The sequence below is a fragment of the Amphibalanus amphitrite genome, unplaced genomic scaffold (assembly GCF_019059575.1).
Source record: "Amphibalanus amphitrite isolate SeventyFive unplaced genomic scaffold, NRLGWU_Aamphi_draft 000162F_arrow, whole genome shotgun sequence".
NCBI classification, from domain to species: Eukaryota; Metazoa; Arthropoda; class Thecostraca; order Balanomorpha; family Balanidae; genus Amphibalanus; species Amphibalanus amphitrite.
Window position 1 is genome coordinate 392,318 of NW_024881657.1, and position 70,919 is coordinate 463,236.

The window sequence follows — 70,919 nt, forward strand, 5'->3', positions numbered from 1 at the left end:
ATTTTTGCAGTTTTTGCCCCCTGCAGGCAAAACCGTTGACGGTAGGTCAAATCTGAGAGAATTACTCAGAAAGGGCGTTAATAGGGCTATCGAATGCGCTTTTCCGCGGCGCTGTAGCTCTATTGGTTCCCGAGTTATGCGTTGGCTTCTTGGAAATTTTCGACATTCGACCTGGAAATCGGCGAAATTTTGCCTTCAATGACCTCTGGTGACCTGACCTTTGACCTGACCAAAAAATTGACCGAAGTGATTTCGTCATTGTTTTTGACGCTCTTTCGAACGCCGCCTTCTGCGTATCGCTACGTGGCCCAGGAGCCGAGTTACAAGGGGGGGTGTTCAAACACCCCCCCCCCCCAGCAGGGCGTGGAAATCCAGGACCCCCAGCCGGGCGCGGGTTAAAAATATTAGGATTTCAAATTAAAACCACAGGAATTCAAGTTAAACCCAAAAATGTCATAACAAGTATATGTGCTTGGTATTTTGGCGGGAATGCTCATTCGGTTATTTTAATTATACGCTGAATCTTAATTCATTCCTCCATTCATTTTCTTCATAAAGCAGGATACCCCATAAAGGCTGGCCATGATGATAATTCGCGTGCGTAACAATACGAGATGCGAGATAGACGACCCCTTGCCACTATCTTGAACCCTGAGAACCCTTGCCCTTGCCACTAACAACTATCTGTATGCAAGAATTTTGACGAGATGCAAAAAAAAAAACATCCTGTGTTAACGTGAATGATGCATGTGACCTGTCAGGTTCATTGTTGTGCTCTGTACCCGAGCAGTGTCATGTATCACAAGTTACAACGTTGTGTTTTGAAGGTTGGCATGATATTGAGATAGCATTGATGTCTCGATGGTCACGCTCGTGAGAGGACACGGCCCAATACAGCTTTGGAGGCTGAAAATGTGTACCTATCTGGAGGAAAATTACATCAGGAAATAGGGAGATGGCTCTGCTTTTGATAATTAGCAAACAAACGGATTCAAAATATCCACATTTAACTATATCAAAATCGATTTAATTTGAATTCCTTTGATTTTTATTTGAATTCTCCTTGTTTTAAAGTGAAGTCCTTTGATTTTGATTTGAAATCCTGTCGTTTTTATTTGAAATCCTTTCGTTTTTATTTGAAAGTCCAATATTTCAACTTGAAATCCCGTCATTTTAATTTGAGGGTAAAAAGGTGTAGGGAGGCCCCCGAGACTGATGGTCTGAGGGGCCCTTTTATTTATATTGGCCACAGGAGCCCCCTGACATTATTGGTCTCAGAGGCTCTCCTGTTTATACTCACCAGAGGAGGCCCCTGGGATTGATAGTCTAACAGGCCCTTCTATTTATACTAGCCAGAGGAGGCACCTGAGACTGGTGGTTGGATAGGTCCTACTATTCGTAATAGGTAGAGGAGGCCCCTGAAATTGAGGGTATCAGAGCCCTTCCTATTCATACTAGCCAAGAGAAGACCCTGAAATTAATTATCTGAGAGGCTGATCTATTCATACTAGCCAGAGAAAGCCCCTGGGATTAACCCTCGCCCGCACATGCCATTTTCCCATCCTAGAACGCACATGGGGGGGGGGGGTTGCCATGCCACCCCTCGCGCCATTTCGTTCCTTTTGGAGATACGGCTTTGCGGTAAAGACTTAAAAGATTCTTTGGGAAAAGACGAATCCAGACATCTGTACATCGTCGAACAACATGTTCACTGATAGGGGGAGGTAAGACTGGCAAAAAAGGCCGAAATCAAGGTGTCAAAAGCTCACAAGACCCATGGCCAACGCAAGATATTGGGTATTTGTCATTTGGGTCATGACATGACCTGATGAACAAGGTCATATCTCCGAAACCCAAAACCACAGAGACTTGACATTTTCAGTGGACATCGAGAAAGGATAGAGGAGCAGCTATACGAAAAATCAGGCATCTAGCTCTAAAATTTTGAGTGCAGAGCAGAAAAAAACTACCAGGGGGTGGCAACCACCCCCCCCCCCATGTGCGGGCGAGGGTTAATGATCTGAGAGGCCCTTCTATATATACTTGCCAAAGGAGGCCCCTGAGACTGATGGTGGCCAGAAGAGGCCTTCGAGACTGATGGTCTGAGAGGACCTTCTATTCAAACTATGCAGAGGAGGTCCCTGATAATAAAAGTCCTAAGAGCCCTCCCTGCAGCGGCAACTGGCCGTAAAAAAAAAATCAGGCCAATCAGTGAGGACACACCGGCGCCAGAGAACACTAACGGCTCCACAAGGCCACTGAAGGCACCACACAAGCTCTCACTGAGCTCTAATGTCCCATACCGGCCTCTTAGGGATACCGGCCTGTGAGGGTCTGAGAGGCCCGTCTATCCACAGTCCACACTAGTCAGAGAAGGTATCTGACACTTCGGACTATTATTCTCAGGGGCCTCCCATGCCTAGTTTGAATAGAAGGGCCTCTCAGACCATCAGTCTCAAAGGCCATTTCTGGCCACCATCAGTCTCAGGGGCCTCCTTTGGCAACTATAGATAGAAGGGCCTCTTAGATCATCAATCCCAGGGGCTTTCTCTGGCTGGTATGAATAGAAGAGCCTCGCAGATAATTAATTTCAGGGTCGTCTCTTGGCTAGTATGAATAGGAGGGGCTCTCAGACCCTTAAGTTCATGGGCCTCCTCTGCCTTTTATGAATAGTAGGTCCTCTCAAACCACCAGTCTCGGCAATTGCCTCCTCTGGCCAGTGTGAATAGAAGGGTCTCTCAGACCATCAGTCTCATTGGCCTTCTTCCTGCCAGTATAAATATCAGGGCCTATTAGACCATCAATCCCAGGGGCGCCTTAGGTTAATATAAATAGAAGAGTCTCTCAGACCATTTATCTCAGGGGGCTCCTGTGCAGCTGTGGCTAGTATAAATAAAAGGGTCTCTCAGACCATCAGTCTCGGTCCCTTGGACTCTGTGCGTGGTGATTCGTGGAACTTATTTTTACCGAGTTTGTTTATTCTGGAAGGTGACGACGTCCTGGACGAGAGGGCCTCGGGTAAAAGTGGGTGGGGTGGGGGGGGGCAAAAGACATGGTTAGCCCCCAGGACTTCCTCTAAGATGCTAGGGGGGGGGGGCGTAGCCCCCGCAGTGATGCCGCTGGCCCCCCAGTGGAGCTGAAAAGAAAAATAGGTCCTCTCGGCATCACTTATCATTCTGCTAAGGACTTCAAGGTGGTGCGCCGCCCCGCATGAAAACTGCGCGGCTTGAATCAGGCATCAGTACACGTTCAGAAACTGATCCCACCTGTGCAGCCTGGTTGAGTGGCTCTAACCAATCGCTAGCCAGGATGTTGCGCCGGTGATATATATTATATACTTATCACTGTTAGCGGTTTTCTGTGGCGTCATGAACAGCTTGAATATTACTTAGCAGCTGAACATGCTTCAGGTCTGGATTTTGGCCGGATGTTTGACGCCGGCGACGCCGTCCGAGCTGCTGGCAGCCCACACATGGTCAATTTGACGGCTCAACGGATATCGCAGCTCGAACAGCTTCCCATTCGACCAGGCCATCTCATTCATCTCTTCCTTCGACCAGTGGACACGCCCTGGCCTGAGTCCAAAGGTAGTGGACTGGTTGTTTTCCCGTCAATTTCATTGTCTTTTTCAGTTTGAAGGGCAGCAAAACCAAGCTAAAGGGCGGGCATTGGTGAATCATGATGTGGGACCTCTTATTATCTGCCTTGGTAAGAATTCGAGTCTGTTTGCGTTTCCCTGTCGCTATCTTGACAACTCTTCTCACCACTTGGCAAAGGGCGCCTTTTGCGATCGAGGCCGGACTGAGTCTGCCACCAAGCCCCAGTCTTTTACGCCTCAGGCAGATGTGCTACTGGCTGCTGCTGATGTCCAGCTGCTGACAGACCAGCTCCTGGCTCATGCCACCATGCCACCAACACTTAGCCTTACTACGAAACGAGAGACTGTACTCCCTTCTCTCCACTTCCTTGAACGAAAACTATCAAATGGAACCGTTGGCGACTCGACTCTTACTCAGAGCAAGAGTCATTTCGCAAGGTCAGGTCACTGCTGAGTTGAGAGCAGATGCCAGAGATATGTGTCATGGAGCTGAGCTGGCGGCCGCCGCGCCGGTGCACGCGTACTTGCGCTCGTGACATCCGTGCTGGGGGCACTCGTATGTGAACCGTGGTGGCGTTGCCTCTGTGACCCGGGGGGCTACCTGGTTGGCTCGAATACGCGGCGATGGCGGGCAGGGCGCCCGAGTTCGATGCGGACGTTGAGTGCTTCGGTGCTTATACGCGGCGGTTAAATCAGTACTTTGTGGCGCAAGCTATCGGGAGTGATCAAGAAGCAAAGAAGCGGGCCGTGCTGCTTTGTGCGATCGGCGCAAAAACGTTCGGTCTGCTGGAAGATCTTATTGCTCCAGCCACTGTAAGTGAGAAAACATACGATCAGCTGGTCAGCGTTTGGCAAAGTCACTTCGAGCCGGATAAATCTGAAATAGTGGCCAGATTCCGGTTTCATTCGTGCTTCAGCAATGACGGTGAGACAGTTGCTAGTTTTCTAGCGCGACTTCGTAAGCTGGCTAAAGACTGTGCGTTCGCACCTAATGTCCTTAATGAAATGCTGCGTGACCGTTTGGTCTGTGGTATACGGAACGAGTTGCCGCAACCGCGGCTTCTCAGTGAGCCGGGGCTGACGTTCCAGTCGGCGGAGCAGCTGGCCCAGGCACACGAGTCGGCGGCAGCGAGTGCGGCTGAGCTCAGCGGCGGTGCTGAGGAGCGAGCAGATGGAGCTTCCGTTCATCGGCTGACTGGTGCCCGGGGTCCGCTGCGGCTGCGTAGCAGTTCTAGGGGTGCGGATGCTGCCCGCGCTCCTGCCGGCTACAGGGACGGCGGTGGCGGCGCAGCGGACTCCAGAGCTGGTGGTCGGCTGCGCTCTCAGCGTGACAGGACGACGCCCAGGCCAGGTGACAGCACGGCGGCGAGCTGTTTCAGGTGCCTGAGGTATCATCAGCCGGACACGTGCCCGTTCATCAATAAGGTGTACTGCAGCTGTGGCCTCAGGGGTCACGTCCGAGCTGCCTGCAGAAGGAACCAGCAGCACCTCCGCCATGTCTCGGCTGATGGCGACGCGTTACAAGGGTCGGACGCGCAGGAGGGTAGCAGAGAGGACGGCACTACGCAACCGAGGAGTTCCAGTCCCGGGACCGGTGAGGAGGTGAACAGCATGTTCACCGTCCGGACCGGCCTCGGTGTCCGGCGACCGCCGCTGATGGTGCCGGTAACGCTCGACGGTCAGAAGGTCGAGATGGAGCTGGACACCGGGGCGACTCTTTCGGTCTGCTCTGACGCCGGGTTTCGGCAGCTCTGGCCCTGTGGAGGGCCGAAGCTGGAACCGTGTTCGGTGAAGCTGAAGACCTACAGCGGTGAGCAGCTGCCAGTAATGGGGCAGGCTGCCGTGAACGTTCAGTACGGCGGACAGGCTCAGCGACTACCTCTCATCGTAGTCGAAAGTGGCGGGCCCTGGCTGTTCGGCAGGAACTGGCTGGGACACATCAGGCTCGAATGGCCCTCCATCTGTCGAGTGACTGCGGAGACCCGTGTGCAGCCCATCCTGGACGAGTTCGCTGACGTCTTCAAGGAGGAGCTGGGCTGCTATCGAGGCGGGGAAGTCGGCATCGACGTAGACCCGGACGTCCAGCCTCGTTTCTTCAAGCCTCGCACCGTACCGCTGGCCTTCAGGGAAGCTGTGGACGCCGAGCTGGAGGACCAGATCCGTGGCGGACTCTGGGAACAGGTACGGCACAGCAAATGGGCGGCTCCCTTGGTGGTTGTCCCCAAGGCTGGGGGTCAGTCAATACGGGTGTGTGGGGACTACCGCTTGACCGTCAACAGGGCTGCTAAGGCAGAGCAGTATCCCTTGCCGCGTGTGGAGGAACTGTACTCAAAACTGTCGGGATCTACCATATTTTCAAAGATCGACTTGAAAAACGCGTATAATCAGCTTCCGCTAGATGAAAAGGCTCGCGAGTATCTCACGGTTAACACCCCGAGGGGTCTTCTTCGACCCCTTCGGTTGACCTTCGCCTATTCGAGTGCAGTGTCGCTGTTCCAGCGGACGCTGGAAACTGTCCTGGCTGGTATCTCTGGCGTTGGTGTCTTCTTGGACGACATTGTAGTCGCGGGTGTCGATGCCGCTGCGCATGACGAGGCCCTCCGGCAGGTTCTTAGACGGCTGGAGGAAGCGGGTTTTAGGGTCAACAAGGCCAAGTGTAGCTTCGGCGTCAGCAGCGTGACCTATCTGGGGCTTAAGATAAGCAGCCGTGGTGTGGAGACCACCGACGAGAAAACGGCCACGATTGTTCGTGCCCCGGAACCGCGGGATGCTAAGGAACTGCGTAAGTGGCTAGGCTTAATCAACTACTATGGGAAATTCCTTGAGAACCTGGCGAGTGTCTTGGCTCCGCTCTATCGTCTTCTAAAGGCAGATCAGCCCTGGCAGTGGGCTGAGGCAGAGAAGTCTGCTTTTCGGAAAGCCAAAGAGATGCTAGTTAGCCCTCCTGTACTAGCCCATTTTGATCCCGCCCTTCCGGTGGTTCTCGCCTGTGACGCGGGACCGGTCGGCATTGGCCGTGTGTTGAGTCAGCGGACGTCACAGGGCGAGCGACCTGTGGCCTACTATTCGCGCACGTTGAATGACACCGAAACTAGATACTCACAGACTGATAAAGAGGCATTAGCTGTAGTGACCGGCGTTAAGAAATTTCACTATTACCTAGCGGGGCGAACTTTCACTATACCGTCAGATCATAAGCCTCTCATAGGCCTCATAGGAAAGCAGAAACCTTTGCCCGTGATGGCGTCACCTAGGATGGTCCGCTGGGCTCTGATGCTTGGGGCCTACGATTACCACCTTGAGTACCGGCCAGGATCTAAGCAAGGCCACTGTGACGCGCTTAGCAGGCTGCCTTCGTGCGAGAAGGCTTGTTCGAGCGTTCCAATTCCCGCTGAGACTGTCCATTTGCTTGAGTTCATCGACTCATCCCCAGTGAATGTGTCCCAGATACAGCGGTGGACCGGTCTGGATCCCGTGTTGTCAGCGGTACATCGATATGTCAGAGATGGCTGGCCGGATGTCAATAGTGTTTCCCTCAGCCCTGATTTTCAGCCGTACAGGTCCCGTATAGGTGAACTGAGTGTGCAGGATGGCTGTGTTTTGTGGGGGTCACGAGTGGTGGTCCCGCCGCAGGGACGGGGTGCCATGTTAAAGTTGTTACATGAAGGTCATGCTGGCGAGTGTAGAACCAAAATGTTGGCTAAAATGTAAGTTTGGTGGCCAAAAATCGATGACGACATTCATGATATCGTGAAGTGTTGTGTGAAGTGTCAGGAACTGAAGGGCAGGGCCCCTGGCGCTCCACTGCATCCTTGGCAGTGGCCGACTCGACCTGGCAGCGAGTCCATGTAGACTATTGCTCGGCTAACGGATAGATGTTTCTGGTGATAGTCGACGCCCACTCCAAATGGATGGACGTCTACCCAACTCGTTCCTCCGACTCACTAATCACGATTGAAAAATTACGAGCGTCGTTTGCGTGCTGCGGAGTGCCAACAGTGCTAGTGACAGACTACGCCCAGTGTTTTGTATCACAGCAATTCAAAACGTTTTGCAGTGTAAATGGGATCAGGCACTTAAAGGAAAAGGGCCACCTTTAACATGGGGAAGGGGATTGAAACTGAGATAGCCATCTTGTAGCCCGTGTCCGAAAACCTACTAGTTTACCTCCTTACGGCCGATTTCGGCCTCCATTCGTAGTTATCGGCAATTTTAAAAGAAAATACGCCAGGAATGCGTCCTTATCCCAGGAATGCGTTCTTATCCGACAATACAGCCACCCGCGGCGAGGCTTTGGTTTTTTACCAATCAGCTCCAACCAGCTCAGCTTTAACCAATCAGCTTATCTGACACAATCCGACGAGTCTGTCTTCTGAACGCTGATTGGCTTGAGTGTGACGTCATCGCTATGCCATCATACAGTAGGTGCCGTAGAGAGTATCAACATAGTACCAATATGTTAAATAGTTTTAAATACTTTTTCGCGAATTGTGCACGTCTGGCACCAGTTTTAAAAAGAAAATGAAAAATAATAATGTCAAAATGAAAAACAACGATATCTTCATATTTCACGAAGGTGGCCCTTTTCCTTTAAACGACACCCAGCGGCCAGCCTATCACCCAAATCAAACGGCTTAGCCGAAAGAAGCGTGCAAAGCTTCAAAAACGGGCTGTACAAACAGATCTCGGGGTCCATTGAGACCAAGGTCTCTCGATTTCTGTTTGGGTACCGCACAACACCGCATACTACGACCTCATGTACGCCCGCCGAATTATTTCTGGGTCGTGTGCCACGCACTCATTTAGATGGTGTGCTACCAGATAGGCAGGAGCGTATACGGAGACAGCAGGAGGCTCAAAAGACGTACCGTGATCGAAATGCCCGTGAACGATGTCTGAACCCGGGTGACCCTGTGTATGTGTCTGCTGTCGATAGATTGCAGGGATTGGAGCGTTGTCGGTGGGCTCCCGGTCGTGTAGTGTTCGTAGAGGGAGTTAAGGTCACTATGGAGCTAAATGACGGAAGGGTGATTGTGCGGCACGCCGACCAGGTTCGTGAGCGATATTCAGCTGTTCTGCATGTCGCTAACGATCCTCTCCGTTCCAGAGTGACACCGATACCTGCTCCCGATCCGGTCACGGAGAGCGCCGCTGCATCTGCACGGCATGCTCCCGATCCCGGACAACTGGCCTCCACTCCCGACCGGCTGCCGGCTCCTGATCGAGCGCCTGCTCCTGGCCGGCCGCCTGTTCCGGTGCCGCCAGGGCTGACCGGAGCGGTGTCCGCGCCGGGTGTGACCACCGTCCCGCCGTCCGCACCCTCTCCCAGCGCGCCGCGGTACCGGCTGAGAGACCGGTCCACCCTGCGGCACCCAGACCGATACATGGCGAGCTATGAGTAGGCGTTTTGTTTCAGTTGTTATTTGTTCTGTGAGGTGCATATTTATTTGTTTGTCCATGCTGTGCAAGTATTCGGGGTGGGGAGGAGTGTCATGGAGCTGAGCTGGCGGCCGCCGCGCCGGTGCACGCGTACTTGCGCTCGTGACATCCGTGCTGGGGGCACTCGTATGTTAACCGTAGTGGCGTTGTCTCTGTGACCCGGGGGCTAACTGGCCGGCTCGAATACAGTTTGGACCGAGACACCGTCTGTGATAATATGCATTCATCCAATTTTCCACCTTCTAACATTAAACAAGAAACTGTGCGAGCAGATATGGCGAAAAAAATAGATGTCCGGATAATTTCGTTACACCCTGTATGTTCTAGTGCAAACTAATGCTATGATGCTAGGGGAGCGGCTGCAGGCTGGCGTAGCGGCGGCCTTACGGTGGTTGGGTGAACGTGCCACCTTCTGCTGTGGGGTGGGTGGGGTGGGGGAGGTCCTCCTTGACCCCGTGCCGGCCCCGCCACCTGTGCTGCGCCACGTTTGGGATGGCGACGGTGTGGAAGCGCGTACCTTCCGTCAGTTTTCCAGGCATCTGAAGTCTGAACTCGGCGCTGGCCCTGCCGTCGATGTCTGCGCGTGAGCCGTGACGGGTGCCACAGCCTGCTGGCACCGGCGGGTACGTGCCGTGTACATGTGGTGCGGACTGCGGGACCGACTTGGACCACTCGAAGCCAACGGAGACCAGCCACCCTCATTCGCTCAGATTTATGTGAACGACCCACGAGTCGGAATCCTGATGCCGAGGACCACGCACGCATTGTGGCATTACATAGAGAACACCTATTACATCCAGGAACGACTCCGAACGGCCATTTTCGGGAAATTTACCGTCCGCGGTGAATATTCCTGGGAATATGCTCTGAACGTATTAACCGAATTTGATGTTAGTGCCGGACCCGTGGACTCAGAACTGCGTCACTAATGCCTGTTCATAAATGTAGCGCGGCGTGAGCCATCCGTGGACTGCGTGTTTCTTTTTTCCAACCAAAGGTAGGCACTATACCTGAAGATGCTTCTTTGTAACCAAACCAAACAAAAACTAACAACCTAACCTAACCTAACTTGACCTAACTTACAGCCTACAAACCTACAAGCGCCAAAAATGTCAGCCGCCGGCGGGATTCGAACCTGCGGTCCTCTGAACACGGGGCGAGTGCGCTAACCAACCACTACACCTCGCGGCTCGCAGACAGCTCGCCGGATAAAGGTGTTGTAAGTCACTTGACAATGACGCACTGGGATATACTCCGTATAGCGCCTTCCTTTGATTGGAAACAAGAATTACGCCCGTGGACTAGCCTCTTCAACTCCGTAGCAGTGTCTCCCAATCTGCGGAAAGTTCAGCTGGTCGCCGCATGATAACCGTGGCAAAGTTTTCTGGCTCTGTTTCAACGGCTCCTTCATATTCCCTTCATATCAGCATAAGCCAGATTTAGGCTAACTTGCAATTAAACGATCAAAAATGTTAGCTTAAGTTTCGTTAGGGTAAATTAAACGGTGTTTTATTTGGTTAGGCTAAGCCCGAAAAACGCGTATATATGGCCTACCGGTAGTGCATTAGGGCCAATAATGGAGGATGGTATGAGGTGTTGAGCAAGGTTCTATTCACCAACATTGTGGCTCAAGGGCCTCCCTAAGTCATGCATCCGTTCCCCGCAGCCACTTCTGAGTTGATTATTGAGAGCATCATGCGCTACCGTGTGTAGTTCCCCAGGGTAGTTCAGCTCAGCGCGCTGCCTTGGTCGGCCGGAGCACCCACAGTCGATCTGGCAATCGATGTGTCTGTGCGGCACACAGAGCAGGTGCAGCCGCCCCGTCCCCGCCCGCCGGGGTCCGACAGTGCCGCGCCGTTGCCCGGGGATCTTGTGACGCCGTCGTCGGAGGGTCGGGGCCGACGGGGTGCCGGCGGTCGGTCTGCAATCGACGTGCGGTGCCGGCGCCGGCCGGTCGGTGGGTGGGTCGGCCATGTCGGACGGGGACGATCCGGACGAGCCGGGCATCAGTGACGAGGTGGACCACTCGGGGAAGTACGGTGAGTGCCGGCGGGGTGCGCCGCAGCGAGACGGTAGGTAGGGTAGGGTGTAGGTAACTGGTATCGATTGACCTGCCACAGGTGGCCGCAGCGAGGCGCACGGCTGCGGTCGACCCGTCCCGTGACCGTGAATTTGAACCGCCGCGTCTGAGCTCAGCGGTACACGGCTAGCGATCGGTCACGGAGAGGCACCGGGTGGCGTGACTCGAGCGACTCGTGGTCATCTGCTCACTATGGTGCCAATGCCGCTGTCCTTTGTTCTGGATATTCGATATGGCGAAACTGTGAAACGTTTGAACGGGGCGTCAGGACTGCCGCGGACCACATGTCCACATGTCTATGCCGGTCCCGTAGCTCAGTTGGTAGAGCGTTGGACTCCGCGTGGTGAGAGCACGCGTTCCCGGTTACAACAGTCCGGGTTCGAAGCGCGACGGGCGCTTGACATTTATGGGCCTCCTGACAGGTATGGTTGCGGTTGGTGGCAGGCCGTAACCAGGCGAAGTCAGTGAGGGGACCGGCCGTGCGCGGGACTCTAAATTCTGCCATAGAACTGGAATAGCGCGATCGGAGGGTAGAGGGCAGGGTCACCGCAACAAGCTTCGCTTAGCGTTGGCTCTGTCCTTGTGAATCCTTCCTATCAAAAGGTTCGGACTAAATTTATAAAAAAATGTATGTTAAAGAATGAGCGAAGGAGGCCATCATAATTTTATTTTATTCATTTTATTAGAGTAGGACTGCAGTTTCAGAAGTAAACAAATGCTAATATTTGCGCATGATCAGATAGAATGGGCGTGGTTTTGTGCAAAACGGTTCGCAAGGTTAACCCGCGCCCCGCTGGGCTATTCAGCCATACGGACCCTGCTGGGGGGAGGGGGGGGGGAGATTCTGCCTCCCCTATCTAACTTCCGAACCGATGGTCGTAGAAAGACGGGAAAAACAGCAATCGAAAGCTCTCGACAAGGCGAATTTTCACAGCCATTTTTTTTGCTTAAGTAGGTCAGAGGTCAGGTCAAGGTCAGGTCAAGGGTACAAATGCAAGCTTCTACAGCATCAGCCTTGCACCGCAGTTTCCGAAGAATGGACTGAGCCTGATTGCCCAAAACGTGTTCTTAGGCTACCAAGACAATATCTGTTGCACAAAATATCTTGCAAAGGTCAAGGTCAAGGTCAGGTCAGGTCACCAAAAACGAAATATAGAAAAGGGCATGTGCGACACATGTTTTATTGGTCATTTTATTCATATAATTCAATAGGCAGCCTCAATAAGTGATATGGACCACATCTGGATGAATTTCAGGTCGAGATCAGGTCAAGGTAAGATCAAATGACTAGTGACGTCAAATTTTGAAGCTGGTTGTTTAGACCTAAAAAGGTGTCTATCTATCTGATGCAGTTTTTTCACGGCGAATCGAATGGTGCTATTTTTGTTTCCGTACGAGGTCTAGAAATTAAAAACAATATATTTCCCCCCCAAAAAAAAAATTGTGTGTCGTGACGTCATAAAATTTTGAGTAACTCCCACATTTTTGAACCGATTCTTCTAAAAAATTGGTATTTAGGTGTACATAGACCAGTCCTCTGACATGTATTCCGGTTTTTAATTTTGGATTTTATAATTATTTTCCAAAAAAAGTCAGTTTTTTTTTAAAGAAAAAAATTGAGTCTGAATCCAAGATTTTCAAAAAAACCCAGATAGGTATTTGATGGACAAAGTAAAATCACGTATAACCTTTTTGTTACGTCTTGATTCCTTAAAAAATGAAGATGTTAGCGGCGTTTGAAATTTTCCCGTTTTTGAGGCGAAAATGGCGGACAATACGTCACTTAAAGGTCATTTTCTCGAATAGTTTCCGACAGATTTCGCTCAAGTTTTCAGGAAACGTGTTATATTAATGTATGATAAGGTATTAAATTTTTTGACGTTCCTGGCGTAACGCGTTTAGAAGTTATTGGCGAAAAACGGGAGGGGCAGATTCTGCCCCCCCCCCCCAGCGGGGCGCGGGTCAAAATTGGAATACCTACATAGGTACTTACCTGCAAATGAACTATAGTTTTTAGGTACATATGCATGGAACTCTTACTCCATGGGACTTCCATGGCCGTGCCACTCCATGGCCCTGCCATGGAGTGGCACGGCCACAGCCCTCGCCACCGCGCTGGGTGTGACGATAGGGCCGTCACTATCGGCTGCACGGCGTGCACTCATCTGTATACCTAGCTATAGTGAGTTACTCGTAGATACGGGACTCCTACCGTCCATTGCGTATATACGCGGGCAGCTAATATTGGATCGCTGCTGTTTGTGAGTTAGGTGCTGCGTCACCATGGAAAACAAACACTTATGACCGCGGCTCTGTCCTTCTTCATCAGTTTGGGTGTGTCACACAAAGTTTTCGGCCTGGATGACAACGATGAGTCAAAGCTCTTTGTTGGGCTTGCTGCACGGCCCATTGCCGTCCAGCCGGCCGCCGCCGCCTGCGAGCTAGGCTGTACCGCAGTGCTCCCGACGCTCTGGTGTTCGGCGGTGCAGTCTACCTTCGCAGGCGACCGCCGTGGCTGCTGCGGAGCCTGGAACTGCTCTTCCAATGAAACCGCTTTGATTAGCCTTATTCGATGGAATATTCTGAGTGTGTTCCGTAAGAAACTTCGAACCAGATGCAACTGAAGCAGGCTGAAACAAACACCGGAACAATCGTTGAATATTTGCCATGTTATAACGAGTATTTAACAAGAAAAGGGTGCTGCCCTCGGCTCCAGCTTTCCCAACTTCTTTGACGGGTAGGAAAGACGAAAGTGGTCATATTCGGTGAAACTTCTATGGTGCAAGTTAGCCTCGTTTTGTGCTATACTGAAAACAGTATACACACAAGCATTTGCTTTATTGTACGGGAAATCTTTCTGTAGCAGCCATTCTGCCACAAAACACCCATTCTAGCAGGTTGTTTGCTCCCTGAGGGGCATGCGTTGTCGATAGATGTGGGGAGGGGTGGGGGTGGGGGTCAGGCCAGGGTCACGCATGCTGACCTCTGTCACGCCACTCTAATTGCCGTGAACCGGATCCACGCTATGCTCCGCACGCGGATCGCCGAGGAGGAATGTTAGTGTGTGTGTGTGGGGTTGGGTGGTGTTCTTTGCATGCGTAGTTGCGTTGCTAGTGCACAGTCGATAAGCCGAGGCCGTGTTTGTTTGCGCGTGACCACCTCATGACGTCAGTTGTGCTTTGGGTGACATCAATAGTGCGGCTCGAAACCCAGTAGGCGGCCAATACAGTTCTGGGAACAGGCTGGCTGGACGGAATACGTGTTCACCGAAGTAGTTTGTCATTTTGAAGGCTCATGTGGATGCATTCATCGCTTACGAGCACGTAAAGCCACCTTGTCGCGGGCTCCGGTCGCCGGCTGACACCAGCTGGGCCCAATAAAACCCCGACCGTGACCGAAACCAGACTCGGCGCCGCTCGTGGCCAGTTGCCATAGCAACGGCACCTCTATCATGACGAGGTTCGATCGTCCCGGAATCGGAAAGTGTTTCTGCATGTTTACCGCAGCTGTAGTTCGCTTTATGAGAAGTAATTGAGAAGTTACTGTGCAGTGTGAATGTTGGGCGGAATTCCCTATCATATTGTTGTAGGCCTTACAGAAGCCAGTATGGGTATGACAGTGGCGGTAGCGCTGTCCATAACTGATAACTCACGAGCCGCTGGGGGGGGGGGGGGGGGAGAGGGGCATACAGTTGCCCTCCTCCTTTACCTTTTGTGGAATATCTCCGAAACTTGATGAGCGCTGAGCATGAAACTCAACTATAAATGAGCTAAAGAGCACCTGCCTCCATCGTAAAACATCTAAGTACACTTCCAACTAGTTCTTGACCAATAATCGGTCCTTTTTAATCGGTCTCATACCGATATCCGATATATCGTGAGGAAACTGAGAGACACAAATCTATAATTTGACTTCTGACCTCACTGTGACGTAATTTCAAATGGGATCGACACCAAATGTGGACACGACCTCGGCTAGGTATTCAGAAAGATGTGTGCAAAGTTTCGCTTCTCTATCTCTTCGCGTTACGACGATAACGTTGCAAAAGTAAAGAGGGCAGGACAACTATATGCCCCCCCCCCCCCCCAGCGGCCGGCGGGTGGCGCGGAGGCCCAGCTCCAGCCGGGATAGCTTGTGTGTCGTCTGGCTGTAGTGGCCTCCTATCCACGGTGGCGACCCAGCTCTGCAGAATTTATGCACCTCGTTGCATTTCATGACTCGAAAAGTACACTACATTACACGGGTCAACATCCTAAATGGATGCCAAGGTCCATTCCTCCACTGCGCGGCAGCCATTTCAAAATTAATTTTTCATGACAGCATTAGCGGCAACGAGCCTCGGCTATAGCCCTGCATTAAAATGTCACGCATCACATGTGCATAGTTATGTGGCGACACATTTCTCAGCTCTCTACAACAACGCTGTCCATTTGTCGGCTTATTTCGCAGCAGCATTGTGCGCAAAAATGGGTTTAACCCCTGCCACAAGCCAGCAGAATAAATATGTTCGTAATCACAGTGCCGCTGACTAGGGCTGATAATCCCGGGATCGGGATCCCGGGATCCCGGGATTGAATTAATCCCGAATCCCGGGATTAGAAGCATCGGGATTTCGGGATCCCGATATTTTCCGTACAGAAACATCGTTCATAAAGTGTAGCTGATAGTAGGTATGTAAAAAAAGGTAAGTGAGTAACAACGCATTACAGTGCAGTTTTATGTCCAAAGATCTTACTTACGCCGTGCAAAGTCGTTATGCACAAGTATTGGTTACATATATACCTAATTGACATTGTTTCACACCGTCTCAGCCTTCACAATGTGGCGAGAGACGAGCTCTCTCTCGGCTCATCTCTCGCTCCCCGCGACGTCCCTCGCGTACTCGGTTTAACAGATCATTTTGCACGATGACATACTATGCCGACTATCGAATTCGAGTCCATCGAGTGGGAGGAGGTCGGCCGTCTTCTCTGTGTGACTGTGGGAGCACGTCTGGTGGCTCAGTTACTGTCAGTGCCCCGTGGCTGGACGATCCATGAGGCTGGCCGGGCGCCCTGGGCATGGTTACCGTTAGTGAATAATTATTAATTACGTGCCTTTGTGATAAGCTATAGCTAACTTTGCCAAAATGTCGGATTTTGCTTAATTTAAAGGCAGTGCGGTGTGGGAACATTATCTAAGAAGTCAAGATGGCCACACAGCAAAGTGTCGTCTTTGTAAAAAGGTACTGAAAATATCTGGAGGTTCCACCAAAGGACTTCACGTCCACCTCAGGAGCAAGCATGGTGGTATGAGTGTTGCTGGACCATCCCGATCCGGAGAGACGCCGCAAAACGTGTCCGGCGAAGGTCAAGATGAGAGCGCTAAAACCACGGCACCGCATCTAAAAGGAATGAAGACCTTAGATTGCTACTATGTTTCCAAAACGGACGACGACCTGGATGCTATCCTAGCTAGAATGTGCGCGAGAGATGGGATACCTTTTACAGTTTTCTGTACCTCACCGGACCTACGCGGACTTTTGGCTGCTAAAGGATATAAAAACCTTCCAACCCATCACAACACGATCCGCCGGCGTGTCCTCAAACACTGTGCTCGCCTGAAGTGTGACGTGAAGGCGAAGCTGGCCGAAGAATTGTCAAATGGCAAACGGTTCTCACTTACGATCGACGAGTATACGTCCCTGAAAAACCGTCGCTATATGAGCGTGACTGTCCACTGCGAAGGTAACATGTGGGGTCTCGGTGTCGCGCGTTGTCACGGATCGATGCCAGCAGAGAAATGTCTGGATCTTCTGCAGGGCAAGCTGGCAGAATTTGGCCTTGAACTCAGTAAGCACGTCACCTGCGTCACAACCGACGGAGCTTCGGTGATGGTGAAATTCGGGAAGTCACTGCCATGTGAGCACCAACTCTGCTTCGCACTGTTCACCTCGCCGTTGTCGACGCTCTGTACTCGGGTGACGCCGGGCAGACCTCTGAACAAGCAGATGACGACCGTGGTGGTGGTGGACCTAACCAGGTGAGCTTAGTATACAATTATGCATACATCTGATATAGGCACCTAGCGTGAAAATAGAATAACAGTGACGAAATGGTAGAAAATTGTGCACCAAAGTTCGTATCATTTACTGTGCGATTTCACTTCATAAGAGTCAAAGAACAAACAACATTTCACCCAGAGAACAAGGCTTAAGAGCATCGAGCTCAGTTTCATCCGCATCGCGCAATTACTCTCCTTAAAGCATAAAGAATCGTAAATCTTCATCTACAAATAATCCGAGGAGCCAACACAGCAGGATGACCCCTTAATATATGTACATCTTATATAGATTAATAAGGTAAGGATATTGTCGCCTTGCAGGTGAACTCGTCAGATGAATCCGACGGTGATGACGAGGATGAGGACGACAACGTGGAAGAAAACACTACTGGTGCTACTGGTCACCACGAACTACATAGTTCGCTCTCTCCAGTCGTTAAAAGCATTAGAAACATTGTCCGCTGGTTTAGAAAATCGCCCGTACGAAATGAAGTCCTTCAGAAATACGTCAGAGAGGAGCGTGGGCAGGAACTGATGCTAGTGCTAGACTGTAAAACCCGATGGAATAGTTTGTATGACATGCTAGAACGATTTGATAACCTCAAAGCAGCTGTCCACAAAGCACTCATTGACATAGGAGACAAACGTATGAAAATGATCGATGATTATGAATACGCCGCCATACCTGCGCTCATTCGCTGCCTGAGAATCATGAAACTCGGAGCAGAAGCGCTATGCAGGAGAGAAAGTGGACTATTGGAGGCTGAAGCTGCTCTAAAGTTTATGTTAAGCGCGCTTGACAAGGAGGACTGCGCGATTGCATGTAAACTGTCTGATGCGTTGAAACAGCGCATCCGACAGAGACGGTCACGTGCGGCTTAAGTCCTACAATCGCTCCATAACAAAACGTCGGCAGACAGAGACTGGAAAGATATTTTTCCTAGTGCCTCTCGCAAGGAAGCACAGGACTTAGTTGTCCACATGATGGAAAGATTGGGAGAACAGATGCATGATACCGAAGTAGGTGTAGATACAGAAGTGATGGACGCTGATGATCCTGAATCAGCGCCGTCTCTTCAGTCGATGCTTCAACAAGCTCTAGATGAGGTTAGAGCTCCAGAGCAAGGCACCAGTTCATGCCCGTCTGGGATTAACTTTTCGCAATCTTCTCTGATGATGACGAAGGCCATAAGGAAAGAATTGGAAAATTTACCTATCTCAGGAAGGACAGGCATGGTAGCGCTGTCCTACAACTGGCTGAAGGGCATAGTTCCTACGAGCGTTGAATCGGAACGAGTGTTTTCCACTGTCGGGAATATCGTCACAAAAGTGCGGTCGAGTCTCGGCGACGAAGTCGTTGATGCACTTTGCTTCCTCAAGTGCTACTACCGTAACAAGTGAATGTGACCAGGACATGCTGCTGGTCAGACGACCACAATCCGTAGGCACGTCTACTGTATCCTGACTCGAAATATAAACAAGAAATACAATGATCAATGTCATTCATGCTCTTATATTTGTTCGGGGTGAAGGTGTATGCCTGTTATTGTGTTTATGATGGTAAGGATGCGCCATATACATACGATATTGCAAGAAAATTCTGCTTTGTAGACAGGTTAAAATAAAAACTGCTCAATCGCGGGATCCCGGGATATCCCGGGATTGCATTTCTAAAAACCCGGGATCCCGGGATTGCCAAAAAGTCCCGGGATTATCAGCCCTACCGCTGACAGTCTCCCTCCCTCCATGACCTGCTCTCCAGCTCTTCGGCTCTCCGCTGGTCTCTGCCGTCCACTGCCGGCCATTTCCTCTGGACCCTCTCCGAGACAGGTCCACTGCACGTAAACTGTCCACTCCAGCACATATCACGGATCAGCGTCCTCGACAGAGCCCCACAGCCACTCCCAGTAATGGGACGGTTTGAGGAAAGGCGTCTGGCGCGGAGAAATGACACGGAAAGGCCACGGAAAGCTTACCTTACCTCGTAGCCTTAGTCGGATGAAATGCGCAGTGGACCTCGTACTGTAGCCTCTCGAACGTTACGACTGAATAAATTGTAAAAGAAAGAAATGGTGTAAAGTATTTGTTACTTATTTTAATAAGTTGTGCAACTATTGAACTCTTTGTTTATTTTTTTTTTCGAGCGTAGCTATCAGTCCAACAGGGTGTTTTAGCCTACCGTAGGTATAACCAGCTTTGTAAATACATGAGAGGTAACAAGTGTGAGTTATTGTCAGCTGTGTCGGTATTTGTCCGGCTGTGGCACTCTGCTCCTGTCTCTCGACCCGACTGCACTGTGAATCAGTGACAGGAGCGCCGGCGGGCCCACATGCCTCTATAATTACCGATTCAGGTGTGACGGCCGTCCCCGTACCGCCAGCCGCGCCCCAGCCGCGGTCCGGGTCGGGCTCAGAGGTCGCACAAGGCCGCAGTTGTCCGCCCCAGTGCGACACAAGTGTGGCCGGCTCTATATACCGTGGTGGCCGGCAGACGGAGCCGGGCGCGGGCAGGGCGCGGACGGTGCGGCCTCCTGGTGGCTAGGGTGACGGAACGGTGACCGGTCAGGACTGGCCGTGAGGTGACGGGGAGTGGAGTGAGGAGGGAGCCGGCGGCCGGACCGCCGCAGCGCTGCCGGACGGTAACAGGGCTATCGGCGCGGAAACCAGCCCGTTATTACGTCGATGAGCAGCACTGGCTAACACCCCGGCCCTGTGTTTGTGGGGTGAGTGAAAACCCGAAGCTGCCTGGCTGTCGTTATACAGAAGGTCGGGTCTCCGAGGCTCCACCGGGGCAAATGTAAGCCGAACCGCTAGCTGCTGGACGCTGGATGCTAGCTGCTGGATGCTAGCTGCTGGATGCTAGCTGCTGGATGCTAGCTGCGAGCCGCCTGAGTCTGGACCATGGGCGCGGCGTCATCGAAGAAGGCCACCGCGGAGCAAGGGGCGGTCGTAGGAAGCCCCGAGAAGAGCACGGACTATGGAAGCATCAGAGAGTCTCCCGGCCCCGACAAGGCAGACGGAGAGACAGCGGAGCCACAGCAGGAGGCAGTGAGCGAGTCAATACTGGAGACAGACAAAGCGGCGGGGGTAGAACCGCCGAAACAGGAGGGTAAAAGTGTCAGCAAGGAAACGCTCGTCGAGAAAAAGCGTGAGTATCGCTGTATTGCAGCTAAGCGGGAAAATTAGACGTTATGCATTTGTGATAATACCAGTACCTACTTAACTTATTTTCAGGACCGATGTTGTCCGAGTATTTGTGCGCAAATTAGTGATTGCGATTAGCGTTTGATGATCGTGCCTTGTTTCAGGCGAACCGCATGCCTACGATCCCGACTTCAATGGGCCGATCAAGCAAAGGTCGTGCACAGACATCCTTTGCGCCATTCTCTTCATTGCCGTACTCATAGCATGGGGAGGCATCACAATATTCGGTGAGCATTGGAGATAGGGTTCGCCGATGGCAGTGGTCTTAGCGTAAATGTATACGGAATGCCACAGTGGCCATTTTGTCATTTTATTACATTTGCGCCTATGTCGTTATAGCGGCTAGAAGAGAGTGTTGTGTTTTTGTGCCTTCTGCTTATAGCATATAACATAAAATTTAATTTTAGATTAAGTGCATTTTTTAGATTTTGCGCATAAGTGCATAATTTTAGATTTTTGCGTTTTCTTGGTAAATGTAGGTTGAGAAGTATACCACAAGGCACAAGGCAGCAAAACAGCCTAAATGCAATGAATCATGAGTTCAAGCCCGGCTTTGCACATCTCATAATTTTGGCGCAGTAAATCAGACTTAGCGCCTAATCGTGTCCGTTCTGCCTTTCCAAGCGGCTGTCAGTCTCGCGGTGTGCGGGCTGAGCCGGGCTGTCGGTGCCCGGTGGTGTCACTGACCACAGTCATAGAGACGGTGCGGCCAGCAGCACATTGTTGGCACGGCCTGGGTCACAGTCGCCGAGCCGTGCGTCGCCCCGGGCGCCGTCTCTGCCAAAACGGCGAAAGGGTCAACCGGCTAACTGACAAACGGATTGCCGAGTGGCCCACGAACTCTTTGTTTGAGGCCAATCACCCTGACAACAGTGTTTTCATGTGTTACACTTTCAGACCGTGTAAGGACAAGTGATAATGATGTCCTTTTGGTGGCCCCTGGCGTGAAATTATGACTCATAATCGTCGTGTGTTTTCAGCGCTGCTCTATGGGGACCCGCAGCGTTTGCTGTCACCCACGGACACGGCGGGGAAGAAGTGCGGCTTCGATCCCGGCGTGGAAGAGAAGCCGTACCTGCACTTCTTCGACATATCCAAATGCGCCAACCCCATAGTGTTTTTAGCAGGATGCCCGACTCATCAGGTATGAGGGGATCAACGATATGTTCCAAAAAGTATTTGAGGTGCATATGCGGCTTCGATTTTTGCAGATGTTTCTGGGGAATTAGACAAGTGGCAATTGACATAAAGTATCCTTCAATGTGTACTTTTGATGCATCTGCTCTTTTAGATCTGTCCAATTTTTCTTATTATCATCCTAATCCTAACGTACAAGCGCTTGTGATCTTGCAGCGCAGCATTTTGTTGCCATCCACGGCACACATTTCTCCCTCAGGTCTGCGTGAACGAATGTCCGAGCACCAACTTCTTCGCCACGCCATTCGGCGCCAAGGAGGAGCTCTGCGTGGAGGAGGTGCGTCGCCGGTTCTACTGCGTGCCCGGTGTGAACGCCACGGAGCGCAGCACTGCAGGGAGCTTCACCCGCACCTGTCAGAGCCTGCTGCAGCGCGACTGCGCCCCCTACACCGTCTCCAGCGCTCCCAGTAAGGAGGGGGCCAGGCTGGGCTGGCTGGCCGCGTCATAAGCGACAAACCGAGTGTGAGAGCTGTTTGTGTTTTTGGCTGTCTTCTCCAAAACTCGTACTTAATAACACTTGTCATTCAATCAACAGCGTTTTGCGATTTGTTGCTGCACGTTCTAAAGATGCCCATGCATTAGCCTACCACACTGCAATTGGGGGACCCAAAGCAGAGATGACCTTTGTCCGTTGTCCATTGATGCTGTCTGGTGTTATTGACCGATGGGGCAGCTGGTGTGCCTCTGTGGGCCGCCGATGGTGCTTAGACACGCGTATTATCGCCAGTCGCATGTACATATGTACATTGTCCACCGGTGACCAGACACGTGTATAATGACCTAACGCATGTCCTGATGACCAGAGGCGCTCTGTCTGGCCCGCAGTCATGGGACGGTGCGTGCCCACGCTCGGCTTTCACCAGGCAGTGAACGGCACGCTGGTCGACAGCAATAACAAAACCATGGGCGACCTGACCCTCGACAAGATACTGGACGCCTGCAAAAATCTCGGCGCCGTCCTCAAACTGAAAGGGGTATGTGAATTAGCGGGGTTTTATTACGCAAAAACTTATTTCTTATTGCCGGCAAAGCTTCTCTTGACCGTTTAATAAATGTGTGGTTGATAGGTGTTCATATTGAGATGTTTGATTCATTTATGCGCTAGTCAGGGTATTCGTATGCGGTATGTACCTACATAGATTGATCGTCGCTAACCTGTTCTCTGCGCGCTCCACAGTACAGCGAGGAGATCGGTAAGGACTTCCAGTCGTCCTGGTGGGTGATAGTGACGGCGCTGATCGTCTGCATGTGCGTCTCCCTGCTCTGGATCCTCCTGATGCGCTGGATCACTCCCGTCATGGTCTGGGTGTCGCTCTTCGGATCGCTCGCCGCCATCATCTACGGGTAATTGTCCTATTCTGAGCACTGTACGGGCTCTAGGATATTCGGTGTTTATCGTCAAGATATTTGGTCACTGGGACTGCTAGCGTTTTGATATCGGTATATCAGTCACTTCGTCAACTATGACTGTTTCCTTTTATTTGATCAAGTCGGAGAAAGAGCTACACCCACTGTAGTTGACACTTGGACGCTGTATAGCGCATGTTCAAGCGTCTGCTCAGCCCATTGTTTTCGCGTCACCCCGTCGTTCTCTCTCGGCTCCGGCAGGTGCGTCTACACATACCTGCGATACGACTACCTGCGTCAGGAGCAGTCGGCGCCTCCGTCGGCCGGCGACGAGCGCGCGCTGACGGTGCGCGCCTTCACGGCCAACGCCGGCTCTCTACTGGCCGACAAGGACACCTGGCTGGCCTTCTTCATCGTACTGGTCGTGCTGGGCGTCATCCTGCTGCTGCTGATCGCCATCCTCTTCAAGAGGCTCCGCATCGCCATCGAGGTCATCGAGGAGGCCAGCAAGTGAGGACAGGAGCAGGCTTGGTGGAAGGGATGATCGACTCTCCTCTTTGTCTCGCTCTCTTTAGTCACAAATTGCCTTTCCTCGCCTTCGATGGAAAGAGAGCTATTTCTTGTCTTTCTGGCGTATGTAGCTTTTATGTCTTTTGCAGAGCGTGGCATGTCTTTGCTGTGTGACATGTGTAAGCTGTGTGACCTGTATGACCCGTGTGACCTTTGTTACCTGCGTGTGTGGACGCATGTGACCCATGCTACATGTGTGACCCATTATAACACCCGTGTGACCTGTGTCGGCAGGGCGGTGACGTCGATCCTGACCACGCTGCTGTACCCGCTGGTACCCTGGCTGATGCAGCTCGCGGCCATCGTGTTTTACGCCACGCTCACGCTCTACGTGGCCTCGATGGGCACCTCTGAGTACCGCGTGACCGCGCTGCCCGACGACTGTCCCGAGAGCTGCGGCCGGTTCCAGGTGGGACTGGGCGGACATACAGTGTACACAGAGGACACAGTCTGGGACAGGGTACACCGAGAGGACGGGCCAAAAACCGGGTCCGGGACGGGCGCAAGAAGCGGGACAGGTCGGGTTCACAGAGGGGACAAGCCTTACGGAGATGGGGGACGGTGTGAGGACACGGAGTGGGACGGGCAGGGACGGGACATAAAGGAATAACTGATTTGTGGATATTTTGTTCACAGATGAACGCGACCTGCGATCCGGACATGTTCCAACAAATCTGTCAGAGACAGTGTGCAGACGCCGAGTGCAGCTTCTTCGGATACAAAAAGTTCGACTGCATTCCCTACATTCACGTGAGTTGCCACTACTGCCACTCTATGTACTGAGTCAACATGGGCATATAATTGCAGCGTAATAAACAATCGTTTGCAGAATCCGTACCTGTTTGTCCGTTTTACTACACCCTGAAGGATCCTCTCTCCTCTACAGTTCTACAACCTGTTCTGCCTGCTGTGGGTGCTGTTTTTCGCCTCTGCGATGGGTGAGATGATCCTGGCCGGGGCGTTCGCCGCCTGGTACTGGACGTTCGACAAGTCCAAGAACCTGCCGACCACGCCGCTGCTGGACAGCGCCGGCAGGACTCTCAGGTGAGGACCCAGGGAGTTAGAGTAGGCTGGGTAATGCGCTGTAACAGGGTCAGGGACATCATTTCCGATTTAGCTGGGTGCGCCGGTACCGACCAACACTTGTCCACCAATCATGTTTTTAGGCTTTAATTCCAACTAACAACTAGCTCTCATAACCATACAGGCACTTTCCTCCCAAAAAGTACCTACATGAACGATTTTTAGTAGTGACTGTCATGGACACATGCTATAATAACGAAATAGCCAAGTAGTTCTGTTTATGCAATCCTCTTTTACCTCAGATACCACATTGGAACACTGGCTTTTGGATCTCTGATCATCGCAATAGTGCGCCTGATCCGTCTGATTCTTGACTATATCCAGAAGAAAGCACAGAAATATCCGGGCAGTGAGGTGAGTGTATCTGAACAATGAACGATGAGACCTTTCATGTTTCAGTAATAAGCTAAGCTAAATGACCCTGATTAATTAACGCAATGTTTCCTTTTCTCCTGAAGCAAATTGGTTACTGCACCCACCTCGGTCATTGAACATATTAATATTAATCAGTATTAATCACAGATATTGCATTGGAAGTTAAGCGTTTGGATCTCTGATCGTTGCAGTATGTGTGCCTAACCCACCTGATTCTCGACGACATTAATCGTTGATCTACACGTATATTCTTGTCGACCTCTAATCAATGAAAACGATGATTATTGTTCTTCCTTTCCAGGTCGTTAAAGCTATTCTGTGCTGCTGCAAGTGCTGCATGTGGTGTCTTGAGAAATTCTTGAAGTTTATTAACAGGTATGTAAGATCCATATTATACTCCAAAGAGTGATCCTATTTAGCGGGTTAATTAAATCTCCGTTTACAAAATGAGTCGCTCAATTTTGTATGACAGATTAAACTCAATTTGCATTCTTCATTGCATGTGTTACATCAACATCTGGCATAGAAATCGTTGTCGTTGTCGACATACGAAGCAGAATGGTGGTATTGTTAGCTGTTGAGTTCGTCATTGACATTTCTGCTGGTGGTAAAAACACCGTAACATTGTTACAGGAATGCCTACATTATGTGCGCCATATACGGGAAGAACTTCTGCACCTCTGCCAAGGACGGCTTCAACTTGCTGATGAGAAACATCCTGCGTGTGCTGGCCGTCAACTCGGTTCGTGTGTCTGCCTTGATGCAGTCTTTACTGCTCTTGATTAAAATTGTGCAATGCAAATGAGATCTGTGCGAGTATTTAGAAGCATCTAACAGGCACCGCCGTCTGTTACCGGTGCCCCTCCCCATCAAGTGACCTGACCCACCGCTGCGTACCCACCCCCGGCAGGTGTCCGGTGCCCCTCCCCATCAAGTGACCTGACCCACCGCTGCGTACCCACCCCCGGCAGGTGTGCGACTTCCTGCTGTTCCTCGGCAAGGTGCTCATCACGCTGGGCGTCACGGTCGGCTCGTTCTACTTCCTCGACAGCCGGATCCCGATCGCGGGCCTGGAGACGGTGGTGCCGTCCACCAACAGGCCGTGGCCGCCCACATTCACCATCGCCATCGGCTGCTACTTCATCACCTCACTCTTCTTCAGCGTCTACGAGATGGCCGTCGACACCATCTTCCTCTGCTTCCGTGAGTGACGCCGACACCCAGAGTTTGGTACGGCAGTGTTCTCTCTATTTGTTACATGTTCCAGGATATTATGTGCTTATTTTCGCTAGATGAGTAAAGCTGTGACGTTAACCCGCGCCCCACTGGGGTCTGCGTATAACACGCCCTACTGGGGGGGGGGGGGGCTCTTAATAGCCCCCTCCTAACTCCGAAACTACTAGGCTGATCGTCAAAATTCAAACGGCGTCTGATAGCCCCGGAAAAACTGTCGAGCGAAACCTAATTTCATTGACCTCGAGGTCACCGATGACGTCACAGGTCAGGTCAAAGTAAAGATTATTAGCATTTTGGCTTGTTCACATTTTTGGGCTCTGGCCGCCGTCTTACAAGTCAGATCAGGCTCATTTTTGGTTTACACACTCGTAAACAGATGCTCTAGATACCCTGAGGGTACCAAACTTGTACTTTGATTTTCAGGTCAGGGTCAGGTCATCACAGGTCACGGAAATATTATATCATGCGTCGGTCACGTGACACATGTTTTATGGTTCATTTAGGCCATAGATTTCGAATTTGATGTCGTTTGTGTCATTCGAGGTCATTTTGAGTCGAATTTAGCGTAGGTCAGGTCACTTTCAGGTCAAAAAAGGTCAAAATTTGAAGTTAAAATTTTCAACAAAAAGGTGTCTATTGCATGCAGTTTGAGCTCAGGAACACGATGGTGGTACTATTTATATTGGTGTACGATGTCAAATACGTACTAAAAAATTGATTTGAAATTAATAATTGTGATTTTTTTTGCAATAATGCGTATAACTTTGCCATTTTTGAAGATATTTAGCTAAACCTTGCTAGAGTTAGTCCTAACTATGCGTTCTATCACATACATTCCGTTTTTTTTGAAAAGTCAAAAGGTTTTTGAAAAAAAAAATATAAATTTTGCATTTTATTATATACAAATTTCGAAATTTTCAAAATTCTGAAAGTCCGAGATGGCTGTTTCATAGCGCAATCTATTCTGAGTCCTTTCATTCAAAGAAATTGGATCTAGCTTAAAAACTGAGCTCTTGGGAGCGATTGCCGTGGTCCAATGTTTTGCATCGAAATCGGCCGAACATGACGTCACTCTGACGTCATTTCCGGCCGACCTATGGTAGCTACGAAGTTCATATTTTAAGGCAAGGTGTCAAATTGATGCAGCCGAAGGTACTGAAAGTTTGGCATCGATACGTCAAGCGGTTTGGAAGTTATTGCAGAATGCAGAAAAACGGGAGGGGGCTATGAATAGCCCCTTCCCCCCAGTGCAGCGCGGGTTAAACGGTAGCCTTTAATGTTAATTTTATCACGTAATTTTTCTCCCTGAAATTTTCTGTACGAACCTACAAATAACGAGGGTATAGCTGGAGGAATAAGCCTTTTTCAATTCAAGCCTTTTTCAATTCAAGTGGACAACGTATCCGAGTAGACACCATTAAACGCCCCACTTACGCGTGACACGGTGATTCGTATCTTTCACAGTGGAGGACATTGAACGGAATGACGGATCCGCCGACAAGCCTTACTTTATGTCGAAGGACCTTATGAAGCTGATTGGAAAGAAGAACAAAGTGCCGTCCAAGACCTCGTAGCTCGGTATTGTATGTACATGTCTGCATTATTGCTCGGCAGCTTAATTTTTTCAGGGATTTGAGTAGCCGGTAAAGTGCGGCATGGTGGCCGACATGGTGCGGCATAGTATCTGGTATACACTGGTTCTGAACTCTGAAGGTACGAACTTGGCCCAGCTGGGATCAATTAATTATTGGGGACGCATTAGCAGAATTTATATGCAGTACAATAGACCTCAATGCTAGGTGCAATAGAAAATCTATTTTCAATGCGTATTCTTTCTCCCTCATGTTTCCCCGATAATGTCATCAGTGGGGTACGGCCACCCAGGGGCGGATCCAGGAAAACTCCAAGGGGAGGGTCATGAATCGAAGTGGTGCCCCTACCTATACCCAAAATTAAAAACTCAACGGATTTCGTCCACTTCATTTTGGTGGTGCCCCCATTTTCAGTTTTTTCTTTTTATTTTTATTTTTAGTCAGTATCTTAACTCTTAGCCACAACCACATTTACCAATTGTGAGCAAGTATATATGAATGTGCTATGTGTATATATGTTGTGGACGCTGAGTAGTGAGTACTTACCAGGAACGTTATCAGGTAAGCAAATCGTTGTCAGTCCGACGAACTTGACCCTGGCGTCTAAAGGGTCTGTCCTTGACACTTCAGGCTTGTCAGGGGCACCAAAGTCCTTCCAGGGACACCACAAACCTGTCAGGGGCACCTACGGCCTTGTAGGGGCGCCACAGGCCCGCCAGGGGCACCACAGGCCTGCCAGGAAGCAGGGGCACCACAGGTCTAGCAAGTATACACGACAGGCCTGTCAGGGGCACAACGGGCCTGTTGGGCCCATGAGCACCCCTAGGGGCAGGGGTCCTTCCAGGGGCACCGCAGGCCTGTGAGGGACACCAGCGGCCAAGCAGGGGCACCAGTCAACACAGGCCTGCCAGGGGCACCACAGACCTGCCAGGGGCACCAGAGGCCTGCCAGGAGCACCACCGACCTCGCAGGGGTAACTTTGGCCTGTCAGGGCCCAGGGGCACCACGGGCCTGTCGAGAGGCACTTCAGGCTTTTCAGGGGCACCATAGTCCTCTCCGGGCGCAGGGGTAGCAGGGGCACCAGAGGCCTGCCAGGGGCACTACAGGCCTAGCAAGGGCACCACTGGTCTATCAGGGGCACCACGAGCCTGTCATAGCCAGGCATCTCAGGCTTGTCAAGGCCCAGAGGCACCACAGGTCTGTGAGGGGCACCAGCGACCTAGCAGGGGCACCAGTCAACACAGGTCTGCCAGGGGCGCCACAGACCTGCCAGGGGCACCACAGACCTGCCAGGGGCACCAGAGGTCTGCCAGGGGCACCACCGGCCTCGCAGGGGCACCTTGGGCCTGTCAGGGGCACCACGGGCCTGCCGAGGGGCACTTCAGACTTTTCAGGGGCACCAGTCCTCTCCGGGCGCAGGGGTACCAGCGGCCTAGCAGGGGCACCAGAGGCCTGCCAGGGGCACCACAGGCCTAACAAGGGCACCACGGGCCTGCCAGGGGCACCTCAGGCTTGTCAGGGCCCAGGGACACCACAGTCCTTCCAAGGGCACCGCAAGCCTGTCAGGGGCACCAGAGGCCTGCCAGGGGCACCACAGGCCTAGCAAGGGCACCACTGGCCTGTCAGGGGCACCTCAGGCTTGTCAGGGCCCAGGGGCACCACAGTCCTTCCAGGGGCATTACAAGCCTGTCAGGGGCACCAGAGGCCTAGCAAGGGCACCGCAGGCCTGCCATGGACACCACAGGCCTGCCAGGGCACCACCGGCCTTGCAGGGGCGCCTTAGGCCTTGCAGGGGCGCCTCAGGCCTGTCAGGGGCACCACGTGCCTGCCGGGGACACTTCAGGCTTGTCAGGGGCGTTACAGTCCTGTCAGGGCCCAGGGGCACCAGGCCCGTGGTGTCCCTGCTAGGCCTGTGGTGCCCCTGGCGGTCGTGTGGTGCCCCTGCCAGGCCCAGGACTGTGATACCCCTGATAGGCCGGTGGTGCCCCTGGCAGGTCTTTGGGCCCCCGGGCCTCAAGGGGGGGCCATGACCCATGTGACCCCCCCCTTGGATCCGCCCCTGCGGCCACCAGTTACCCCTAAATTAATGACGGAGCCTGTAGCGTTACCAGCGCCACCTCGAGTTCCGGACCAGAATCGATATAGGAGCCGCCTTCGTTGCCGTGTGATGCTGAAAATCTGTCCGCCGCCGCACCTGAGTGCCGGTTGTCTACAAAGAAGAGGTATCGATTTTCTTTAGCCGGGAAGGCACTGTGCTTCTGTTGTGCTGCCTGTGTCGTGTTGTGGTGTAGGCGTTGTTTGTCTGTGATGCGGCGCTAAGCTGCGCTGATGTATCTAACAGGGTTGTGAACGCTGTTCGCCAGCTTTGGAGGCATATTTGTCACGGAGAAGCCTTCTAACTAACTGCCAGGTCCGAGCTGACGCGAGGTTTCCGAGATGGAAGCGATACATTTGTTTCAAGACAGAAGCATGAGCTTATGGACGTTAGGAACGACAAAAAAGAAGGACGAATGCAACACGAATGTCAGGGAGTCTGTACAGCGCAGCAGTATTGCTTTGTTCTTTGAAGTAGTTTTTTTTGTGTCCGGTGTGTTGAAGCAAGAATTGTGCGTGTTTTGCGGGAGCAGGCGGTTATTTATGTTTTCACTGATATTATTTCGATGTTGAACGGGCACTTGCTGTGGATGGCAGAAATCCGAGATCAATGCCCAGTTCGCTACACTGTGCCAGGCACCCTGATTCTCTGTGTGATGAGACACTACTACTATGAACGCCTCGTGAGCATAGATAATAGCTAGATTTTGGATTTGTGCAAACGCACCTTGTGCTCCGCTGGCTGTGTTACCAAGAAATGGACATAAACTCTGCTGTGGTATAGGAGACATCGTGTTCCTGTTTCGCCGCTCACTCGCCCTCAGCCCTTGCTGCACCCAAAATACTGTGGGTTATCTCGCGAATCTCGGACACATTACTCATGAAGAATATATATTGCTGAAATTGTGAAACATATGACATCATCGCGACTTCATGACACCGCCTGCAAGTCAAGCCTCACGAACGAAAGGCTGACTGAGTTGCCCTCAGTTGCTCATGCGTTTGATCACCTGTTTTTGATTGCGAGGTAATCGTACACACTCGTACATATAACACACTGCTCCAGTGAGCTTGATGGTTTGGAAGTAGTGGATTAACCCTCGCCGGCCGAGGGGGGGGGGGGGCGGGTGCCGCCCCCCCCATAGGGTTTTTTCGCGATAGCTCCGAACACGCTGGCGATAGAGAGCTGAAACTTGGCATACCTGACCTTTGATCCAAGCCGCATCTTTTGACACCAACCGCATTTTTGGGTCAGGTCAGGTCACTGACCTATGACGTCATAAGTGAACCTCTGCACGGTCTTCAGATGTCGCAACTTCGCAACGCCCTCACTGCCAGAGGAGATGTCACAGGGAAATGAAACTTGCAGGATCTAGTATCCATTATGAGTCCCACAACTTGTATATCTCGGATTTTTCCTAAAGGTCATATGAGGTCAGGTCATTTTCGTGACCTCACCATTATAAGTCAATGGGGAAAAATTCAAACTGCTATTCTGGCGCCGGGAACGATCTCCAACTATCTCAAGCACACAGAATCGTGATTTGATGCACTCCTTGCAAGGTTAGATGCGTCACTTTTGCAATGTTGACCTTGCGTGACGTCATTTATGACGTCATCAAGGTCAAATTAGTTTTTCGTCAATAACTCTTGATCAAATTGAGCTAGCGAGTCGGGAAAGGCACCAATGGACTCAGGAAGGCCTGCCGAATCGAATGATATGCGACATGACCTCTTTCGACCAACTTCGTGACCTGGGGGTGCTGACCTGACCTTGACCTGAGGTCAACACCCCAAGTTGACCTGACCCGGACAAAAAGTATATCATTCGACGCGCCTGAGCGAGGCGAACACGATGCTGCCAAAATCGGCGCTCTGCGGCCGTTTTTTGCGAAGTTATTCACCAAAAACTGAACCGTACCCTGGGGCACTTGACCTGACCTCAGAGGTCACCGGTTGACCTAGGACCTTAAAATCGGGTACCAATCTCTGCGTCTCGTAACGGCGCACACGCTCGTTTTTTCCGCGACGCGCTAGCTCCACCAGGGGCGAAACGGCGAGGGGGGGGGGTCGTACCCGCCCCCCCCCCTCGGCTGGCGCGTATGTAGAAAACCAATAGGTCCGGCGAGGGTTAATGAAAATGCATAGGTAATTAAAATTTGCATTGCATAGTAAGGTAAAGGGTGATCTGACAAGTATTCGGTAAAGCATCGTATTTTATTAGTGGCTAGGTAAAAAGGGAAATATGTATTTTCCTAAGAAGCAGTTAAAATTATTGGTCTTGTAAGGTCATAGGGATTCGGCAGATAGACGGAGTTTGCGCGTGCATTGCAGACTAAAAAAAGAAGTCCTGTTAGTGAATGATTCAGCTGTTAAGCTGTGAGATTAAGAAAACAGCTCATTAATAGGTATTTACATTTCCAGCAGGGAACATTCGCTATGTTACTTACATGATAAATACTGGTGAGAGTGACAAATATTTGGTTTTAGAATAAGAAATCTCACATTGTCTTATCACGAATCACTAGCGCCCCTATCACGATAGAAACAACCTCAGGTAATACAAAAAGGACACAGATCAGTACTGGTGAACAGCTTCCGTGCAACACGGCCATCGATATGCAAAGTCCACTCGACTCACTTCACGATCGGGGTATTTTTCTACCCCCCCCCCCCCGACCTCAGGTCAGGTGATATGTCAGCCCGCTCCCACCCACCAGACCCCAGGTGGCCCCGTCTGCAGATCCGCAGCGGCAGGCACGTGACCTCTCCCGGGCAGCCGGCGCCCTCTGGTGTCCGGTCACGTGACCTCCCTGGGGCTGCTGGCGTCCACTTCAGTGAGGGCTCGGCCGCTCCGTCCGTCCGCCAGGGCGCCGATTCCCACAGTCTGGCTGTGCAGACCTGTCCCTCGGCCGGACTCCGCCGAGTCCGAGTCGTCTGACCCGGAGTCCGGAGAGGTCACCGGCGGCTCCGGGCGCGCTCCGGGTCGGCCGCGGCCAGTGTCCGTGACCTGCAGCGCCGTCTGGGGAGAGCGGCGAATGTCATCAGCGCCACCTACCTCAGCAGCGTCCTCTACATGTGTCTCACAGAGTGAGGGGCCCAGAGGCATGCCCTGGACAGGTAGCGTGCCTGTCGGCTGTCTGCGCGTATGTAAAACATCTTTGATCTGAGGTAAGCCGTATATATAGTTCGCAATCGTCAAGGTGTGTGTTCTCCCCGGCCCAGAATGGACCGTATCTGTCTGGGTGGGGATTCTTTCCGGCCGGGAATGGGTCAGATCTGTCAGGGCATGTGTCCTCTCCTGCCCAGGATGGGTCGTGTCTATCTGGGATCCTCCCCTGCCCAGAATGAGGTCGTAGTTCGTACATACCTGTCTGGTTGTGAGCCCGCTGACTGCCAGCGTTAGGTGGGTGGGACTGCCCGCGCCGGGCCGAGGGCTGCCTACACCAGGCCAGTGACTGCCCGCGTGGGGCTGAGGGCTGCTCGCGTTAGGCCGGGGGCTGGCTGAGGTAGCCGCCGAGGCCGGCCCGTGCCCTGAGAGCTGCTGCAGCTCCAGGTAGATGCAGCGTTTCAGCTCATCCGTCACCTGAACCTCGTCACAGTCACCGTCAATCTGTGGGCGGGCATCTCTTTGTCAGTCACAGACAATCTGTGAACCTGATTGTGAACGCCGTCATTTAGGTACGTTCAAAGAGAGAATGAAATTCAGCGGAAATGGCTATGAGCGTTTATCCGTGTAATTCATTTCATAATGGCCTCAAATAACATGTATATAACAATTTGTTATGTTAACCCGCGCCGTGCTGGTGGCCTGAACTTTCCGCCGAGTGCTGGGGGGGGGGGGGGGGCGTTTTCACGCCCCCCGTCTAACTCGGCTCCTGGGCCACGTAGCGACACGCGGTAAGCGGCAATCGAAAGAGCGTCAAAAATAAGGACGAAAACACTTCGGTCATTTTTTGGGTCAGGTCAAAGGTCAGGTCACCAGAGGTCACCAAAGGTAAAATGTTGACTATTTCAACATTTTGGAAACTGCCAACGGCTATCTCGGGAACCGATAGAGCTACAGCGCCGCGGAAAAGCGCATTCGATAGCCCTTTTACAGACCTTTCTGAGTAATGTCCTCAGATTTGACCTCAGGTCAACGGTTTAGCCTCTAGAGGGCAAAAACTCCAAAAATAGCCGTTTTTACGAAAAACGTTTTTTCGTCAATAACTTTTGACTCATAAGCGCCATGACATTACTTTTGCCAGCATCGTGTTCCTCTCGTCGAGACGCGTCGAATGAACTATTTGTTGACCTTGAAAGGTCATTTTGAAAATTTGACCTCAGGTCAAGGTCATGACCTGACCGAAAAGGGTCATGTTGCATATCAGTCGATCCGTATCGTCGAGCTGAACACATCTGACGTGTTTTCACCGCTCTAGCACGTCTCTATCAAAAGTTATAGCCAAAAAACTGCTGGCGACCGTTCATGACCTGAGATGACCTCAGGGGCACACAGAGGGGTCACAGGTGCATTTTTCCTATTCAGTGTGTCATGTTTACCTATGAACCGATGTTTGAGAGCGTTTTGAACGATATTCGTCCAAAAGAGGCGCATTTCAATTTTCTCCCATTGACTTATAATGGAGAGGTCGCAAAATTGACCTGACCTTAGGTCACAGATATCAAAAATCCGAGATATACATTTTATACATACTGTTACTCATATCAATCGCTGAAAGTTTCAAAGTGATCGTTCAGTCGGTGTAGCTATAGCGAGCCTTTGAACTTTTTCTGAGGTAAGGTCACTTGACGTGACCTGGTGACCTGACCTTGAACGGCCTAGGTCTGAAATTTTCACAACATGTGCGGAAATGATGTAGGAACACGTGTACCAAAAACGGCGGCGCTGCGCGCCGCCGTTTTTGAGATATTCGCGAAAAACCTGAGGGGGGGGGGGCGTAAAAACGCCCCCCCCCCAGCACGGCGCGGGTTAATAACAATATACAATAAACAAACTACAATAACAAATAAACGAAACACATACAATAAAGTTGCTCCCTTTAATAGCGATTAGCGTGAAAGTTCAAAGTCAATTGAGCACCCTGAAATGCGATAATGGCAAAAGCAGCATGACAATTTTGTTACAAAGCACAGATCGACAAAATGCAAAAGCGCATAACGGAAAGCGAAAAAAGTGTAGCTTACACTTCAAATAAAATAGCCGGGAAAAACTAAAACGAATAAATAAAACGGCCGGGAATAGCCGGGTTATCATTTTCTGACAGACGGCCTTCAGTTGTTTAACCCGCGCCCCAGTGGCGGTCTCAGCCAACTTCGCCCTAGTGAGGGGGGGGGGGGGGCATATGTTACCACCCGCCTCTAACTCAAAAACTAAGAGGGCTAGAAAGACGCGGTAAAAAGCAGTCGATAGCTCTCAATGCGTACGTTTGAAAGTATGTCGGTCATTTTTCACCTTAGAGCAATATTGGGGTCACCAGAGGTCATCAAAGGTCAAAATTTGCTAATTGTCATTATATTTTTTCAGAAAACATGCCGCTATCTCAGGAACTATGGTGGCTAGAAAAACGCATGGAAGAGAAAACGATAGCTTTTGAACTTTTCTTTTGAAAAGGTCATTATCAATATTGACCTCAGGTCAACGGTTTAGCCTCCAGAGGGCAAAAACTCCAAAAATAGCTGTTTTTAAGGAAAGTGTTTTTCGACAATAACCTGCGACTACAAAAAGCCACGACATTTCTATGGCCAGAATCGTGTTCCCCTCGCCGAGACGCGTCGAATGAACTATAATATGACCTTGACAGGTCAACTTGAAAATTTGACCTCAGGTCAAGGTCATGACCTGACCGGAAAAGGTCATGTTGCACATCAGTCGATGCGTCTCAACAAAACAAACACAATGAGACCATCCCCAGCGTTCTATCTCTTTCCAATCGCGAGTTATTGGCAAAAAACTGTTTGTAGCCTCAAGTGACCTCGGATGACCTGTCTAGAGGCTATCAGCAAAAATGACACCTTGGTCATCACGAGTGGACTAAATCATTGTGATTCTGAAATATTTGGACTGTTCCGATGCGTACACACGGATCTAGAGGCATTTTCATTTTTCTCCCTTGACTTGTAATGGAAAGGTCACGCCACTGACCTGACCTTAGGTCACGGATATAAAAAATCCGAGATATACAAATTGTAGGCGCCCATAACAGCATGCAATCCACCAAGTTTAAAACCTTTCTGACAAACACTGCAGGCTGGACATGATTGCAAACTTTTTTTTAGGCTTAGTCAGTTAACTTGACCTGGTGACCTGACCTGACATAACCTGGGGTCAAAAATTTCACACATTGTCCAAAATTGATGTACCAAAAGCTACCCCAAGCGGCGCGGCGCTACGCGCCGTGGTTTTTTAGTCACACGCAAAAAACGCGACAGGGTGGTAACATATGCCCCCCCCCCACTGGGGCGAAGGTTAATTCCTGCCCCAGCTTAGCACCCCTCCGTATGTGGACGTTATCCTCCCGCCCCTGGACGTCCATTGTTGCCACCAAGGTCGTCTCAGCCCTTCTGCAAACAACCGGTCAGCGGCGGTCCGAGACGCTGCACGTTAGACCCACCTCGGCCCGCTGAATTATAAATGGCACGTCCTGCGGCTGAGGCACGGTCCCGACTCACGTGACGCGTCACGCTACAGTGGGCCGTGACGCCGACCTCTAGATGGCCGTCCGGAACGACTATGACCCTCCCTAGGGGGTCGTCTGCGTCACCAGGAGTGGCGGATGGACGTGACACCGGCCCGGTACCGCCCGCCCGGCCGTCCCATTTCCTCATCACCAGCCCCTTACAGCCCCAAAGACCGACTCCGGCAGCTCACGGCACGGAACTCGAGGGTCTTTCATACCTTACGACATCGATTTCCTGCTAGCCCACTTTCGCAGGCCGTGAAGAAGTACCCTCCCGCCGGGTCCGACCTACCACCAGCAGTCGGTGGGCGTCGTCCAGCGCCTTGGCGGCCGGCAGGGTGACGGTCCGGTAGAGCTCGAGCCGGCGGCGGCAGGCGGCCACTGTGTCGTCCAGGTCCTCCCGTCTGCCCAGCGTGCGTCCCAGCTCCAGCTCGGAGCAGTCGAGCAGAACAATGTCCGACTGTCGCCCGTGCTGACGGAGGAGGGGAGGACAGAGAGCGTCAGAGGTCACACTGAGCTAGACAAGGACAGGGTACACCGTTACCGGTAACCCACTCTGCGGACGAAAGAGACCAATGCAGCACATATACGCCGAGTGGAAGTGTGCAAAGTTATCAATTTAAAGTTTCTTACTAGAGTTGTTCTGTCGCATCTGTCTCTTACCTCTATCTCGAACATTTCGAGCTGCTCCAGACTTCGTGGGAATCCGGATATGATGAACCCCTTGGAAGATGAGTTCTGCTCCATCGCGTTTGAGAGGCAGCTCAGAACAAGACTCTGAAAGCGACAGGGACGTGACATTTCAAATCAGTCTTCACAGCAAAAGGGTGATCGGTGAAACCCACACTAGTCGATGTATGTATATGTATAACGGTTGTAATGTCATTCAATAGGGAGCGGCATCGTTTCCCCGTTTATTTTGGCGGCATGGTCAAAAGATAAAACCGGATATTGTCGACACCATTGTAACCAACATATGTCACCCGCATTGGCCGCAATAAATTAGAATTTCATACATTCATGGCATGGTCGTTAAACTAAATCAACCTTTAGGCATCACCTTTGGTTGCATGTTTAGCTGGCTTCTTGAAGTTTGAAACGGACAAAACTACACCTTCCCATTCCAAGCTCCGAGTCAATAAAGTCGGCATGCCTCTCTAATCCTATCCCAACTCAATGCCCAGTGCTGAGTGCTCTTACCTATGTGAGAAGCTCGTCGGCACTGAAGGGAAGCTCGCTGCCTACCTGCGGGAGAAGCTCGCCCCTTACCTGGGAGAGAAGCTCGTCCCCTACTTGGGGGAGAAGCTCGCCGGCCACTGACCTGCGGTAGGAGCTCCCCGGCCACTGACCTGCGGGAGGAGCTCGCCGGCCACTGACCTGCGGTAGGAGCTCACCGGCCACTGACCTGCGGTAGGAGCTCCCCGGCCACTGACCTGCGGGAGGAGCTCGCTGGCCACTGACCTGCGGTAGGAGCTCGCCGGCCACCAGCAGCTGTCGGACAGCTGCCAGCTCGGGCGCATCGCGCACCAGCTGCTCGGAGACCAGGTCGCGCAGCATCCAGCTGCAGCTGAGGTGCGTCCAGCCGGGGTAGAGCGGCGCCACGTGCTCACAGTGCGCCGACTTGTTACTGCCCGGCCCGCCTGGCAGCACGCACAGCAGATAGGCACGCTATTGAAAACTAACCCGCCGAGCAGGATTAGCCCGAATGAACCTTTTCACGGCCGGACCTGGTCGCTCTTACTCTGAATCATATTAACCCGCGCCCCAGTGGCGGTCTCAGCCAACTTCGCCCTAGTGGGGGGGGGGGGGGGCATATGTTACCACCCACCTCTAACTCAAAAACTAAGAGGGCTAGAAAGACGCGGTAAAAAGCAGTCGATAGCTCTCAATGCGTACGTTTGAAAGTATTTCAGTCATTTTTCATCTTAGAGCAATATTGGGGTCAACAGAGGTCATTACAGGTCAAAATTTGCCAATTGTCATTATACTTTTCAGAAAACATGCCGTTATCTCAGGAACTATGGTAGCTAGAAAAACGCATTGTATAGCAATCGATAGCTTTTGAGCTCTTCTTTTGATAAGGTTATTATCAAAATTCACCTCAGGTCCACGGTTTAGCCTCCAGAGGGCAAAAACTCCAAAAATAGCTGTTTCTACGAAAAGTGTTTTTAAACAATAACTTTCGACTACAAAACGCCACGACATTTCTATTGCCAGAATCGCGTTCCTCTCGCCGAGACGCGTCGAATGAACTATAAGTTAACCTTGAAAGGTCAACTTGAAAATTTGACCTCAGGTCAAGGTCATGACCTGACCGGAAAAGGTCATGTTGCACATCAGTCGATGCGTCTCAACTAGACAAACACAATGAGGCCATCCCCAGCATTCTAGCTCTTTCCAATCGCTAGTTATTGGCAAAAATATGTTTGTAGCCTCAAATGACCTCGGATGACCTTTCTAGAGGCTATCAGCAAAAATGACACCTTGGTCATCACGGGTGGTCCAAATCATTGTGATTCTGAAACATTTGGACTGTTCCTATGCGTACACACGGATCTAGAGGTATTTTCATTTTTCTCCATTGACTTGTAATGGAAAGGTCACGCCACTGACCTGACCTTAGGTCACGGATATAAAAAATCCGAGATATACAAATTGTAGGCGCCCATAACATCATGCAATCCACCAAGTTTGAAACCTTTCTGACAAACACTGCAGGCTGGACATGATTGCAAACTTTTTTTAGGCTTGGTCAGTTAACTTGACCTGGTGACCTGACCTGACATGACCTGGGGTAAAAAATTTCACACATTGTCCAAAACTGATGTACCAAAAGCTACCCCAAGCGGCGCGGCGCTACGCGCCGCGGTTTTTTATTTACACGCAAAAAACGCGACAGGGTGGTAACATATGCCCCCCCCCACCACTGGGGCGAAGGTTAAGGGATGAATGCATCGGTGAACTTTACAATGCCTTGGCTCGTGTCTGTTAACAGCCTGCTTTACTGTTCGTGCTAGGTCCAATGAAAGTGCTGATAGTGAATGTACATAGCCATAAAGGAACACCAATTTTATTATTTGTTCAAACGATGGTCATATGAATGCTCATCTTTCTTTCGAACACCAGCCATAAAATGGCCTTTTTGTGTAATAGTTATTGCCCATAAACGTGATTGATGCTATTTGATGACACTTTAGGCCCAAAGCTAATGATCCCTGGCGCTGCGTCGGTACACCTACCCCGGCCCCCCGTCAAGGTTTTGTCCAACCAGCTTCGGGCCGTTGTGTTGACCTTTCCGTTTATGTAATGACTGAACAGTGAGCACAAGCCCAGATCGATATGATCCATGAATTGTAACATGTGTGCCGCGGCCACGGCTATTACTCATACAGTGGATGGATAGAGCGTCAACACAGACGCGGCATTGCATTGAGGGCATTGGCCACCATCTCGATATGACGCAGTTTACAAATTTAGCTACAAGCTGATATAAGTGGATCCAGAAGGCAGCTGTGGAGTGTGGGCGCTGCATTAAAAAACGTATTCGGCACAATCGGCTCACTCACCGATGACGAATATGACTGGCGGCGACCGGCGCACCCCCGGGGTGAGGGCGGGTGAGGTCACCCTCAGACGAGAGCGGGGTCGCTGAGAGCCGCGACTGTTGACGCCGAGATCTGCCCGGGGCACCGGCCAGGTCAGAGAGAGAGAGAGAGAGAGAGAGAGAGAGAGAGAGAGAGAGAGAGAGAGAGAGAGAGAGAGAGAGAGAGAGAGAGAGAGAGAGAGAGAGAGAAAGAGAGAGAGAGAGAGAGAGGGAGAGAGGGAGAGAGAGAGAGAGAGAGAGAGAGAGGAGAGAGAGAGAGAGAGAGAGAGAGAGAGAGAGAGAGAGAGAGAGAGAGAGAGAGAGAGAGAGAGAGAGAGAGAGAGAGAGAGAGAAAGAGAGAGAGGGAGAGAGAGAGGGAGGGAGAGAGAGAGGAGAGAGAGAGAGAGAGGAGAGAGAGAGAGAGAGAGAGAGAGAGAGAGAGAGAGAGAGAGAGAGGAGAGAGAGAGAGGGAGAGAGGGAGAGAGGGAGAGAGGGAGGGAGGGAGGGAGGGAGAGAGAGAGAGAGAGAGAGAGAGAGAGAGAGGAGAGAGAGAGAGAGAGAGAGAGAGAGAAGAGAGAGAGGGAGAGAGAGAGAGGGAGGGAGAGAGAGAGGAGAGAGAGAGAGAGAGAGAGAGAGAGAGAGAGAGAGAGAGAGAGAGAGAGAGAGAGAGAGAGAGAGAGAGAGAGAGAGAGAGAGAAAGAGAGAGAGGGAGAGAGAGAGGGAGGGAGAGAGAGAGGGAGGGAGAGAGAGAGGAGAGAGAGAGAGAGAGAGAGAGAGAGAAAGAGAGAGAGAGGGAGAGCGAGATAAAGGGAGAGACGTTGGAGACGGAACACTTGCAGCAGGCAGGCCATATCGCATGCGACCAATCGATCAAAGGAGTGCGTCGGAAGACTTTTGATTTAAGGTGAACACGGCGTATGCAGCATGTTGGTTTGCAGGTTCATCGTGACATCGTCTACACTTCGTTGAAATCGAGAAACGGAGACCAAATCAATAAGTGAAATTTTTGGCTATTTATGAAATTATCTACCGGAAAACTGGCGTTGAAATGGACCTTGAGTGCTTCGGAACAAAAGCTGCTTGCGTTTCCAATGTAACATTTCAAAACTATTGTGAACATCCACTATGTAGTACAGGAGAAAATGTGCAGTTTATAGCCAGCATTTATTGACATCGATGTGCTTGATTTAGGAAAACTATAGATAGGTACTTGCAATAAAATTATTGTGCTTCATGCAAGACTAACGCCCATGTTTCCTTTTGCTGTCGACAAACTCAAAGCGCAGAATGATCATTGATCATACATGGTCATTGGTCAGTTTATAGACCGCGCGGCATAGTACTACATTTACGCGAGAAATCGGAAATCGTTAGGCAGGCGCGTTCCCCGATAATGGTTTCCTCAGCACCTACAACACAACATAGACAAAGGACAAAACGCTCTCTCCTATTGAGAACGCATATAGTGCATCACGAAGTATGTACCTCTAACAAAATATCGAGTTTTGCTTCACAGTGTTGATAGGGGGCAAACAAGATTCACACGGATAAGTAGATTGAAGCTGATTTTTTTCCGCGAAATCGTGGTCATGAGTTTTTGTCGCACTAACTATATCAATTGATCACTTATCGAGACTTCCACTGGCAGACATTTGACATGTCACAAAAGAGCGATCACGATTCATGCAGACATCTAACATCGAAAGCTCTTAGTCTCTGGACCACTTAACATTTAGTGCGTAATGAAGGGCTTACCAATTTCCAAGAACCGTCTGAACGACTCTGGGAGACAAACCACACTGTTGATGACATGATTTCCCCTTTAAGTATTTAAAGGGGATATTTAGTTCTGTTACTCGCATCGGGTTTTAACCATAGTGCAATATGAGCGCAACAGTAAACCAGCCAATAATAGTGATTTGAAAATGACCGCTAGAGCACTACCTATTCCTTATTCCAGGTTGCTGCGTACGTAAGTACTTACCTACTCAACAAAACTGCTGCTAAGACATGTCTAGCTTGTTACTTACTATTTCCTACGTGTAAAGAGATAAAAAGTCAAGGTTTCTTAGAAGAAGCAGATCACACAGGGTTACTTACCATTGTTTTGATTTTGATCAGGATGAAGCGTTGAGGCACTTTCTATGAGCTTGGAGATTATTCTATCCATTTCTGTGACTATGTCTTGGACGGAGAAATCTGCTACGTTTATCTGTGAAAGCCAGTGTTGCGGCGTATAATGCTGTTATACTGACCCGCGCGCACCGACGGGGGTCTGCGCCAACTTCGCACCGACGGGGGGGGGGGCGGATGACCGCCCCCCTGAGATCTCGAGAACGAAGCAAGATAGCGACAAGCGGTAAACGGCATCGGATACGCACGGTCAAGATCTACAATTTTTACTAAGGTCATTTTCAGGTCAGGTCAAAGATGACGTCACAGGGGTCGAAAAAGTCAAAATGGCGGTGCTAGATATGGAGAGAGTTTTTCTCGAATAACTTTCGAATTAGTCAAGATAGGAACAAACTAAGGGCATCATCGTGATCCTCTCGTCAATCCGCATCGAATGATATATATGTTGACCTCGAAAGGTCAAGGTCAAAGGTTGACCTCAGGTCACGTGACCTCGAGGTCAACATGTATATCATTCGATGCGTCTTGACGAGCTGAACACAATGAGACCATCCACGCGGCTGTATCTTGTTCCTGTACGGAGTTATTGGCCAAAAACCTTTGGTGACCTTTGATGACGTCACATGACCTCACAGCTGCCCAACAGCAAAACAGACCTCAAGGTAGTGAAGGTTGATCGTATATGAAGTCATTTATGGTATATGGGGCCATTCCGACCCGTTTTAGTGGTAAAAATAGGGAGTTGATTTTCCCCCATTGACTTATTATGGGGAGGTCGCGAAATTGACCTGACCTTAGGTCACCGATATCAAAATTTCGAGATATAAAAATTGTAGATACTAATGACCTTATAACATCCTGCGACTTTCAAAGGCCTTCGACATCTACTGTAGCTCTGGCACGGTGACAAAGTTGCAAAAAAGTGACTTGAGGTTGGGTCATTCAAAGTGACCTGGTGACCTGACCTCAAAAGGTAGGAGGTTCAAACTTGCACACCATGTGTAAAATTGATGAGGGAATAGTCATACCAAATTTCGCGGCGCGTAGCGCCGCCGTTTTTTTCCGCTATTCGCGAAAAACCTCAGGGGGGGGGGGCGGATATCCGCCCCCCCGTCGGTGCGCGGGTTAATATCAACCATTTAAGTGATTACAAGACGATTGACTCTCGGTCGAACCTTTAAGGTCTATTTGCTTAAATAATAGATCTATCTCTGTACCACACTGCTGAGGGACAGAGTCAAGCGCACGAGCCTTTGACTTTGACTGGACGTGGCCGCTTCAAACAATCGCAGAACTCTTTCCAGATATAACGCCTTGCCGCTTCTCTGAGAGTTTAGATATGCCCATAATAATTCGCCCATAGCCAGTGAGAGACCGAACAGGCTTCCCTGCAGCTGCCTACCTTGTGGAGCACCTGGTAGTTGTGCATGACGTCCGCCAGCGGTGTGACGTTGGTCAGAAACTCGTTCAGCTCCTGTTCACCGGCCTCCGGGGTCAGCACACCCGTCTGAGGTCAGAAAGTCAATGAGCGAGTAAGATGCTGCACTCGAGCGTGGCCAATGTTAACCCTCGCCGGCCGAGGGGGGGGGGGCGGGTGCCGCCCCCCCATAGGGTTTTTTCGCGATAGCTCCGAACACGCTGGCGATAGAGAGCTGAAACTTGGCATACCTGACCTTTGATCCAAGCCGCATCTTTTGACACCAACCGCATTTTTGGGTCAGGTCAGGTCACTGACCTATGACGTCATAAGTGAACCTCTGCACGGTCTTCAGATGTCGCAACTTCGCAACGCCCTCACTGCCAGAGGAGATGTCACAGGGAAATGAAACTTGCAGGATCTAGTATCCATTATGAGTCCCACAACTTGTATATCTCGGATTTTTCCTAAAGGTCATATGAGGTCAGGTCATTTTCGTGACCTCACCATTATAAGTCAATGGGGAAAAATTCAAACTGCTATTCTGGCACCGGGAACGATCTCCAACTATCTCAAGCACACAGAATCGTGATTTTATGCACTCCTTGCAAGGTTAGATGCGTCACTTTTGCAATGTTGACCTTGCGTGACGTCATTTATGACGTCATCAAGGTCATATTAGTTTTTCGTCAATAACTCTTGATCAAATTGAGCTAGCGAGTCGGGAAAGCCACCAATGGACTCAGGAAGACCTGCCAAATCGAATGATATGCGACATGACCCCTTTCGACCAACTTCGTGACCTGGAGGTGCTGACCTGACCTTGACCTGAGGTCAACACCCCAAGTTGACCTGACCCGGACAAAAAGTATATCATTCGACGCGCCTGAGCGAGACGAACACGATGCTGCCAAAATCGGCGCTCTGCGGCCGTTTTTGGCGAAGTTATTCACCAAAAACTGAACCGTACCTTGGGGCACTTGACCTGACCTCAGAGGTCACCGGTTGACCTAGGACCTTAAAATCGGGTACCAATCTCTGCGTCTCGTAACGGCGCACACGCTCGTTTTTTCCGCGACGCGCTAGCTCCACCAGGGGCGAAACGGCGAGGGGGGGGGGTCGTACCCGCCCCCCCCCTCGGCCGGCGCGTATGTAGAAAACCAATAGGTCCGGCGAGGGTTAAATATCAGGACTAACAAGGTGACCAGTTTAACAAAGAAAATGTGGTCATAGATGCATGCTGCAGCCACATCGGTGCTAAAATTAGCCGTCATCCAGGAAGGTCACATATCACCATTTCCATGTTTTTTATCCTTTCTCCTTATTTACCTGAACCCCATCGTCGACGAGCATTTTCAGCCTCTCCGGCTGGTGGTCGAGAAGTATCACCCCGTCCAGGCGTGCTATCTGCAAAACAAGAACGTCAGGCGGCAATAATAAACCAGTGACTGCTGTGGGAACATACTGCGGCGTATAAAACAGCGATAAGACTGAGACTGTCAATGCAGAGACCATCAGTATCGCTTGGCTTACCTTTTTCGTGCAATCCACGGCGTCTTCAATGTTCCTCGGGAAGCCGGATATCACAAACCCCCGCCGGACCGGCGAGGCCTTCAGCCTGGCAGTCAGAATCTCCACGGCAGACGACGACGGAACCATGCTACCGCTCTCCAGGTCTGAAAAGGAAACGTTACTTCAAAAAGAAATAAACACAGCAGAACGTTAAGAAATCATACCACCTAGTTGTCTCGTATCTTGAATTGTGAAACTAGTGGAGACGTATCCATATGAAAATGATATCGTCTCGTACCTACTTGTACTTTGTATAGAAAATTATAATTTTTATTAACGATAAATTATTTTGTACGTTGTCGAGCGAGAACTGACCGAAATGTTTGGCGTAGTCCTTCAGCACCTTGGTCATGGAGATGTGTGCCAGCTTGCCGTTCGACCTCTGCGTCACGGCCTCGGAGAGTGTCACCTTCCCCGTCCCGGGACCGCCTGACAGCGGACAAAGGCGCGTGAGAGTGTCACCTTCCCCGTCCCGGGACCGCCTGACAGCGGACAAAGGCGCGTGAGAGCGTCACCTTCCCCGTCCCGGGACCGCCTGACAGCGGACAAAGGCGCGTGAGAGCGTCACCTTCCCCGTCCCGGGACCGCCTGACAGCGGACAAAGGCGCGTGAGAGCGTCACCTTCCCCGTCCCGGGACCGCCTGACAGCGGACAAAGGCGCGTGACACACGCTGATGACACACGGTCATGTGACGGGCAACCAGCCACACGCTGACACGCACTCACACATGGAAACTGTTCTCGGACGCCCACACGCCTGTGATCCACTTCCCGGGTCGGGATGATGCTGTATTTCTAGAAAATTTGTCAGAAACAGAAGAACATTAGCAACTTCGAAATATTTTCAGTTTGTTTAATGCAAGCAACAACGGACTTACTAATTTCCTACTGCTTCACAGGCAATTGACATAATTGCCTCCATTATATTCCATGATATACATTAACTCTTTGATTGCAGAGGTGTTTACCGCCTGTAGTGGCCGACGCCCGGTTACGGCCGAGCCATGTGGTGGCCACGTGCGTCCGGTGGTCCCGCTCGAGGCGAGGCCCGGCTCGGGTCACGTGAGGGCCCGCTGTCGTGATTGGCCGCCGCCGGCGTGTGCCGCGAGGGAGGAACGAGGTGACCTGGGGCCGGTGCTCGCTGCGCCGGCCCACTCTCTGTCTGTGACTCGTGCGGTGAGGACGGTAAAGAACAAATACAGCGTCCTACTAAGTGCATCTTTGTGTGGTGGGCGGTGACATAAGTGGCGGAAGACGGTGCGAGCAGTGCTAATCGTGGCTGCTCCTGATACCTGTCTTTATGTCCTGGGGCCCACTACTTTCTCTCTCCTTTTCTCATTGAGGGTGTGGAGGGAGGCGGCTGCGGTGTCTCGCCATCGAGTCATCGAAGCTGACCGCGAGTGACGTGTCTCGCCATCGGGATACAACACTCGTGGCCTCCTCGTTCCTGGGGCGGCCAGTCGGTTTCGGTCAATCTCGCCATCGAGATCCCGGAGCATCTCAGATCCGTCTGACCACAGCAGCCTCGCCATCGAGGGGCTGTGGTCACTCGGCGGCTACCGCATTCCTTCCCATCCTCTACCAAAATCCACTTTCTCCTCACCCTGCACCACAGCCAGTCAGCCAAATCAAGTGTCGCTGTACGCAACTACAGACCAGAGGACGGCGTGGCGACATTTTCTGGTCCTCCGGCCGGATCTCAACCGGAGATCCCATCGCAACTGCTGAATGGATGCAGAATACAGTTGTGAAACTCAAGCAGTCGATCCTACAATGGCTGAAGCTCAGCGTGCCGCCAAGGATCAGGAGCTTGCTGACCTGCGCCGACTGCGTGGATGCAAGAGGGCTGCTACGACAAGGGCCAGCAAAGCAGTAGAAGTAGAGATAACAAGACATGCTAATCGTGACCGCATCCATCAGGTCAGCGCAAGACTAGAAGAAGCATTTGCCGATTTGCGAAAGACTCATCAGACATATGAAAGCAAGCTGGGAGACGAAGAGATTGAAGAAGCTCAAGCATATGCCGATCATTTCGAAGAAGAAGAGCTAGCCATCCAGGGCAAGATTCAACAATATCTCCAAGAGCTGGACGAAGTTCGTTCATCAGCTACCACTTCCCGCCGTGGGCCGAGTCACGCCAAGTCACATACGTCAGCAGGGACGGCCGCTTCAGTCCGATCAAGAGTGGTCGCCGTAGAATTGGAGGATGCGGATCGCAAGCTACAAGACGTCAGGGCCCAGGTAGAAGAAAGTCGCCGTAACATGATGGAGAGGCAAAGGGCGGAGAAACGCCAACGTGAAGCTCAGCTCGAAATGGAGAATCTCCGACAACAAGAAGAGTGGGAGCTTCAAGAGCGCGACAGTGCACTTCAGCTGAAGATAGCTGAAGAGACTCGAAATCGAGCAGCAAGAAAGGTCCGTCTCTATCGCGCTGCTGAAGATGACCTGAATTGGGATCGTCGTCATGACTTTGACGAAGCTGTCGCTGGGATGGGAGAAGAAGCAAAGCCAACACGTGAAGGTGTCTGTGAGGGCACTGCGACATCCATGGGTAACTGCGGCATGCACTCTCAGCGTGATCAACAGAGGGACGAGCGGCAGGAAGGTCACACCGCTGCCACACACCATTTGGCAAACGAAGACTGCGCTGTGAACGACGCCGTGCAGCCGACGACAGTCGATCAAGCTGCGACTGGGGCACCACTTGAGGCCTCAGCTGGAAGTGCAACCACAACCCTAGATCCCAGTACCTGGATGATTCCAGATGTTTCTCAAGAGCAAGCACGCTCGAGTCAGTCAACAGCGTTCTCCAAGAGTGTACCGAGCCTCAGCCTCCACACCTATCGAGGGGATCCCGCTGACTGGCCTCGATGGATCAGCCTCTTTAAAGTGCTGGTCCACAATCAGACATCGCTGACGAATGCAGAGCGGATGACTCATCTGCAGCAAGCAGTTGAGGGCCCTGCCCACCAAGCCATTGAAGGGCTTTTGTTTGATGGATCGCTGTACGAGCAAGCACTGAAGACGCTATATGAACGTTTCGGTCGGAAAGACGAAATCAGCCAGGCAAGTCTCAATCAGATGTTTTCTACCCCAGCACCAAGTGTGAATAGCTTGGCGTCAATGGAGAGGTTCAGCTCCGCCATCAGCAACACGGTCATGACTCTGCGAGCCCTGGGCTACTATCATGATCTGGGGGCAAGCGACACCCTCCGCAGAGTGATTGCCAAGCTCCCTGACGAGCTGACTTATCAGTGGGGCCAAGAAGTCTACAGGATGCGACCAAACCAGCCCAATCTGGAGATGTTTAGCGAGTGGCTGAAGATCCAGGTGAACGTGTTGAGCTACACCACTCGCCCGAGCCGTGACCCCGAAAAGAGGAAGACTGTGGTGACTCCGAAAGAGACCATGACGAGGCGGACGACATTGGCCACTTCCGCATCCTCACCGCGTGAGGAAAGCCATAGGCTCAGGCCTTGCGTCGTCTGCGAAAGGGAGCACAAACTGGAAAACTGTCCTGATTTTCAAGCCCAGGCGCTGGAGGAAAAGCTCGTGACTGTGAGACGGGAGCGACTGTGCTGGGCGTGTCTCAGGAAGGGGCACTTCGTCAGATCGTGTAGATCTGCCAAGCGCTGTGGCACAGATGGATGCAGGGCGACACATCACAAGCTTCTACATACGCCCAGAGGTGATTCAGGGGGCGGGGAGAGCAGCGGCAGAACAGAGAATCGCCTGAACAGAGAAGATCCGATCGTTGGTGCAGCCATGACGGAAGCCACAGACACGCTTCTACAACTGGTTCCTGTCAGAGTTCACGGCCCGAGCGGTGACAAGGATCTTGTCGCTCTTCTGGATCCGGGGGCGCAAACGTCACTCTGCTGTGAGAAGGTGCTGCAAGAAATCGGTGTGAAGGGGGAGCGTGAAGAGCTCAGACTTCAGAACGTCGAAGGAAGCGGACAGAGACAGTCATCCATCCGTGTTCCGTTGACAGTCAGCCCTATTTCTGCCGATGCCAAAGAGGGCCACATCGTAATCCCGGAAGTTTGGTCTGTGCCAGGATTGAATGTTACTCCACCCAGCATCAGCCGACGACAGACCTCCAGCTGGAAGCATCTGCAGGGTCTCGACTTTCCTCAGTACAGTGGTGCACGTGTCGAGCTGCTGCTCGGGGCCAACATACTGGAAGCTGTCCTGCAACGGGAGATCAGAGTGGGAGGTACCGGCCAACCGGTCGCAGTGAGGACAGATTTCGGTTGGACCCTGACTGGATCTGTGTCGGCACTGGTACCCCGTAGTACGCGGCACGTCATGTTTGTACGCAAACAGTCAACAGATGAAGAGAACCTGAGTGAGCTGGTTCAAGAGTGGTGGACCACTGAAGCCTTTGGCACGAAGATCAACGTCAAGGACGCAAGATCTCAAGAAGATCTCCGTGCATTGGCTCTATTGGATCGAGAGACCAAAAAGGTCGGGGAGAGATACGAAACCTGCTTGCTGTGGAGTGAGGAAAATCCGACGTTCCCCGACAACTCAAGACAGGCGTACTACCGGCTAACATCAACAGAAAGGAAACTGGAAAAGCATCCAGAACTGGCAGACAACGAAGAAGAACAAAAACAGGCGACGTCAAAGAATGTCATCGCAGCATCAACACGACCAGAAGAACCGGACCCAGCGAAGTATTCATCGTGGATCAAGTACAAGCGAGTTGTCGGCTGGATCAAGCGTTTTGTGCACAACCTGAAGGCGTTCTTGCCTGGCCGACAACCTCCATTATCAGGTCCACTATCACGCTCTGAGATGGTGGAGGCCGAAGTATGGATCATCAGACAAGAGCAGCTCACGACGCATGGGGAAGAACTCCGATGTCTGGAACAGCGACGGCCGATCCAGACTTCCAGTCCTCTGCTCTCGCTGACACCGATCTGCGACAGCAATGGCCTGGTCCGTGTTGGAGGACGCATCGGGAAAGCATCTATTCCCGAGGAGTCCCGACATCCGATCATCCTGCCGAGGAAAAGCGAGCTCGCCAGGCTCATCATCATGCAAGAGCATGTCCGTCATGGTCATGCGGGGACAGAACACACGCTGAATGAAGTACGGCAGAAGTTCTGGATTCCCCAAGGACGCGCAGAGGTGAAGAAGCAGCTCCGCAGTTGCCTCTATTGTCATCGACGCAGAGCTGCTCCGGCGCCACCAAGGATGGCTGACCTTCCCGCTCAGAGACTCGAAGCCGATCATCCGTTCAAGAACGTGGGTGTGGACTTCTTTGGACCACTGCGAGTGAAGCGGTTCCGAAGAACTGAGAAGCGATACGGACTGCTGATAACGTGCTTGGCGACCCGTGCTGTTCATCTGGAGGTGACACATTCGCTGGAAGTGGACAGCTGCATCATGGTCCTCAGACGCTTCTTCTCTCGCAGATCCCAGCCAGCGGTTATTTTCTCGGACCGCGGTACCAGCTTTATCGGCAGCAACCGTGAACTACGCGAAGAGCTGAAGGTGCTGCTAGCGCAGATGCCTGAGCGCCTGAGCGCCTTCGAGATTGACTGGAGGTTCAATCCACCAACGGCCAGCCACATGGGTGGTGTTTGGGAAAGGATGGTGAGGTCGGTCAAGACGTGCCTGCAGGCAGTCGTCGGATCTCAGCTGCTGACCGATGAAGTTCTCCTGACTGTGTTCGCGGAGGTCGAACACATGATAAACAGCCGCCTACTTACCTATGTGAGCTCCGATCCATCTGATCCCGAAGCATTGACTCCTAACCACTTCCTGCTTGGTCGTGCTTCCCCACACCTGGCACCAGTCCTGACAAGAGACAACGACATGTGCAGCCGTCGGAGGTGGAGACAGTCGCAAGCTGTGGCTGAACACGTTTGGAATAGGTGGACTCGAGAATACATACCGACTTTGACACAGCGGAGCAAGTGGCGCCAGGAAAGAAGAAGCCTTCAAGTAGGGGACCTGGTCCTCATGGCTGAGTCCGATCTGCCCAGAGGAGCATGGCCTCTGGCCAGGATCGTTCAGGTCTTCCCGGGCAAGGACGGAAGAGTCCGGTCAGCTGCGCTACGGACCTCCTGCGGAAAGACGTACACCAGACCAGCAGCAAAGATCTGCTTCCTGGAGGAAGAGTGCCGTTGATCGCGGGAGCTGGGCTGCCTGGTGGCTGAGGATCATTCGCGAGGCGCGCTGTGCGGTGAGCAATCGTACAGTGTTTGATATGTGAGGTGAATGTTTGAGCCATCGCTAAAAAAGTTAGCTGGCAGCGGTGTTTATATGTCTTGTATGTTTGTAACAACGACTTTGGTAACTGTGAAGAGTGAAGACACATTTATGTTCTAAAGGCCGCGAACGTGAGAATGTATAATGTCTATATGTAGCATTGGCGCGTCGGCTGAGCATTGTGTAGTGTTGCTGCGAGGCGCAACACGGTGGGGGAGTATGTAGTGGCCGACGCCCGGTTACGGCCGAGCCATGTGGTGGCCACGTGCGTCCGGTGGTCCCGCTCGAGGCGAGGCCCGGCTCGGGTCACGTGAGGGCCCGCTGTCGTGATTGGCCGTCGCCGGCGTGTGCCGCGAGGGAGGAACGAGGTGACCTGGGGCCGGTGCTCGCTGCGCCGGCCCACTCTCTGTCTGTGACTCGTGCGGTGAGGACGGTAAAGAACAAATACAGCGTCCTACTAAGTGCATCTTTGTGTGGTGGGCGGTGACATAAGTGGCGGAAGACGGTGCGAGCAGTGCTAATCGTGGCTGCTCCTGATACCTGTCTTTATGTCCTGGGGCCCACTACTTTCTCTCTCCTTTTCTCATTGAGGGTGTGGAGGGAGGCGGCTGCGGTGTCTCGCCATCGAGTCATCGAAGCTGACCGCGAGTGACGTGTCTCGCCATCGGGATACAACACGCGTGGCCTCCTCGTTCCTGGGGCGGCCAGTCGGTTTCGGTCAATCTCGCCATCGAGATCCCGGAGCTTCTCAGATCCGTCTGACCACAGCAGCCTCGCCATCGAGGGGCTGTGGTCACTCGGCGGCTACCGCATTCCTTCCCATCCTCTACCAAAATCCACTTTCTCCTCACCCTGCACCACAGCCAGTCAGCCAAATCAAGTGTCGCTGTACGCAACTACAGACCAGAGGACGGCGTGGCGACACCGCCCTCTCCTATCTCCTTTTTTTTTGGAGGCGGGAGACGTTTAAGTCGATAGCTCCCCGTCTTGGTGATACCCTGTTCCGTTCTGCGGCCGCTGACGGCGATTTCGCCAGTCACCTGGGGCGCTCGATGGCCGTGGACCGGGCCGATCGCGCGCTGTGATCAATGCTCGATGGCGGACGGGGTCGGGTCGCGCCGACCACTGCCGACCTGCCCGGGCCGTCAGCGGGCCGCCGCGCCGTGGGCGCCTGGATGATGCATGAGCTAGGCAGGTGGCCTCATTAGCGCAGAACTCGGCGGGATAAATCGGCCCCTGTTGGCCGGCAACTGATCGTTTGTATGCGCCGCGCGCCCCGCCGCTGAAATGTCGCTAGTTAATCATTCAGGAAACGGTAAGCGTGCGGAATTTTCAGTGGCATTAGCTTTCTTTGAACATTACGTAAGTAAGGTACATAAGTAATGCATTTCCTCTTTGGCTTGTTATAGTACACCAAAGACTAACAAATGTGACCCGGCCCAGCGTTTTTGTCACATTCAGCTCATTCTCATGAAATTAATTAAGCTCTGCTCCATCAGTTCAGTTAAGCTTGCACAGTTCGGCCGGCCTCTGCAATTGAGCTCACGCAGTTCAACTGGCTCAGTCCAGGGGGTTTGATTCAGAAGGCTCAGTTCAGTCTAGTCGGATATTTTTGGTAATCGAATAGAAAACGGGGACTGTTCAATGCATTTTCTCAGAGATTCTAAGTAAGATTCAGTGACTGTACGACGAGTGTGCGGCAGACTATAGCAATCCCCCACCATGTTACTCTTTTCAGAACGGCGGGTGATCTGTTTCAGGGACTTGCATATTTAATGTGATACACCGTCTATAGGAACACAATACTCTTTGAATTAACTGAAAAAAACTAGGCGATCACAATCCAGACAAGCGATGTGAAATGGTTTTATACTAACACTGAACATGCATACATCTGTTCGTGTCTGCTCAGCCCATATGCTGCAGCACCGCCTGTGTTGTCTGTTGCGCCCTTGGAACTCAGCTCATCATTATGGATATAGAAGGGCTAATCGCCTACGTCTGGCTGTTGACACATGACATTAGTGAAATGGGACCGCTGAGCGTGCCTTAGCCCTACTGGCGACCCTCCGTCACGGAACTATAAAACACATGCGGGTTCTGAAACCAGCTGCCATCCACGCTGGAGCCCCGCGTCAACTGCCTTATTTCGAAGGCGCGTGGAAGCTAATCCGCCGGGGACACGGAGCCTCGTGCCGCGGTGTTAGCGGCGAGCCGGCTGTATCCACGCGGCCGTCCTCGATCCCTCGGGACGGGGCAGGCGCCGCCCAGTCGCCCGCCGGACCCGTGGGAGGGATGGCCGTGTGTCAGGCGATCCAGGACAGCACGCTTAGCACGCCGGCACGCGTCGCCACCGTCCGTGATCGGTGCACGGAACGGCCGTCCGCGGGCGGCACGGTGACCCACGGACCACGTCACGGGCGACACGGTGACCCGCGGACCACGCCACGGGCGGTCCGCGGGCGGCACCAGGTCACGGGGGTCTCCACGGCCACCGACCAGCCCAGAAGACGGGAGGTCCCACCGGGGCCCCCAGTCAGCCCCGAGGACAAAACGCCCCGTGGGGTCCCTGACCAGCCTGGAAAACGGGACGCCCTGCTGGGTTCCCTGGCCCTGCCACACAAACGTGGCACTGGTGCTGTGTTTAGCGGCCATTAGTCTCAGGAACAGAGTGACGGCTAATTGTAACGCCAAAAGTTGAAGGTTTGCGGTGGCCCAGCTAGTCTCGACATTAAGTTGCTAACCGCGCCGCACGTCCGGCGTATAGCATGCTTGACGCTAGCCACATTGCAAGTTGCATTTTATGCGCCCTTTGGCAAAATAACCAACTCGCCAGCGCCAATAAAGCGTGCAGGATACTGCCGCGATAATTGGTTCATAACAATAAACAAACTGCAAATATAATGGCATCACACCTATTCTACGACATTGCATTTTACCAAGATACAAATATAACGCTGCTGTACCAATTGTGAATTGCAGATTGACACCATAGTTTGGTATGGTATGCCATTACTTATCTGCAAGAAAAATTAATAACATCAAGAAACAATTGGTAGAGAAACATCGGTGAAATTCATTTTTGATTTGCCCACTCAGCATGGATGAGGGCTGCCATCACGAATGCTATCGTCGATACAAGAAAAGTTACCGATTGAGCGAAAATGTCTCTTATTTCCCTGTATGATGACAGCTGAAGTCCAGTGACAATGCGCCTTCTGTCGTAAATCCATGCCGTAAATCGCCGTGCTGTGACGGCCGTGTTTTGACCTTGGGGCAGTCGATCGACCCGACAGTGCGTGCAGTGGCGCGGTGCCTCCCCTGCTGACCGGAGGTGCACCGTGTGGACAGCCCGTCTTTGCACTGGCACCGTGTGTCCGCGGCCCGTCTTAGCTCTGGCACCGTGTGTCCGCGGCCCGTCTTTGCGCTGGCACCGTGTGTCCGCGGCCCGTCTTAGCTCTGGCACCGTGTGTCCGCGGCCCGTCTTTGCGCTGGCACCGTGTGTCCGCGGCCCGTCTTAGCTCTGGCACCGTGTGTCCGCGGCCCGTCTTTGCGCTGGCACCGTGTGTCCGCGGCCCGTCTTAGCTCTGGCACCGTGTGTCCGCGGCCCGTCTTTGCGCTGGCAACGTGTGTCTGCGGCGCCGGTCACAATGTGTCCGCGGAGTGGGTCACAATGTCACAATGTCACAATGTCACAATGTCACAAATGTGGTATCGGTACTGAGACAAAGATGATAAGAAAACAGCTGTTTAGGTCTCGGCAGGTGTGCAGCTTGCTATACTCGTATGTTTCCTTTTTTGCGATGTTTTGAAAAACCTTCTTGTCATGGAAACGTACTTACCTCTATGACAGCCGTGCTTACGAACTACATATGTTCATATCTATATGCACACACAAGCATACAAATGTGTTGTCAAAAGAAATTAATGCCATTTGCGGTTGACCTGTTTCATTAATGATTTTACCTGATCGATGCCTCCATCAGCTCTGTATGTATGTATCAATATTAACAGTCACCTGGTGCGGCCTAGCGGGGCCGATTTGTCCACCGATACAGACACACCGGCTGCTGAATGGGGCTGACACGGGACCGCCGCGCCGCAGTCGGCCGGGGGTGACACGGGACCGACCCGTCGCAGTCGGCCGGGGCTGACACGGGACCGACCCGCCGCAGTCGGCCGGGGGTGACACGGGACCGACTCGCCGCAGTCGGCCGGGGCTGAGGCACGGCTGTGTGAACCGCATTTCCGTGAGGAGCTGCATTCTGATATCCATCGCGATAGTTAAAAGGTTTTATTATTTTTACCCGTCCGTCCAGCGCACCGTAGGGATTATCCCGATCTAGCCTGTCTTAAGTCTGAGAACCGACTTCTCATTTTAATCAATATTTTGACCTCATTATGCGCAAAATTGTCTGAACTTTCATGTTGAATGTCTCATTTTGCCTATTATAATATGTTTGAGCACAAAAAATGAGCCCAAAGTCAGGCATTACTCACTTTACACACCTTGTGCAAATGAATGCTGAAAACTTGCACTCGGTTGTGTGGCTTATAACTCGAAACCAACGATCTCCAGCATCACAAATCGCATATCGTCTAATAGCTTTATCCTTTTGGAGTTTGACGATGCATAGCATATTTTTGAAATTTTTGTACTCGCAACGCCAAATTCAAAATATACTGTAAACGGTAGTTCAGTTAGCAGAATGATTTGGAAAAACATAGAAAATCAACAACTTTCGACAAAAGTTGACACTTTGCTTTTCATACCATTCGATTCGTCGCATAATTCTAGTCCGGGGACTTACTCAAACTTTTGCCACTTTTTGCCTCTCTCGGAATAAAACGGTCTGGCATCGAGAACGTCGACTAGCGGATAATGACATTATCCGCGGTTTCCAGTCTTTTTGTGGTTTTAAACGTTCAAATATGTGAAATGATGTTGGTGCCATGCATTAGGTATGGTGGGTGTCAAGGTCACGTGAAGGTCAAGTCAAGGTCATTGACCTTTGATGACCTTGGTTCACTTTTTCGATTTTTACTGGTTTCTAGGGTAGTTTTTGGTGCTGATTTCGAATTTAGCAACCATTTGAATATTTACGAAGTAGTTCTGGTGCCTCCGTACCATGTTACGAAGCTGTCAGTAGTAGGTGACACCTACTATGGATGGCCGACGGGACGCCTACTGGTTGATCTAACCTGACCTGACCCGACCTGGCCTAAATGCATAAAGACATCGTCTGTGATCAAAACTAACATGCAATTCGTGATCAGCACCCCAAAATACCCCGTAACACCCTAGCTTTACGAAGTTTCAAGAGGTCTCGATTTCCCAACTTTAGTTGGGTCATTAAACTGACTTGGAAAGTCAACTAATGACCTTGGACTTTGAAATTGGATATATTCGGCCTCATCTCGTCATAGGCAGCACGCTTGATTTTTCCGCGAAGCTCTAGCTTGATCAGGGCCAAACGGCTGAGTCGGGGGTCCAATTGAACCCCCTATACTATGTTGATTATGCACATTTACAGGTAACATTCTCACCAGAACACACCAGCCAACATCTGTGCACAATCTGGCTACAACACTACCTATGGTTTGCCCTCTACGAATAAAGATGACTGACGGCTGCTCGCCAGCAGGGCCGGTATTTCGACCCCACTGGAACGCCGCGGTATTACCTGCGGCCAGCGGCGGCCGGCCGGAGGCACGGTCAAACGCCAAAGGTCACAGAGCGCCACGGCGGCTTAAACACGTGACGCTCATGCCGTGCATATTTCACTGGGATCGACCGCCACCAATCCGCAGTGCACACAGCAGACTCACAGATAAACAGAAACATACACAGACACGCACGCAACCACACATATGGCCTTGTCTTTATGACATTTGGAGTCACTACCAGCGTAAGGTGAGCAATACTTAACTGCTGGTCCCTACAAACAAGCATTCTTTGGAAGTGCTTTGTTTTCACCCGAAATGTACGCTAATTACATAGTACCGTTACCCAGTCTATATCCCTGAATGGTGAGGTCGGCGAAGCGCTGCACCCCAGGGGGACGTCGGTGACCCACCTATGACGTAGACGAGCACTCCGGGCGGCATGTAGACGGAGGCCGGCGGCCGCTTGATGCCCCTGTACGGCAGGTGGGTGGTGAGCCGCGTGGTCGAGTAGCCCTTCAGGTGCGGCTGGTACACGGGCCCGACCACGGGCGAGGCGGCTGGGGACGGAGGAGACACGCATCCTCAGCGGAGCAGGGGAGCCGGCAGTCGGCAGACCGGGGGACACAACTCAGTGCAGTGGTCTGCAGACCCCCGTCAGCGGGCGGGCCGGGTGGCGAGTGGCGGCCACGGTACACTGTGTGATACAGTGTCCTTGTGTGAATAATAAATGTACATGATTTTCTTCTGGTTTGCGTGACCGTTCAACTTTGACCGCTGACGATGATACATGTCTATTATTTCTGGGGCCCTGTGACAACAGGAAGGTGGCAGCGATGCAGCCCTAAGTTACGACATTGATTGTCCGGGGTCAATTAACAAAGTAAGGAGCGATGTCTTCATCAGCGTAATGGAGACGGTCCATACGGCTCCAGCCTCCAGGGCAGGATAGTTTCGCGGGTTACGGGCTGTACGTTACTCCTGGCCACGCAATGGACATTGGGAAAGTATCTACTAACTTTTAGGTATGTGCATTCATGCACTGTTCCAGTTTCCTTATGCTGCTTTCTGGAATCGCCTGATAAGAGCACTTTAGTTTCTCACGCTAAGACATCAGTTTTATAGCTGAGTTGCTAGTTGAAAAATAAAAAAGTTAATGAAATTTCTGAACAAAGAGATAAACGGCTAATTTTTCGGCATAGTTTGTTAATTAAAGCATCAAACACGTTATCGTTCGTCATAGCACCAAACACGCTCAATTAAAAACGGCTAGAGAATGAATGACAAGAGCTCAGAGCTGTGATAGTGAAAGTTCCACAAACATTTACATAGAATGATGCAACTTTTGTTGCGGTACATATTCGTGGTGGTAAATCTCCTCCGGCAGAAGAAATTCCGTGTCGTTAGTGGGTCTATCCGGCATGATAAACGGCGCAAAGGTAAGCTAATTTTTTTTTTTGCTTTTTATAAATTTAGTCCGAGCCTTTTGAATGGAAGGATTCACAAGGACAGAGCCCCGGTCCCTGAGCAGCCCCGGTCCCAGCCCCGGTCCCTCGAGCCCAGAGCAGGGCTTGTTGCGTCGGCACCGCCCTCTACCCTCGGATCCCACAATTCCTGATCTATATCCTGGTCATAAACTGGTCTTTGGCTTCCTAACTACATATTTGATCTTTGCATGGGTATCAAACTGAGAGGGCGGGTGCCATGTGGGATGCTCTGCCTCCGTGAAAAGCATTATTCGTGCACAGTCAGGGCCAGGTAACACACTCACTCTATGCAGTTCACCGTCCATCTCTTTACCCCGAGAACGAGTGGACCGACTGGGCTGTGCCCAACTTGGGTTAGGAATCGGATATTGTGTGTAAGCGCTAGCCATTGCTGATCGTTTCTAAATTCCTAAGTCATATTTACAAGTTATATATGTGTTCATGATCTAAATGTACGTGACATGATAAATAGCTACTCCACGAAAAATCAGTAGGTGCTTACAAGTAAAACTGAACTACCTAACTAAATGACTTGAAGCTCGGACTCGTTTTGGCGACTGGCGATACCTGGGTGCGCCGGCCACTTACCGGTGTCGAGACAAATGCCCATGGTGCCGCCGCCGACCTGTCAGGCCACCTTGTCGGTGTGGATGGCCCGGCCAGCCGAGCAGGCAGTGGTGACCCGCTTAGTGGCGGTGTGACCCGTCCACCGTCCACCGTCCACCGTCCACCGCCCGCCGCCCGCCGTCCACCGCCCGTCTGATGCCGCCGCCGGCCGTGCGTGCAGGGCACGGCTGCGCGGCCGTTTGACACCTGGCCGGTGGGCCTGCGCCCCCATCCCCCCGAGCCCCCCCCCCCCGCCGACGGCAGGCCAAGCAGCATCATGGCTTATTCAGCGTGACGTCACGGCCCTCGGTGGCCAACATCGATCAGCTGGTTAAACATTCACCTCCAGCCTGCCCTCGGCAGTAATCGCGCCATACGCACACCGGCTAGAACAATATCCAGTGACACACAAAGGTCAGATGGTATCACAACCGACACAAACCAACGCAGCAACCGCTGAAAGGAGCCACGAATGATGCATTTTTCAGAACGATACAGCAAACATCGAATGGGAATAAAGCATCTAATGGCTGGATTGGATTGTACCTACTTAGGTATGACGTGCTGTAATTTTCACGTCAGCGATCTCTTTTTAGCACAACAATACAGCATCCATCACACGCACACCGATGTTACGACAAATCCCCACGCAACATTCAAACACTGTACTTAGGACCATATGTGGCACGGAAAGGTCATATGCATACCTACTACATATAATATAATGTAAAACACGTATCGACAACATTCTGTGACAAACATAAACATTGTGCCTTGTAGCAATGGGAGAAACGATCGGAACGGAATCTCAGCGGGTCCAAGAATGAGACAGCGCAAATGATTTGTACATAGATGGAAGCTTTTATAAAATGAAAAGCAAAAACTTCAGGTAGAAGAAAAAATGAGCGGCGTAATGAGTGTAAACATTTACACAAAGGACCATAAAGCCTTCCCATCCATGCCCCTTACTATGCATTGCTCGTTACGAACTTTAAAAAAAGCATGCGATTGACGCCAGACCAGAAAGAACCAATGTAACGGTTACCCACGTCATAACATATCACATCGATGCAAATGCCAGCCAAGGCAACGGGCATAAGTCATTGCTTTGATATCGCAATGCTCTCGTTTTACATGCTTTAGCTACTTGCTACAGACAATCTTTTGGTGAAAGGAGCGCTCTGTAGTTTTCAAAGGCTCAGTCTCAGATAGGATTGTTCGGTCTCAGATAGGATTGTTCTTCTGCCATGCAGGCCACATCCCGTGATCTGACTCCCGTCGCCCCGGGTTTCGTGCTGCCATGCCAGCTGCCAAGTGATGGCTATTTCGGGTCCCAATCAGCAGGGGTCTCGCTATCGCATACTCATTGTGAATTTACAGATAATCTGCCGCAGATAGTCCTGGGCTGGATTGCCAATGCTGGTTCGAAGAACCCATTGTAACTGAATATGTGGTGTGGAATGTCAACTGAGTAATTGCAAAGTCGGCGGCAAAGTGAGCTCAGAATGCCTCGACCATGGCAGTGCGAATTCTACCCTGCCTGGAAAGGTTTAACTGCTACTCTCTCCCATAAAGCTTAGAAGGCAAGACAACATATCGGCAAAAAAAAAATCGACATTGGAACCTGCAAAAACATTGCAAAAATAAAATTAGTCTAACTGCTCTTTAGTCTTAACCCGCGCACCGACGGGGGGGGGGGCGGATATCCGCCCCCCCTGAGGTTTTTCTCAAATAGCGGGAAAACCGCGGCGCGTAGCGCCGCGAAATTTGCTATGACTATTTCCTCATCAATTTTACACATGGTGTGCAAGTTTGAACCTCCTACCTTTTAAGGTCAGGTCACCAGGTCACTTTGAATGACCCAACCTCAAGTCACTTTTTTGCAACTTTGTCACCGTGCCAGAGCTACAGTAGATGTCGGAGACCTTTGAAAGTCGCAGGATGTTATTAGGTCATTAGTAGCTACAATTTGTATATCTCGGAATTTTGATATCGGTGACCTAAGGTCAGGTCAATTTCGCGACCTCCCCATTATAAGTCAATGGGGGAAAAATCAACTCCCTATTTTTACCACTAAAACGGGTCGGAATGGCCCCATATACCATAGGGGAGAGTGGGGTAATTTGGCCGGTGGTGTAAATTGGCCGCCCCCACCTGTACGCTGTCTAATAAAAGTGAGTGAAATAGCTCTAGTCTCTATTCATTTGTCATGGGTAGAAATAAGTGGAGGACAAATGTCAAAACTTTGCCACTCGTAGTTTTATTCAAAATTAATAAAACGTTAATTTCATTAGAAAATGGTAACTTTTACTTCTGTTTACAAAGTTGTATAACATGTAGTATTTGGGCTTAAAACGAATTCAGACATTATAGCGTCATTCTTGGGGGTGTTCAGCGGTTCCAAGAGCAATTTTATCTAATTCCGTATAGCCGTGATGACTTTAAAGACAAAAATTTTCCGAATGACAATATGGGGTAATTTGGCCGGGACTAGCGGGGCAACTTGGCCGGTGCGCTCATGGTCTATATGCTGGGACGGCGGAGTTTTCATGGTCAATTGTACCATAAATGACATGATTCATGACCAACTTTGACTACTTTGATGCCTTACTTCCGATTGGTCAACTGTAAGAGCATGTGACGTCATCAAAGGTTACCAAACGTTTTTTGCTAATAAATCCTTACATAAAAATGGTACAGCCGCACAAATGGTCTCATTCTGTTCAGCTCGCCAAGGCGCATCGAATGATATGCATGATGACCTTGAAATCACGTGACCTTGAGGTCAAGCGACCATATGCAGCGTGACCTGAGGTCAACCTTTGACCTTGACTTCTCAAGGTCAACACATATATCTTTCGATGCGGACTGACGAGAGAATTACGATGGTACTCGAAGTTTTGGCCTAGCTTGATTACTTCAAAAGTTATTCGTAAAAAACTGTCTTCGCATCTAGAGCCGCTAATTTGGCTATTTTGAACCCTGTGACCCCTGAGTCAACCTCCAAAATGCGGCAAATGCGTCATAGGACACACGTCATTGCTGAATCTGAAGCTGACTCGCAATATAACATAAAATCCCGACCGCAAACTAACACCGGCCAAATTGTCCCACACCCCCGGCCAAATAACCCTGCTAGTGGGGCAATTTGGCCGCCTTGCAGACCTTTGTAATACGTCACAATTTCAATATAAGTAATTACTCTATCAGTTCAATTTCACTGTCCAGTAAAGTAAAATGAATACGACACATGCCAGCGTTGAGAAAATGCAGAAATGTGTCGTCAATTTTAAGTTATATCGTTTTCTAAAAAAAGCGGCCAAATTACCCCACTCTCCCCTACATGACTTTGTATACGATCAACCTTCACTACCTTGAGGTCTGTTTTGCTGTTGGGCAGCTGTGAGGTCATGTGACGTCATCAAAGGTCACCAAAGGTTTTTGGCCAATAACTCCGTACAGGAACAAGATACAGCCGCGTGGATGGTCTCATTGTGTTCAGCTCGTCAAGACGCATCGAATGATATACATGATGACCTCGAGGTCACGTGACCTGAGGTCAACCTTTGACCTTGACCTTTCGAGGTCAACATATATATCATTCGATGCGGATTGACGAGAGGATCACGATGATGCCCTTAGGTTGTTCCTATCTTGACCAGTTCGAAAGTTATTCGAGAAAAACTCTCTCAATATCTAGCGCCGCCATTTTGACTTTTTCGACCCCTGTGACGTCATCTTTGACCTGACCTGAAAATGACCTTAGTAAAAGTTGTAGATCTTGACCGTGCGTATCCGATGCCGTTTACCGCTTGTCGCTATCTTGCTTTGTTCTTGAGGTCTCAGGGGGGGGGGGGGCGGTCATCCGCCCCCCCGTCGGTGCGAAGTTGGCGCAGACCCCCGTCGGTGCGCGGGTTAAAAACAATCATTACCATTCAGGTTTATTTAACATAAGTCTTGGAGTCACTGGATTTCTGTTTCTATTGAAAGCAAAGATTTAACCTTCGCCCCAGTGTGGAAGGGGGAGGCATATGTTACCAGTTACCACTCGTCGCGTTTTTTTTTTTGTATGAATAAAAAACCGCGGCGCGTATCGCCACGCCGCTTGGAGTAGCTGGCTGTACATCAATTTTAGATAATTTGTGAAATTGTCGACCCCAGGTCATGTCAGGTCAGGTCACAGGTCAAGTTAACTGAGCAAGCCTAAACAAGTTTGCAATCATCTATGGGCGGAACGGGGAGGGCACCGGAGCACCGTGTCCCCTTTGATTTTGGCATTTTAACACTAGCCCTATGGGTGTTGCATGGGAAGAATGGGACCAAAAGTCGGCAGTGCCCCCCCCCCCCCCTTAACTGAAAGTGTTCCGCTGCTACTGGCCGGCAGTGTTTGTCAGAGAGGCTTTAAAGTTGGTGGATTGCATGGCGTTATGGGTACCTATAATTTGTATATCTCAGATTTTTTTTTTATATCCGCGACCTAAGGTCAGGCCAGTGGCGTGACCTTTCCATTATAAGTCAATGTAGAAAAATGAAAAGGCCTCTAGATCCGTGTGTACTGTGTACGCATAGGAACAGTCCAAATATTTCAGAATCACAACGATTTGGACCACCCGTGACGACTAAGGTGTCTTTTTTGTTGATAGCCTCTAGAAAGGTCAACCGAGGTCATTTGAGGCTACAAACAGATTTTTGCCAATAAAGCTTGATTGGAAAGAGACAGAAAGCTGGGGATGGCCTCATGATGTTTGTCTTGTCGAGACGCATCGAATGATATGCAACATGACCTATTTAGGTCACCACGTGACCTTGACCTGAGATCAAAGTTTGACCTTGACCTTTCCAGGTATAAAATACATTTTTCGAAGCGACTGAAGGAGAGAAACACGATAGTGCAATTGCCAATTCTTCATCTTTGCTGTTTCAAACGTTATTCGTGAAAAAAAGGTTGATAAAAAACAGCTATTTTCACAATGTTTGTTTGACCTATGGAGGCTTAACCGTTGACCTGACTTCAACTTTCATGATGACCTTATCAAAAGAAAAGTTAAAAAACTATCATAGTTCCTGAGATAACTGCATGTTTTCTGAAAGAAATATAATGACATTTGGCAAATTCTGACCTTTCATGACCTCTGGTGACTCCAATATTGCTCTAGGATGTAAAATGACTAAAATACTTTTAAACGTACATACGTATTCAGAGCTATGGATTGTTTTTTTTTACCGCGTCATTCTAGCCCTCTTAGTTTTTGAGCTAGAGGTGGGTGGTAACATGCCGTCCCCCCCCCCCATTAGGGCGAAGTTGGCTGAGACGGCCACTGGGGCGCGGGTTAATCAGAAAGAGTTCAGCTGGCCCTCTGACCTCCGTCAGACCTCACATTGCCCCAAAAGACGGTAAATAACTTTTGAAAATACCTATCTCCAATTTTAGTGTTTTCTGGGCCAAAATTTTGCAAGGAATCCGATGGTGTGGTCCCCGAGATCCGAAAAATTTCCATTTTGGAGACAGCACCTATTTTTTGAAAAATAAATATTCGTCAGGCATAATAGTCAAATAAATTGAAAATATAATGAGTTAATTTTTGTAACAACACTAGAATGTGTCGAACATGAATTAGAGATATATTTTAGCTGAGATGATACTATATCTGCGCATACATGTACATGAACTAGTACATTAACCCAGAACCCTCGTCGGCCGAGAAGGGGTGGGGCGGGTGCCGCCTCATAGGGCTTTTCGCGATAGCTTAAAACTCGCTTAGGGTAGACAGCTGAAACTTGGTATACCTAATCTTTTATTCAAACTGGATCTTTTGACCTCAACTGCGTTTTCAGGTCAGGTCAGGTCACTGACCTATGACGTCATAAATAAACCTCTGCGAAGTCCTCAGATGTTGCAACTTTGCAACGCCCTCAGTGCCAGAGGAACTTTCACAGGAAGATGAAAGTTACAGGACGTAGTATCCTTCTGAGTTCTCACAACTTGTTTATCTCGGATTTAACCTAAATGTCACATGAGGTCAGGTCGGTCACGTGACCTCACCATTATAAGTCAATGGGGGAAATATTGAAACTGTTATTTTGGCGCCGGAAATGATCTAAAACTATCCCAAGCACATGAAATCGTGGTTTCATGATCGGACCTTACAAAGAGTGCATGAAACCACGATTTCATGTGCTTGGGACAGTGTTTAGACAATTTCAATTTCCGGCGTCAAAATAACAGTTTTCATATTTCCCTCCATTGACTTATTATGGTGAGGTCACGTGACCGAACTGACCTCATGTGACATTTGGGAAAAATCTGAGATATACAATTTGTGAGACCTCTAAAGGATACTACGTCCTGTAAGTTTCATCTTCCTGTGAAAGTTCCTCTGGCACTGAGGGCGTTGCAAAGTTGCAACTTCTGAGGACCGTGCAGAGGTTCATTTATGACGTCATAGGTCAGTGACCTGACCTGACCTGAAAACGCAGTTGGGGTCAAAAGATCCAGCTTGAATAAAATATTAGGTATGCCAAGTTTCAGCTGTTTTCCCTCAGCGTGTTTTGAGCTATCGCGAAAAACCCCTATGAGGCGGCATCCGCCCCACCCCTTCTCGGCCGACGAGGGTTAATGTACTAATTCATGTACATGTATGAGCAGATATAGCATCATCTCAGCTAAAATATATCACTTATTCATGTTCGATACATTCTAGTGTTAGTATAAATATTCACTCATTATATTTTCAATTTATTTGACTTTTGTGCATGACGAATATTTACTTTTCAAAAAATAGGTGCTATCTCCAAAATGGAAAATTTTCAGATTTCAGGGACCACACCATCGGATTCCTCGCAAAATTTTGGTTCAGAAAACACTAAAATTGGAGATAGGTATTTTCAAAAGTTATTTACCGTCTGTTGGAGCAATGTGACCTGGGTTTCGGACGGGCGAAGTCAACTGACGGTCAGACGACACCCTGGCCTCGGCTCAGTGCCGGTTGCGTGCAGTCTCCGGCGCAATCGATACCGTTTATGGATGTGTTTTTATCGCTAAGCTCAGTATGGGCTGCGGTAGCGTAGCCGTACCTGCAGTCTAACTGAACGCACGGTCGGCAGTAGCCAATCAATAACTAATAAAAGTTTTTAATAAATCAGACTGAGGGCAGGAGTGCCACAAGTATAAAATGTGTCATGTCATTATCAATACCACAAGGAAGTGGTGATGAGGCCATCATCAGGTGTAATAATGTGTTATATAAGCACCATGTTCACTCACTTGTTTCACCTGTCATCTGCTTCGATAATTTCATTCGAACAGCCAAAGCTCTGCTCTTACGGGGGAGGTAGGTAAAGTTTCATTCTACCTTCTTACCTTCTTCTTCGGACTAAAGTTCTAAGATGTTCGCGTAAAAAAATATTGGCGTTGAGAAAAATGAAATTTAACATTCCTATCATACACTCTTTACACTAATTCCCTGAAATTTCAAGTCCTGGGTGGTGCCTTTAGGGTCAAGTGGGGCTAATCAACACTTTACCTCAACACGTTCACATAGAAAAAGGTTAAGCGACTCTTGATCAGCGGAGTTGAATGATGTACAATTCGAAACACTAATGTAAACATGAATAATTTGCATCAGCATCATAATATGATGCAGTAGTAGCGAAGTTACGAGGCTGTGAAACTTTACTCACATGAAAAAATGATCAAAATAATTGATTCTTTCCGGTGCCCAATCTTTCCAAGACTTTCTAGGGCTGGTTTCTCCGCAGAGAACACAGATGTCGCCCCAGCCGTTACAGATGTCGCTGTGCCAGTCCCCAGTTCCCAGGAAAGCCGTGGATTAGCGCTCCTCGGTTCTGAAGACGAACCCTGTACCTACCTATGTTACAAATAGTTGCTACCTGTACTATAATTGTCTCGTTGCATTCAAATAATGTGGAAAACATAATTTTGTTGATCTACCCGATAGGACCATCATAAATAGGGGAGAGCGGGGCCAGTTGAAACACGGGGTCAGATGAAACATGGCTTTATTTTCAACAGTATGCAACATATGGCGTTGCCGACACCACTGCGCATCTGCGCTCGACCACTTCCTTTGTCAACGGCGTTTGGGCGGCAAGCGGACGGCAATTTTGATTTGACACTTGTTTTTGTGTTTTTGAGGGGCGTTTGGGAGAAATCGTTTTTATGAATAGGTATTTTGTGATATCTCATATACCTTTGTTTGCTGAAAGAAGAACTCCTGGCTCCGGAAAAACACCTTATTTGTCCCTTCATTCAGCATGATGCCGTCCCTCCAGCTCGTTTGACATGTGCTTTACGGCGCGTGCGAGATGGCGGGAGCGGATGGGGTCAATTGAAACGCTTCTCTGAGGGTCAGTTGAAACAGGGCCACAGGCCGTTTCAATGGACCCCGGTGGCCTTTGCAATGGTTATTGTTCAGGGGCTGTAAACATTAAAGGAAATAGTCCACCTTTGAAATGAGCTTTTAAACTGAAATAGTAGTTTAATACAGCTCAATTTTTGACCCCTTTTTCTCCAGCCTTTTGCTTGAAAGCACACTATAGCCTGAGATATTTCTGATTTTTCTCATCCGCCCATTTTACCATAGTCTATGTACTTTATGTCACCTATTATGAGGAACTTTGCACTTTTAGCTTTCCAATGACCTATTGAATGTAGCATTTGGAAAAGTAAACCGGACAAAATATCTCCTTAAAAAAGTGGCCTTAAAGAGGAAAACATCCCATTGTTAAGGATAGGTGCAATTGACCCCATGGGCTGGTTCAATTGACCCTCGCATCGGGGTCATTTGAAACGGGCGTAGAACTGTTTTATAAGCATGCGTTTGGCAGCAAAATATGTTTGAAACATAATTTTACATATCTTAAAATAAAGCCAAAAGAGCATATTTTTTCATGGCATTGTGCATTTTTCGATATGACTACTAGATCTCGCTGTGCATGTCAATATATAAAAAGTGGTTCAACTGGCCCCGCTCTCCCCTACCACCATAAGAAGGTACAATGGCAAATCAAAAGACAGCCATTGCATCCAGTGTGCGTTGCATGAAATCGGCATTTTTGCAGTAACGTTGATTGAGCCGTAGGAAAATACATGAACAATAGAAAAGTAGGGACCCTCGCCATTTGTGAAGATGCTGGGAGTGACCCTAGACCCCACCTTATCCTGGGAAAAGCACATCTCCAACGTTGTCAAAAAGTGCAATTCCAACCTTATATGTCTGTATAAAATTCGCCATCATCTCAGTCCCGACATCCTTAACCCGGCACCGCCTGGGCTATTTCCGTACCCACATCAGCCTGGGGGGGGGGGGGTCGGATCCGACCCCCCCTGTTATCTCGAGAACCAATGGTCGTATCGAGCCCCGCGAGGCGGCGTTCGAAAGGTCTCTACGAGACCTTCCCAAAGCACTCTTAAGATTTTAACCCGCGCACCGACGGGGGTCTGCGCCAACTTAGTACCGACGGGGGGGGGGGCGGATGACCGCCCCCCCTGAGATCTCGAGAACGAAGCAAGATAGCGACAAGCGGTAAACGGCATCGGATACGCACGGTCAAGATCTACAATTTTTACAAAGGTCATTTTCAGGTCAGGTCAAAGATGACGTCACAGGGGTCGAAAAAGTCAAAATGGCGGCGCTAAATATGGAGAGAGTTTTTCTCGAATAACTTTCGAATTAGTCAAGATAGGAACAAACTAAGGGCATCATCGTGATCCTCTCGTCAATCCGCATCGAATGATATATATGTTGACCTCGAAAGGTCAAGGTCAAAGGTTGACCTCAGGTCACGTGACCTCGAGGTCATCATGTATATCATTCGATCCGTCTTGACGAGCTGAACACAATGAGACCATCCACGCGTCTGTATCTTGTTCCTGTACGGAGTTATTGGCCAAAAACCTTTGGTGACCTTTGATGACGTCACATGACCTCACAGCTGCCCAACAGCAAAACAGACCTCAAGGTAGTGAAGGTTGATCGTATATGAAGTCATGTATGGTATATGGGGCCATTCCGACCCGTTTTAGTGGTAAAAACAGGGAGTTGATTTTTCCCCCATTGACTTATAATGGGGAGGTCGCGAAATTGACCTGACCTTAGGTCACCGATATCAAAATTCCGAGATATACAAATTGTAGCTACTAATGACCTAATAACATCCTGCGACTTTCAAAGGCTTCCGACATCTACTGTAGCTCTGGCACGGTGACAAAGTTGCAAAAAAGTGACTTGAGGTTGGGTCATTCAAAGTGACCTGGTGACCTGACCTTGAAAGGTAGGAGGTTCAAACTTGCACACCATGTGTAAAATTGATGAGGGAATAGTCATACCAAATTTCGCGGCGCTACGCGCCGCGGTTTTCCCGCTATTTGCGAAAAACCTCAGGGGGGGCGGATATCCGCCCCCCCCCGTCGGTGCGCGGGTTAAGATTGAGGTCAACTTTCGGGTCAAGGTCAGGTCAAATGTCAAATTCAGGGGTTTTGCATGATTAGGCTTACGGACAGCGGAATCGATAGCTGCTGCTCGAAACTCACCACAAATGACCTCAAAGACCTAGTGAAGGTACCATGTGCGTATAGGGGTCATACTAAGTACGGGTCTAGGTCAGGTCAGGTCACGAAAGGTCACGGTTTTCACTTTCTGCTACATGGGCGTGCGACACATGTTTTATGGCTTATTTTTCACGCCAAATCCGATGGTAATGGTTATATGTGACCCCAGGTCACTGTGCTGGTGATAAGTGTGCATTGAAAGCATAAAAAATCGTTTATACTAAACGAGGGCTGAGAAAAAAGGTCAATTTTTCAACTTTTTATTTTTGACATAAAAATGCACTTTTCTAGACGAGCTTTGTCCCAGAAATCTAGTGGTGCCATTTGTTTTCACATGCGATGTTCAGAAGTGCCTCTAATTCGCGAAAATGCTTATGACGTCACCATGCCCTATGCATGTTGGAGCTATTTTTTACAATTTGGGGGTCAAAAATCAAGATAGAAAGTTGAAATTTGGGACATCTAATGTTCTAATAGAGCTCTATAACATATATTCCGGTTTTTTGGAAATTCTCAAAATTTTGGATTTTATTTGCTGTTTTCCAAAAAAATATAGTTTTTTAAATTTTTAGGGGTGAAAAACGCATTTTATGGAAAATCCGAGATAGCCATTTTAAAGAACTCGTTGAGCTGCGTCTTTTCATGTCCTTAATTTGCAATTTGCTTAAAACCTCGATTTTTGGCGATTTTTTAAACATTTACCATTTTTTTGACTGAAAACGCCATGTAGTTACATCACTAAAATCGATATATCTCAGAAATTTTTGAAAATTTTTTTCTTAAAAATTGCACAGGAGACGTCAAATTGATGGGGGAGAAGGTATGCGAAGTTTCAAGTTGATAGCGCAAGCGGTTCATGAGTTATTCAAGAAAAACGGAGGGGGGGGGGGGTCGGATCCGACCCCCCCCAGGCGGTCGCGGGTTAAGCTCCTTATCCAGTGTCATAACTTTCCTCACATCCTGTACTGCCTCTCTGTCTGGGGTGGCGCCGCTGCATGCCACCTTCACCGTGTGCAGAAGGCGATGAATTTTGGTGCGAGGGTTGTCTCTGGCGTGCCCAGGCATCACCATGTATCGCCGATCCTAGCTGCGCTGGGCTGGTGTGACGTGCGCGAGCTGGTTGAGC

The 70,919-nt window shown here is 50.5% G+C and overlaps 2 protein-coding genes and 1 long non-coding RNA gene across 7 annotated transcripts; 2 read left to right on the top strand and 1 right to left on the bottom strand.

The window, feature by feature from the left end:
* Nucleotides 1-10,955: 10,955 nt before the first annotated feature.
* LOC122383369 (choline transporter-like protein 4) lies at nucleotides 10,956-30,330 on the top strand. 5 transcript variants are annotated; one of them, XM_043369704.1, is made up of 16 exons: nucleotides 10,956-11,076; nucleotides 20,467-20,589; nucleotides 21,343-21,506; nucleotides 21,759-21,966; nucleotides 22,385-22,533; nucleotides 22,737-22,903; nucleotides 23,168-23,416; nucleotides 23,711-23,885; nucleotides 24,113-24,226; nucleotides 24,363-24,520; nucleotides 24,802-24,913; nucleotides 25,236-25,309; nucleotides 25,568-25,676; nucleotides 25,906-26,137; nucleotides 27,635-27,748; nucleotides 30,104-30,330. In XM_043369704.1, the coding sequence occupies exons 1-15, from the start codon at nucleotides 11,010-11,012 to the stop codon at nucleotides 27,742-27,744; spliced, it is 2,211 nt and encodes a 736-aa protein (XP_043225639.1). In that variant the 5' UTR covers nucleotides 10,956-11,009; the 3' UTR covers nucleotides 27,745-27,748; nucleotides 30,104-30,330. The 5 variants fall into 5 exon arrangements, with proteins under 5 accessions (XP_043225639.1, XP_043225638.1, XP_043225635.1 ...); XM_043369703.1 differs by lacking the exon at nucleotides 10,956-11,076 and adding an exon at nucleotides 19,603-20,267; XM_043369700.1 differs by lacking the exon at nucleotides 10,956-11,076 and adding an exon at nucleotides 19,645-20,306 and having other exon boundaries at nucleotides 27,635-27,753; nucleotides 30,126-30,330.
* LOC122383370 lies at nucleotides 15,699-18,661 on the top strand. Its single transcript, XR_006256830.1, has 2 exons — nucleotides 15,699-17,138; nucleotides 17,481-18,661. It is a non-coding gene; the product is annotated as an uncharacterized LOC122383370 (long non-coding RNA).
* A 1,663-nt stretch (nucleotides 30,331-31,993) lies between the features above and the next one.
* On the bottom strand, nucleotides 31,994-59,332 carry LOC122383388 (adenylate kinase isoenzyme 5-like). Its single transcript, XM_043369738.1, has 13 exons — nucleotides 59,206-59,332; nucleotides 57,544-57,690; nucleotides 45,560-45,673; nucleotides 45,206-45,348; nucleotides 45,002-45,079; nucleotides 43,658-43,762; nucleotides 42,223-42,334; nucleotides 40,106-40,216; nucleotides 38,001-38,179; nucleotides 37,203-37,316; nucleotides 36,832-37,011; nucleotides 33,227-33,469; nucleotides 31,994-32,878 (listed from the first exon to the last, which is right to left on the bottom strand). Exons 1-13 carry the CDS (start codon nucleotides 59,225-59,227, stop codon nucleotides 32,657-32,659), a joined length of 1,770 nt encoding a protein of 589 aa, XP_043225673.1. The 5' UTR covers nucleotides 59,228-59,332; the 3' UTR covers nucleotides 31,994-32,656.
* Between the last annotated feature and the right edge of the window lie 11,587 nt (nucleotides 59,333-70,919).

Coding starts and splice junctions, on each gene's coding strand:
- LOC122383369 (XM_043369700.1), top strand. CDS start 20,060: ATGGGCGCGGCGTCATCGAAGAAGGCCACCGCGGAGCAAGGGGCGGTC. Junction 20,590..21,342: donor GGGAGGCATCACAATATTCG/GTGAGCATTGGA, acceptor GTGTGTTTTCAG/CGCTGCTCTATGGGGACCCG. Junction 21,507..21,758: donor CAGGATGCCCGACTCATCAG/GTATGAGGGGAT, acceptor TTTCTCCCTCAG/GTCTGCGTGAACGAATGTCC.
- LOC122383388 (XM_043369738.1), bottom strand. CDS start 59,227: ATGGGCATTTGTCTCGACACCG. Junction 43,763..45,001: donor TCGTCGACGATGGGGTTCAG/GTAAATAAGGAG, acceptor TTCTGACCTCAG/ACGGGTGTGCTGACCCCGGA. Junction 33,470..36,831: donor ACGCCCACCGACTGCTGGTG/GTAGGTCGGACC, acceptor GCCCGCCCACAG/ATTGACGGTGACTGTGACGA.